The 72,089-nt window shown below is 36.3% G+C and overlaps 2 protein-coding genes and 2 long non-coding RNA genes across 4 annotated transcripts in view; 2 read left to right on the top strand and 2 right to left on the bottom strand.

Annotated features, from left to right (window-relative positions):
• Positions 1-2,237: 2,237 nt before the first annotated feature.
• LOC5570094 lies at positions 2,238-3,353 on the top strand. Its single transcript, XM_001653031.2, has one exon. It carries the CDS (start codon positions 2,392-2,394, stop codon positions 3,085-3,087), a length of 696 nt encoding a protein of 231 aa, XP_001653081.2. The 5' UTR covers positions 2,238-2,391; the 3' UTR covers positions 3,088-3,353.
• Positions 3,354-35,848: 32,495 nt separating this feature from the next.
• On the bottom strand, positions 35,849-36,488 carry LOC5564828. Its single transcript, XR_002498873.1, has 2 exons — positions 36,134-36,488; positions 35,849-36,067 (listed from the first exon to the last, which is right to left on the bottom strand). It is a non-coding gene; the product is annotated as an uncharacterized LOC5564828 (long non-coding RNA).
• Positions 36,489-44,475: 7,987 nt separating this feature from the next.
• LOC5579377 lies at positions 44,476-44,878 on the top strand. The gene is made up of 2 exons (XR_002499766.1): positions 44,476-44,662; positions 44,735-44,878. It is a non-coding gene; the product is annotated as an uncharacterized LOC5579377 (long non-coding RNA).
• Positions 44,879-71,551: 26,673 nt separating this feature from the next.
• Positions 71,552-72,089, bottom strand: part of LOC5564822 — a 9,523-nt gene continuing 8,985 nt past the window's right edge. Inside the window, exons 4-5 of the mRNA XM_001649127.2 lie at positions 72,080-72,089; positions 71,552-72,019 (exon numbers count right to left, since the gene is read on the bottom strand). The exon at positions 72,080-72,089 is cut by the window's right edge and continues 137 nt beyond it. Coding sequence (XP_001649177.2) covers positions 71,927-72,019; positions 72,080-72,089 — 103 coding nt within the window. The 3' untranslated portion in view covers positions 71,552-71,926. The remainder of the gene's footprint in view (positions 72,020-72,079) is intronic.

The raw sequence follows: 72,089 nt of genomic DNA, 5'->3' as shown, positions 1-72,089 counted from the left end.
CTAACATCAAAACTATGGAGAAGTGGGGCTACGGTTTGAGTAAAAAAGAAATAATTTTTGCCATGGAACAATACCTGAAGAAAAACCGAATCAAGACACCATTAAAGGACAACATTCCTGGAGACGATTATTTCTTGAACTTCAAGCGGCGACACAATTTGTCCCAAAAAAGGCCACAATCTGTGAAAGTTGCTAGAGAAAGAGCCGCAGATCCGTTCATAATTTGTCACTATTTCGAGCTACTCCATGATGTCAACCGCAACGTCCCTCCCGAGAGAATCTACAATATTGACGAAACAAGCTTTTGCTTGGATCCGAGTCGTGTTAAAGTAGCTGGCGAGAAGGGGAAGGCCACACACTGCTGGTCCTGGCAGGGAAAACTCTACGGTACTTATGGGTGACAGTGCTGCCGGGCATAAGCTCCCTTTTCTCATCATATTCAAAGGAAATTGCATTTGGGACAGTTGGATGGCTAAAGGAAACGATGAGTTCTCCGGTATAACCTATGCTGCTACAGAAAATTGTTGGATGGACAGCGAAACATTTTCAAACTATTTCATGCGAAGTAGGCAAAAACCGTCCGGCAGTTCTGATTTACGATGGACATGCTTCACATGTTTCACTGGACATAATCGAGGAAGCTGTACCCGAATCGTAGTGATTCTGAAGTTACCCCCACATACAAGTCACCTTCATCAGCCTATGGATTTGGCCGTCTCCAAGCCGTTCAAATAGGAGTACGATGCCGAAGTTATCAAATGGCAACGTAAAAACTATGGGGTGAAGATGCCAAAAAAGGTGTTTTCGGCCACGATATCTCGAATCAGGAAGGACATCGATTCACAGGTAATCAAGAGTGGATCCCAAAAAGCTGGAATCTACCCTTTCAACAGCGACGTGATTCCTGACACAACGTATGAGTCAGCAGCATTGGAGAGATACAAAAAAACAAAGCAATGTCCAATCATACCAGCAACACAAGGATCACAATCGTCTTCTATTGCTCCGCCTAACAAATCTGTGGAATCTTATTCGATTTCAACTCAAGCTCCTCAAAGTTCAACTTTGAAAAAACCGTTTCAACTTGCCCCGATGTACCTTACTTTTATTTTATTATTTCAGCCAAACGGCATTGGTATGCAATGGTATTCGGCCAAATGAGCCGGAACTCTCTGAATATATCATCATCCCAAATGCTGTTTCTCCCTACGACAGGCTAAACATTTTTTTTAATGAACATTATGAATCCATATCACAATTCGGTAATTCCAAATTTAGATAAAGCAGCGTACATGGATGACGTAGCATTATTCAGCCAATTTTTGACACCCTAAGCCCCCATCGTAGCCTATTTTCCTATACCTAATACATGGTTCGTCACAAAATCGTAGACTCCCCTTTCCCCCTAAATGTTACGTTATTTATGGACGGACCCTAATAGAAATGATACATGTAAATTGTAGCTATGTCTGAAATTGCGCTTGTCTTATTATGAAATGATTCACGGACAACCTAAACTTATGTGTGCTTAATTAATATTCAAATTGTCAATTATAACTTAAAATACTTGTTCATTTGCAGAAAAGTATAGTTGCATAAAATGTTTCAAAAACTATATTTATTAAATGAACTTCAGTTAAATTAACGAGGTGAGTTTAAAGTCTATACTTGATTGAATGCTTTTCCAACTTTCTTCAAGATCTGCTGTGTTCTGTAGAATCAATCAAGAAAATTGCTACATATCCTGGTTTGGCAAATAATCGATCGATCACCACACTCGTTCGGTATTCCCATCGTTAAAGCGGATGACTATTGAGATGAATATAATTGAATCCATACTACAGGCAGTTAGTTCACGATAGAAGTTGTCGTGATCTAATCAAAAATTCCTTTCGAGTACACCTAATATTTCATCCTTTATCCAACTGAACACGAATTGTCATGATCGCCTATGATTTATGATAAGGGCCTAACCGATAAGATTTCTTCTTCGGCAAAAGCTTGGTAAAACCGTCACGTTTATATCATCCATGATGTATCGAGCAAAGCAACGAACAGAGATCGATCACGCTGGTTAAACCCTTACGACAGATGGTGATCGAATTGCAAACGGATTGTTGTTGTTTTCATTCTCTTCTCGGGGCGATCGGGAGAGTAGAGAGAGCGTCCGCGAAAATTTGAAGATCACGATCATCATCATCATCAATCGACCGCCCTCGTCGAGCTCTCGTCTCCCGATCGCTTGCATTCGCTTCGAAGCGCTCGTGCGAAGTAGTTCGTTTGTCGTTTGAGGTGACCTCTCGTAATATATTCATCGGTTCGCTGTTGTTGTTGTTGAATCAGGTTTCCGTGACCTGCGATTGGCGCAAGTTCAAGTTTTCGGTCGTCACCATGAATCGAGTGTTGCTGTTCGGAACCGGTGTTTTGCTGTTGTTTGCCATTGGCGTTAGCCATGCACGACCACAGGAAGCACCCCTAGCAGAGTATCCAACGGCGCAAACGGCGGTTCCTGCGGGAAGTGGTTTGAGTACGACTTCAACGACGAGTACGGCTGCACCCGAGGAAAGTAAGGTTTCAAAGTTCTTCGACGATGTATCGTCGGTCTTCAAGCAGGGCACGGCCAAAGTGAAGGAAAGTTTTGAAAATGCTGCTACATCGGTTAAGGACGGAGTTATGCGGGGCTATGACTACGTAAAGGATAAGTTTAGCGGCAATGGGGATGCTGTGACCACGCCGGGAAGTCCTGCTTCGAGTTCTACAACTACAGGATCGGATCCATTGACTTCGACCGGTTCTGAGAAAACAATCTCTTCGGTCAAATCAGACGGAAATAATGCTGCAGCGCCAACGCCTACGACCAAACCGGTTCGAGTGGAACCGAACGACGAAGAACCAGCTGATGATGATCGATTGATCTTCATTGGAGATGAAGATACGGCCACTGATTTGACTCCGAACACTACACCTAAGACATCGGCCTCAACCACACCGGCGTCAAACCTCGACGATCGATTCATCCTGGACGGACCGTTGGCGTGTCCCAAGGGTCAGAAAGCAGTCAACGGCGTATGTCGAAACACGTTCTAATGAGGCGTAATCGTAATGTATTGCCGGGTCGTAAGAGCGAGAGAGACACCCAGAAAGAAACCTGTTGAAATTGCATTCGCGCCTCCTCCAGCTGTAGTCGATCGTAGACGATCGGTCACGTCTCTCACGCTCCCGGGAGTCAGTCATCGTGTCCAGCGATGAAGTGTGATTTTTTAATTTAAAATTCCATTGTCGAGCAATTTTCCTCCGCGGACAAAGTGTATGTGTAACCTGTGAAATAAATTGAATTTATTCTATTAAGCGTACCCCACCGAAGAAGTGGTTGTCTGTCGCAAGAGATATGTCACCCGTTCCCATTCACTGCGCGCGAGAGTGCAATCCAGCGTAGATTATCCTATTGTCGACCCGTATCGTCTTGGCTGGCTGGATGGATGTTCCGCGTCCAGCAGCAAGATCACTGACTTCCTTGATTGCTACTCGGGCGTTTCCGTGCGCTTTACTATCGAAGATTGTGGGGAAGTGCTGCGGAGTGACGCATCGTTGATTGCTGTAATCTCGGGAGACTGTCGAAGTCGTTGCCGTCATCGTAGCCAAGACGTGATCTTGTTGTCGATAATGATTGTACTTAATGCAAAAACAGCGGGTTGGGAGGTGTGGCTTGTGCGGGGGTTTGTGAAGTGAGACGTGAGCCAACAAAAGTCACGTTAATGCAGTTCCAATGTTGCGCTAAGTCAAACTGGAAGACGGATTGTTGTTGCGCAATTCCAGCCCAAAACCCAAATAAAAATGGCTTTTTCAGACTGACTATTTCCAACGCGCTTTGCTAAAGTGAACCATGTGATTAATAGGTTATTTGGAAAGAGTCCATGTGAGACTTACTATAGAGCCGATTTTTCCAAAACCATTCCCTTTAACTTTTTAAAGTTTTTCTTGAGAAAGCTGACGTCTAGCTATAGGTTTAGCCATACAGCTTAGGATTATTATTCTACAATTTTATAAAAATATAATATCTTACAAAATGCTTTTGGAAGAAAAACTTAAAAGTTTTTTTTTCCAAAACCTCCTAAGAAACCCTGTTCGTCAAAGCTGAACATTATTTTTCACACAACAAAAATATTTATTTTTATGAACAAATTGTAGTATCCATCACTATTTTTCTAAAGGTACAGCTTTTAAAACAATCAATAATATTCCACCATTATCGGACACTAGGTCACTCTTGCTGATACATCATCTTTTTACTCCCAGTAAAAAAAAAGAGTAAAGGAGTGTTCAAAATTAGTTTGGATTACTAGAAAGACAATATCAGAATAAAAGAGAGCTAAATTGTGAGTTTTTGAAGCATTCTTTAGTATGAATTTTACTCTATATGGTCATTTTACTTTATAGTCTCATACTTTTAAAGTCATGTACGCATATTTATTGATCTACAGCAAATTGTTAACACTTTTCTCCATATATTATAATCGGTTATGTAAGAATAATATACTACGAAAATAATACATGGAAAATACAATCAATTTGTTTAGAGCAGTGTTGCATTTGTTTCTTTATTGTGCTTTAAATGTGACGTGGGGATTAAAATAGCAACTCTATGAAGGCTCAGCTTGTTTTTCATATTAAAACTATGCTTATACTTCTGTCAGGACGTATTTAAAACCTTAAAATTCCATTCATATAAGTTCCCTTTGAATTTGAATGTTTAACTTTAAAAAAAAAATGGGAAAATGGATTTTATGAAGTCCTCAAAATTGTTGCTCCAAAAAAAACTTCATATTTTTCAGCAAGCTTCTGATTGATAATGCTTTCGAAAAACAAGCCTGTTTTTAAAATAAAAATCATCGATTGTCGACTTGTCCAGCCAATTTCTAACAATCATTAATTTGATAACCTCCAAAAATCGATTGTTTGAAACGTTGTCCTTTATAAGTGTAAAATATAATTATTTTGGAGGCTTTTTTATTATCACAACATTGTACAATATTAGATGAACGATTTGCAGAAACCGGTTGTGATTTCTTTTATAAATTAAAAGATATAGCATGCAAAAAGTGTCCACTTTATAAAATGAACAATCCTTAATCATTAGTTTTGCATAGAATTCAGACATATTGGATCAAAAACAACGTGAATAGTTCGATCTTGCTTGTTTTGTTGAATGTTACACACATGAAGTGAAGGCAGCGCCTATTAGGAAAAAATGACAGACACAAACAAAACCGTAACGTTTCCTAGCGAAGCTATCGTTGTCGGAGGCATTTCAGTGAAATTTCGACGTTCGTTTGATCGCTCTTGTTGTGAGTGTTTAAGGGAAGCGCTGCCCTATATCAGCGGAAACGTGTCGAATACCGTGATAGCGTACAACACTGGCCTAGGATGATCAAATTCTTAAAAATATTTGTTTACGATGTTTAAGTTCCTTTTTTTATTTCCCTTATTAGTATTATTTCAAATATGACATTAATTTTTTATATCTGTGTTGGAAAACATTATCATCCTTATTTGTTAAAACTAAATTAAGCTTCTATAATCATTTTGTTGCCAAAAATTATATTTAATTTACCGTAGCAGCTCAGAATTTTAACATGTTAGTTGATCTTACCTGCTAATTGAAGGAAAAGACGCTTTTCAATTAACATGACCTCGTGATTAAATATCAGTGGTATCTTAAATTCCAATCTGCCACATCTCAGCAACGGCCCAACCGATTTTTGAAATTCCTCCACGTATCTCATGTCCATATTTCATCGTTTTAACGGTAAGAAATGGGTGTTCGAATTTCCCCTAGAGCAATGAAATCAACACAATTTTTTTTTCGGACACTGAAGTGGCAGTAGAGTCGTGTCAAATTTGTCAGCACATGTTATAATTTTAATAGTAATTTTTGGATACACTCAATTTTTTTTTATTACAAAAGCACGGAAATATTTATTTGGCTATAATTATTCGCCTACAATTCGGTTTTCAGAAGGATAGCATGAAGTTTCTCTACATAAATTTGATTGTGGAGAAACAGTGCGTTTGTTTGAACAGATCGATAGGTCAAATGACCATATATAATACAGTGAAACCTCCATGAGTCAATGTTCCATGAATCGATGGAACCATACTAGAAACAAAATTTCATGGTTACTATGATGGTCCCTCGAAACAGCTTTCCCAAGGATTTCTGTTCCATGACTCGATATTTCCATGAGTCGATGGTCCCTTCAATATCGACTCATGGAGGTTTCACTGTAATTTGAGATCACACTCAAATTTTTGTTGTGCCTAAAATGTAAGAAACATTATATTTTCAAATCGGTTTTCCAGGGACTCAAAACTCAAAGCAATGAAATGTGTTTTTTTTCGAATATTTTTTTTTACAAGTCATCGCATTAAATTTAGATTTACAGAAAAAATACAGTTGCTTAAAGTAAGATTTTCGTAATTTTCTGGTAGAACAAATTGAGTGTAAGCAAAAAGTCTTCGCTATATATTTTAATTTACCTACTAAAGGTTAAAAGTGAGGGTTTTCATATCTTTTTCGGTACAATCAACTCTCCCTTACTTGATATTTCGTGTCTAAAGTGAGCCATAGTAAAATTGTAAGTCCCTTCAATATCAAAATAACTGTAAGATAAATTTTGGGTGTAACCAAAAATTTTAGTTTCTGCTGAAACATATTCACAACCATCGTTAGAATTTCAATTTTATGTCACCAATCGCTAGTTTGCGATAAAACTTAAAGGTGGTTCTTTCGGTTTTCTCAAATCTTCGTACGCCAGCTAGCTGAAAAAGTCCATTTTTTGATAAATCTTGGGCATTTCTTCACGTGATATGTCTCATATTTCGCTTGGAACACATAGCAATTTTAGTGGCATCTATACGAGGATATAGCTTTCATTTAAACTTGAAAACATTTTGGCGGCCGTTTTGAATTTGGCCACCATCTTGAATTTTGTTAGAAAAATCGTTTTTTCAGCATTAGCGCACTGCTAGTTTCCAATTCTGAGATCACCATCAGAAAGCTAAGGAAAAAATGCGTAAGATAGGCTACAGAAACTAGGTGAGCAATGGTATTTACCCTATCAAATGAACGATTTTCTAAATCATGTTGTACGATTTTGACGTATTTGGCGAGTGCAATCGATGCAAAAATCATTTTTTTTTTGTACAACAAAGAAACAAGTTTTCAATGGTTGGTGTATTATTTGAGACAGATGAAGAATAGGAGTATTATTTTGAGTGAAAAAATCTGGCAACCATCTTGGATTCTGACCCCATCTTGGTTTTAAGTAGAATAATTTGTTTTTACCTTGTTAGCACTAAATTTATTAGTATTAGGCTCGGTTCCAGTAGAGACGTAACGTCAGGAAAATGAAAAATAATAATAAGAAGAGTATACATAATCTTTTTTGGTAGCCTCTAAATTCGACATGCTGAGTGCTTTCAAGGTGAAAAATTCATTCTTCTACTTAAAATCAAGATGTCGCCAAAATCCAAGATGGCCTCCAGATTTTATCATCTTCCATTCTTGCCACGTTTAGTGACAGTTTTAAATCCTACTTTTTTGGAAGGAAGTTGTGAATTCAGAGATTCACCCTTCTTTTTGTTTGTAGTTGCAAACATTTTTAGTGAATAAACGAAAAAAGACGTGACCTTCGAGAGGTTTTTTCCCAAGACGGTATCCAAGAAGGATTACCAGGGGACGGACCTGGTGTAGTGGTTAGAACACACGCCTCTCACGCCGAGGACCTGGGATCAAATCCCATGAATGAATGTTTTCACAGCAACTAACATTTGCGTTGGAAACAGTCAGTCTCAAAAAGCCATTTTTAATTTGCGTTCAGACCTGGAAACGCTCTGTTTCGTTTTCGCTTGAAAGGCGTTATTTGTGATTGCTGCTACCGGTTGTGCTGTACGTACACGGGGTGGCAGGTATTTCCAGTTTGGATCCATTATTGGGTGACTTGAGCGGGGTTTGAAAAGTTTTTGTTTCTTTTCGAAACCGCTACCGATGAGTACGGGGAATTGGAATTCGCAATTTGTTCATCTGTTATATTTGGATTCACATTTCGCTGGATCACTGGGTCAGGTGGCTTATCAGCAATGGGCTTTTTTTTCTGAAGTGCTCAGATGGGTTTGATGAGTTGAGCAAATAAAAGCTTCCAGTTTCAGTCGCAATGATTCTGAGGCAACTACATTGTATCGAGATGCGTTGATTTTCAACGGAGATGATTGTAATTGAATAAAAAACTTTTTTCTAATCATTGTAACAGGAAAGTAAGTAAGTAGACAGGTAATGAGAATTTACTCGCGAAATAGTATGCTACGCACTGCCCTTCTACGCCTACTAGTCCCATGTTCTATGTAAACCTTATGGATCGCGGGACAAATATGCGTAGAACGGCAGCGCAGCCATTGCAGAATTCTTTCTAAATTGGTTTCGAAACACGATCAAAGCAAGCGAAGAAAAACATTGCATCGGTATCGGTCCATGATCGACAATGTTTCGAAATTTGTAGCAAGCTTGATAAACAGCAGCAGCGAATGACAGCTCCAAAAAGAGTGTTAGAAAGAGCGATGATAAAACCCATTTGCCTCGCATTTTTGTCATTGGGGGTAGGTGTGTAACTTTACTGGCATGATTAACCCCTCTACCGGCAGCTTCATTTTTTACCGCAGGAAAAAAATTCAAATCGCGATACCTTTTTTGTTTCTCGGTATTTTTGTACCATTTTTCACAAGTTCTCAAAAAACTCTTCTAGTTTGAGGATCCGTGTCGATATTGATCATTGGTCATCTGAATCCAGAGATATTCCAAAATTCCTTGGGAGACCGACGCTTAATCATATCCCACGTATATATCTTAGGCTACAGATTTTTTAACGTATTCAGATGTTCACTCTTTGGAACAATACATTAATGAGAGTATGTTGTGAAAAAATGAAACAATTTGGAGCAGCCGTCTTTGAGTAATGAGCATTTATGTTGCTGGTACCAAGCTGACCAAATAAAGATCTTGAAAACTTCAAAAAACCTCATATCGTAATTTTCAGATATCTCTAAGAATTCTTAACCAATTCGTATGATTTTTTCAGAATAGTTCCTTATTACATGACATTGTATAGCCCACATTTTACTTTTTCGATAAGTTGACGTAAAACAAAATGGCCGCCTAAGACATTTTGTATGGAAAATGTCGGTCCCCCAAGGAACATTGGAATATCTTTAAAACCAGATCACCAATCATCAATATCGACACGGATCCTCAAACTAGAAGAGTTTTTTGAGAACTTGTGAAAAAATGGTGCAAAAATACCGAGAAACAAAAAAGTTATCGCGATTTGAATTTTTTTCTTGCGGTAAAAAATGAAGCTGCCGGTAGAGGGATTAACAATCCCCGAACACCCTATAGCAATAGTGCTTCCAGGTTTGGAGCTGTAATTCCCCCGATATTATTAGCGGTGTACTGCCCATAACTGCCAAACAGTCACATTCGACATTTTCGACAAATTGGAGTTAATACCATGGAGAGTCATCAAATGATAAATACTTTCGATCAACTTACTGAAATCTGTGTATCTAGAACAATCTGAAAATTCGAGAAAAATACAAAGTTGTTTTGTCACATTGGTAATTATAATCGCATAACAGTCACATTGAGATTATAAATGAGCCTCGTAATGTGATAGCAATGAAATTTTTATCAGAATTATTTTCTGACAATTCACCTTGTATGCGATATGAGTTGTACAAAATATCAGCCTCATATAAGCACTTTTGTGTTTCTGGTAATATTTAGAAATTTTAGTTTCCTCCCATACTGCCATAAAATGCACACTTGGTATTCCATTTACTCAATGCCTACTTTTGTCGAATGTTACAAATATGCAGTTATGGGCAGTGTAGTAGTAGACAATAAACAGACTCTCATGATGTGTTACGAATCATGATTGTTACAGATGGCGATAAGTGAGAGATACTATAAATTTTCTCAGAATTCAATCCCTTATGCTAAGAAGTTACGAATTTCACGCCGTTAAAAGGTATCGGTGCATGTTATTGTGGAAGTGGCCCCTCAGGATCTTTACCGGTCCCGATATCCGGTGACTTCTTCTTCTTCTTTCTGGCGTTACGTCCCCACTGGGACAGAGCCTGCTTCTCAGCTTAGTGTTCTTATGAGCACTTCCACAGTTATTAACTGAGAGCTTACTATGCCAATGACCATTTTTGCATGTGTATATCGTGTGGCAGGTACGAAGATACTCTATGCCCTGGGAAGTCGAGAAAATTTCCAACCCGAAAAGATCCTCGACCGGTGGGATTCGAACCCACGACCCACCACAGCTTGGTCTTGCTGAATAGCTGCGCGTTTACCGCTACGGCTATCTGGGCCCCGGTGACTATGTTCTCTAAATGACCACAATAATTTTAAAAACTGAAATAGTTGAAACATTCTATCTAATACAAAAACGGACCACTGATTAACTGATTTTTTTTATGGAGTTTCTTGTATTATCTCCATAGTTTTCATTTTGATATACCCAAGGTACCCCAAGAAAGTTTGACCTTAATCGAGAAGCATTACCGAATTCAAAATTTTGAGTGCATGGATCGAAAGTTTAACTATTATGTGATTTTAAAAGAAATGCGAATTCGGGATGATATTATTAGGGGAAATGGCATTCGGGGTAATGAGGTAGAATCCTGTAAAGATTAAGCCCGATTGTGCCTTCAAACAACGTGGACACCACCATGTTCATGCTTAACAAGCGAGTTGGCTCTTTTTTGAAGTCAGCCATTTATAGTTTTAGGTATTCAATAGACTCGTTATGCAGATAGATCGAGATACGAGGTATGATTTACCAGCCCAAACCCTAAGAAGGCGAAGCAAATTCGCCGAAAAATGCTACGTCATTTATGGATGCTGCACTAGAGAAACGTCCGATTTGATCTTCGATGACCTACATTATTTTATTCTAGATTAATATATTTTTGGTCCTTTTCCAAACATGTGGTTTCTAAAGCTCTTATGTTTAGATACTTAGCGCAATCACCATGGTCTATTTGAGTTAGTTTTACAAAGCTACATCAGACTATCAAAGCGAGATAGAGAATTGTAACTTTTTTTGTAAATTCAAATCCACCATTTTTATCAGAGCAAATTAATAAAATGTCTGGCTAATATAAAAAAGCAACATGGCAAAATTTCATTCAATCTAAATTGAAAGGAAGCCAATTATGCAAGCTCTTCTGAAAAAAAGCGACAGATGATAGAAATAATTTTACAAACACCATGAAAACTTTGTCAAACAGAAGAAGACGCAATGAATAATTTAAACTAAAATTACTTTCAAAAACATCGTTAAGAGTAATGCTACAGCACTTCTTCATTACATATTTCTATCAAATGGATTATTTATCTCTAAAATATTCCAATTACCAATGTTTTTTTTTTCTACTAGGACTCGGAATAGTGGGAACAATTGTACAAATATTTTTCGTAATATTTTGATGAAAAGATTTCTTCTTAGAAATTTCCAACAAAAGCACTAATAACAAAAACGAGAGTAATGTCGTTCTTGTGATACATTATTACGTTATATTTGTATTGTAAATAGATTAGGTTTTTATTGGTAATCAATGGTTGGTTAAAGTGAATCATTTGGCTCATGCTGTCAAGTGACTCGTACTCAATTCATAATTCATAATAATCTAAAAAATGAAATAAAATAGTCTTTGATGTTTGTCAATTTGTTAACCATCGAAAAAAGTTCAATGACTATTATTCACTTTAACTTGACAAAAAAATGAAGTTGGCCATTGATTTTTCTGTATCTTCTTACCCACGCAGAGAAAGAGTACAATTAATTGTCTACAGATTTCCCCACAAATGCTACGAGCGATAACTTTATTGAAGCTTCCAAAGAGGGGTCTCCTGAAAATCCAAAATAATTTTACAAAAAAATGATCCAAAGCATAATGAGAAATTCTAGCGATAGTTCAACTAATAAATACTTCTACAATGTTTGCCTTGAAAGTTTTTTTTTTACTATGTTTCAAACATCATGTAGAGATTTCTTCAGGAATATGCTGAGAAAGTACTTCAAAACTTCTTCCATAGATACCAACAAATTCATGGTACTGCTTAAAAAATCTCTTTAGTTATTATAAAAAACACACCAAATTTTGTTCTACAAGGTTTCTTACTGATCATGCATGAACTATTTAAATATTCAAGAACAGTGTTGTTGCAAAGTGACAAACCTTTCCTAGTTTTCGTTCAGTAATACGACAATATCGTTTTCCTTTTCTATTTTGTTCTAATTAATCAAAACATATTTTCGCATTTCATCAATCGTGACTAAAAGCTAAAGCTTTTATTCTGATTGAATATGAAATAGGGTAAGTGTTCCCTTAGTTGTGGGTGTTCCTATAGTTGCGGTTATGCTATATTCACTGATTTAAATATATTAGCCACAGAACCGACTTTGCCAATCGACGTATTGGCTTGTTGATAACGGAATAGATGAAAAGAGCGTTCAAATTGCTTTAAAACTAGTGAAATATCACTTAAATTGCTATAACTTTTCTTTCTTGTACCAATAGTTGCGATAAAGTGTTCCTATGGTGGAGGATCCCATATGAAAACAACGGATACCACAACTATAGGAACACAAATTAAAAATATACCGCAACTAAAGGAACAGTGTATCAATAGTGGAGGTATTATTTTTCACTGACATGCCGTGAATTACTGCGATGAAATCATTTTTCTCATTAAGTCAATGGTCGTTACTTTCCGTTACAACATTAACATATTCATTAATTGCGCCTCTTGAATTTTGGCGGTTAAATGAAGTTCAATCGTGCACTATTGGTATATCTACCCTATTAAAATACGCATCTTTTTTTCTTTTCCCAATAAAAAATAAAATCAAATGCATAGAACACTATGGCTCTTTTTCAAATTTGTCCAGAAAGATCAAAAGTACACGAATGTAAACGAAAACTAGCGAATTTAATCAAGTCTGCCTTGATTGTCTTTGGCAGGTTAGAGTTATCTTGCAGTTTGAAAAAAATATATACATATTTCGTGTGTAGTATCTGTGCCTCCCTCCCAGGGTGGAAGTATTTAAACAGGTCAGATACATTTTAAACTTCTTCCACAGTCTAGCAGTAATACTGAAGCAAAAAAAAAAAGATGACCGACTTTATCGAAACATTGTTGAAGAAAATAATTAAGAGTAATCAATAAAAAAAACATACGAGACCGAGGATATTCAATCATTCCGATTGTAAGCTGATTCACCTACGTATCCTTTAAAATACCGTCAAACGGGGCTTCTTTTGACATTATTTTCACATTCTTCAACTTTGAGGATTTGTAACTCTTAGCATTATGGATAGATATTGATAATTTTTACATGTATTTAGATTGTATATGTATGTAACAAATGTGCAAAATATGAGGCAAATCCATCAAGAATTAACAAAAATGCTTGAACAACGAAAAATGTGTGTCCTTCAAGAAAAAAAAGGGGCTACTTTGTTTTTTTTTCCGAAGTTTCCAAAATTTGATAATAAAATTATTTTTCCTCATAAATTTCAAACTAATTATATAGAATATCGTCTATTATAATGTAATAGAACTTTTTTTTTTCATTGATAACCATTATTTAGAAAATTGCAAAGTTCAAAACAATTACACATATGTAACATTTAATTTCAGCGAAACATGCTATTGACAATTTTTAGTTTCTAGTATGAAACTTAAACTTTCAACTTCCTATTAACTATTAGTTACGAATGCTTGATTTTTAAATTGACATAAACGAACGATGTAACTACTAGGTACTGATTAATGAGTAATGTACAAAATCTGTCTTTTCTATTCTTCTTCATATAACATGAACGATATGTAGAGGGATCACATTAATACCTGTAAATAAAAAGTAATTTTAAATTAAAACACAATCTGAAGTAAAGTTTTGCAAGTTGGGAAAGAAGTAAAAGTTTGCTTTTGTAGTATGCTTTTAACTTCTTGGCGGTTTAGAGCTGGCTCAAGAGTAGTTTATTTAGAAATAGCTAGGATGCAACTGTTTTATGCGGCAAATTCATGTAAAATATGACGGCAAATATTGTTTTAGAGATTATGTTGTGAACTTGCCATTGGTAATTTTTGAAATATGTGTGTGTTTATGTCTATTCACTTTTCCAAATATTTATTTTATTTCTTTTTATTTTTTAAAATATACAAACCAGAACATTATCACTAAATAAAAGTCGTAAAAATAAGACCTTTGATCAATTATTTTAATGAAAATTTTTAGCAAAACACTATCATAATTTTTGTGAAACATGACAGTTCGATAGTTTTGTGATGCTCTGCTTTCCACGACTTGGGGAAAATTCAAACAATGTTTGCATAGCCAATGTTTTATACCTTTTGAATATTTATTCCGATTATTTTGAAATATTTTCTTGTTTATCGTGTTATTGTTGATATTATTCCAAAAAAAAATCATGCCTAGCGGTAGAGTATACATTGGTTAAACCTTATCCTATCTTGATACGTTTTGAGCATTCATAAAAAGGCAAAAAAAAATCATATCTCCGTTATTTTTCAAGCGATTTAAAAACTTTTGACATCAGTAGAACCGGTAACGTCTCTAGTTTCCACATGTGGTACAGAATATGACATTGGCTTCATGGTTCCGGAGTTATTCCGGGGTGTAGTGGGGTAAGTTTTTCCTAAGTGATGATCCACCAGCAATATGTGTGAGACATATTGACTCTGACATGTCAATTTTCACGATTTGGCAGAACTAGCTCAACATAAACCTTATCTTGGCATTTACGGTCACTTTGCCGCATTCCGGAAATCTTCCGGATACCTGGCCCTGCGGGAAAGTGGCCAGAATTGGATCAGGTATGGAACCCGGCTTGCGACATATCAATCTTCAAGATTTTGTGAATCGAGTATAGCGCAGACTATTTCTTGCATTTTCGGTCACTTTGGCAACAATCCGGAAATCTTCCGGATACCTGGTCCCACGCGAAAGTGGCCATACATGGATCAGTTATCAGGTATGGCTTGCGACATATCAATATTCAAGATTTTGTGAATCGATTATAGTGCAGATTATTTCAAGCATTTTCGGTCACTCTGGCCACGTTCCGAAAATCTTCCGGATACCTGGTCCCGCGGGAAAGTGGCCATAAATGGATCAGTTATCAGATATGGCTTGCGACATTGTAATCTTCAAAGTTTTGTGAATCGAGTATAGCGCAGACTATTTCTAGCATTTTCGGTCACTTTGGCCACAATTCGGAAATCTTCCGGATACCTGGTCCCACGTGAAAGTGGCCAGAATTGGATCAGGTATGGAACCCGGCTTGCGACATATCAATCTTCAAGATTTTGTAAATCGAGTATAGTGCAGATTATTCCAAGCATTTTCGGTCACTCTGGCCACGTTCCGGAAATCTTCCGGATTCCTGGTCCTGCGGGAAAGTGGCCATAAATGGATCAGTTATCAGATTTGGCTTGCGACATATCAATCTTCAAAATTTTGTGAATCGAGTATAGCGCAGACTATTTCTTGCATTTTCGGTCACTTTGGCAACAATCCGGAAATCTTCCGGATACCTGGTCTTACGCGAAAGTGGCCATACATGGATCAGTTATCAGGTGTGGCTTGCGACATATCAATCTTCAAGATTTTGTGAATCGATTATAGTGCAGATTATTTCAAGCATTTTCGGTCATTCTGGCCACGTTCCGGAAATCTTCCGGATTCCTGGTCCTACGCGAAAGTGGCCAGAATTGGATAAGGTATGGAACCCGCCTTGCGACATATCAATCTTCAAGATTTTGTGAATCAAATATAGTGCAGACTATTCCAAGCATTTTCGGTCACTCTGGCTACGTTCCGGAAATCTTCCGGATACCTGGTCCCGCGGGAAAGTGGCCATAAATGGATCAGTAATCAGATATGGCTTGCGACATATCAATCTTCAAAATTTTGTGAATCGAGTATAGCGCAGACTATTTCTAGCATTTTCGGTCACTTTGGCCGCAATCCGGAAATCTTCCGGATACCTGATCCCACGCGAAAGTGGCCAGAATTGGATCAGGTATGGAACCCGGCTTGCGACATATCAATCTTCAAGATTTTGTGAAGCAAATATAGTGTAGACTATTCCAAGCATTTTCGGTCACTCTGGCCACGTTCTGGAAATCTTCCCGGTACCTGGTCCTACGGGAAAGTGGCCTTTAATGGATCAGTTCAGTGCTGAAGACAAAAAATTGCTCAGATTAATATTTTTACTGCAAATAAATTCAAAAGGTGAGTGTCCAAAGTAGCCCCGGAGTCAAAAGTAGCCCCGTCCGACGGTAATAAAATTTACTATATAGAATAGCTTCCCAAACTGTGGGTCGCGACCCCCTGGGGGGTCGTGAGCCAGTCCTTGGTGGGTCGCAAAAACAAATCCAATGTATGATTTTATTTCCAAAGTGTTTTATGTTCCTCAAAACTTTGGCCACTGGGTGGAACATATTCATCATATTCTTATTTTATCATTAAAACATTTTTTTCCAGTTATCAGGCTAAGATCTAAGGCTAAATCATCTGAATAATTATTAAAGAAAAGGTCGTCAACAATACAACCACTAACAGCCTTCTTTAGTCAGTTTTAGCTTAACCCTAAAATTTTAAAATATCATATTTTCTCCTACAGAATAAAAAAAATGAACCTGTGTGGTTCCGTGAGTCAATATTGAGTAATGAAACATCGACTCATGGAGGTTCGACCTTATCGAAAAGTTTTACGAGAACATAATCAAGTTTTTATGGAGTTTTGATAAATATTGAAACATTTAAACAATTGTTAGTGGTATTTTAAAAGTTTTCTATATCAATATTTTCATCTTGTAACAAGCAATTGCGAGTTAAAAAAATGGTTTTGATTCCGTGTAGTTATAATCTACCATACTGCCTATCAATGTCAATTGCGTCTTGTGATCAAATCCCATTCCCAACATAGTAATAAGTGACCTCAGAAGCTTTAGTACAAAACTTTGCTCTGGATAATATTGCATTGGTGGGTCGCAAGGAATACGCGTTTTGGCTAGGTGGGTCGCGCAACCAAAAAGTTTGGGAATCTATGCCATATAGCTCTGAAGTTCATTGAAATCAGTAATTTTTAATTTACGTTATCACATTGAAAAAGAAAATTGTTCTTCTTGTCACATTTCAAAAATAAGAGTAATTAGAGGAAATTCATTCTCGCCAAGAACAAAAATTCTCCATTTTGTGTGAATTGTTCTTCGATGTTGTGTCGTTTTGTTTGGAGTGTAGAATAGTGCAAAGCGCTGAAGGCAAACGCCTGAAGTTAGGTGTTAAGCAGTCCACGCATGGCATTCACCACGGTCGTATGCATGCCCCAGCAAAACTTTTCACAGTCTCAAAGTGATTAAAAAACGAAGCTAAACTTTGAACTTTCAAGTGCACAATTTTGGAAAATCTGACAACCATTTGCATTGAAAACCGATCGAATGGCTTGCTGGTGGTGACCAATCGATTACATTTTCAACGCAGAGCACTGTTTTGTTTTAAGTCTTGTGCTCTTGAAAATCCGAGGTGTGGCTTCGTTCCATTATCATCTTAATATTGCGCATTTCTTCACTACTGGACTATCGCAGAAGTTTTTACAAGTGCGGAAACGCTAATAAAAGTGCGCAATTGCATCATCGGGTAGGTGTCTTCGAGCGATTTATTCTTCGTAAATCAAAGAATAAGTGCTCTGAAGACACCAACAGGATTCAATGCAATCCCGCACTTTTATTCACACTTTCGCACTTATGAGGCCGCACTGCGTTATTTTATACTACCGTAAGCCCCATCTAATTTGAACGATAATCCATGCAAACCATCGGTGTTCATTTTAAATATGAACTTTTAGTCACCCTACGAATTGCATAAAAACGTGTTTTGGATTACCTGATTGGCTTCCGTCCCTTACTTTGCAATAAAATTTATACTCTCGCATTGTATGCCATTTTTCATCATAAAAAATATCCACGTATATCACCTCCACTTTTGTATTTTTAAGGCCATTTCAGTTTATTTGGCCAATTGACATCCCCAATGGCGGTAATGAACCCGAACGTAAAATCTTCACGTTTCATGTCTCTCACTCAGTGAATCGTGCTCATTCATGTTTTCTGCGCGCGCTTCTAACATCAGCGCATCCTCGCAGCTGAAAATCCCCGTTGCTAGCTGGTGATCCACCGCTTTCCTTTGGCGGTTGCGATCGTTTGGAGCAGTGAGTGGTATAAAACGTTTCCTGTTCTCAAGTTCATCCATCAGTTCAGTACCAGTGATTCTATCATCAGGATCAAATTTACTTAACATTACGTCCTTCGTAGACGCAATCCAAATCACCAGTCAACAATGAACTTCAACAAGCTGCTCGCAATCGTACTGTTGGCCGCTCTGGTCCTGTTGGGCCAAACTGAAGCCGGTGGCCTGAAGAAGCTGGGAAAGAAATTGGTAAGTAACAGAAGTAATCACAGTTGGTCATGAAAAGTGTCTCATGATTTCTATTGTAATTTACTTACAGGAAGGAGTCGGCAAGCGAGTATTCAAAGCATCGGAAAAAGCCCTTCCAGTTGTAACGGGATACAAAGCTATTGGAAAGTGATTCGTACCTGCCGGGATATGGACGTCAGCTCTCTCACCAGTTCCTGTTAAACGTTAAGCAGTGATGGCAGCGTTACCAAATTGAAGAAATAGTATAAGATATCCATTTAAGTATTGGCTTACCTCAAAGTGTTCTGAAAATAAATATGCTCTTAACCAATTGAAAAACTTTTAAAACTTTTGAAATCTTTGCATTCATCTTATAAGTACTGAGTTCTATCACTTTGAAATTGTGAAAGAATGGAAGGTTCATGCAAGCGTGACGATACATACACTTTTTGAAAGCCACAAGAAAATGGTGTGAAAAAGAGGTAGGCATGAAAATTGTTTTTTTTTTACGAGACGCTCCTCCAAAATAGCCAGCGAATTCAATCAATGGCTACTTTACCTTACGGTGTCATATTTTTAGAGTTACTTTGTGTTCTTTCGATTTATTCTGAATATTCTCTACCATTTGGCAATTCTGATATCGCACTCATGTAAATCTGTCTTGATTCTGTTTATCATGCTCATCATTCAAGAAAAAGAAGTACACAGCATCGTGTGGTGCTACGGTTTTTCAAGAAGTGAGTCATTTAAAAGTAGCTTTAGCTTATAATATTGGCGATCAAAACCCGAATCAGATGAGTGATTTTGATTTCGACTTGGATTTCCCAGTAGACGGGAGGCAAGAATAGAGCAAACTGTCCAGACTGAGCTACTTACGAAAAATTCCGAGCCTTCATTCGAGGGTACACGCAGACAGCAGTTGCGGTTTGACGTATGTAGTATCAAAAGCAACGCTCGAAAAAGCATGTGGATACAGACCACCGCACTAATCTTGATTAGAGATTGCCGATTTATGGTACTGATAATTTGTCACAAGCAATCTGATTGAACAATAATGAGCCAATGGTTATCGTTTTCCAATTGGGTTCTCTAAAGAACCGTCCGAAAACATGGTGGTCAAACGCTTATAGGAAAATAACACACAGAGTCGTAGCAAGGTAGTGGACTGAGCAGAGATGGTCAACCTCAGAAAAAACAGCGTTACAATGGTTCAGAGCTCATATCTTAGCCATCAGAGAGAAATATTATAATTTTATTTCGCCGTTGGTAACACTCAAGATCAGCAAGGCGAATGGAGAAAAAAGGGCTCCCATTTTGAATGTCAGCCAAACCTATATAAAATATTTCGGTGCCGCTATGCAATTAATTGTTGATTTTCTTTCACGATTCGACACTTCTAGTGCAGAACTTCAATAGGAAAATACTAAACATGATCGTAGCTAGAAAAAAACAGAAGTAAGGGGCTTTCATTGAAGAATTACCCTAAATTTTCAAAAATTCATAACTTAATGATGAACAAACCGATTTTGGATTTTCTTTTTCAATTTGAATGCTGAAAATTACGCCTTTCACAAAAAAAAATCACACAGACGTAGTAAGATATAAGGTTTTTAAGGGGTATGCTCTATTTCTTGGTTTCATTTGCCCGTAAATTAAAATTCAAAACGATACCAGTAAGATTTTTTCTCCATAAAATTGATTGTAGACATCAAGTTATTAAATTTGAATAGAGGCACACATTTTTGAAAACACTCAAAATTTACTTTTTGCAATTTCTCATCGTAATAGGCTGTTTTTCATCACGCCAATCTGTCATGAAACGGCCTACTTTCCTGCACTGAAGTATGGAGTGCGGGAATAGTCATTACCTAACTGAAACCAGTGCTGTAATGATTCATTACGCAACGCTTTCTCATTACGCAACTGTTTTGAGTTGCGTAATGAATCATTACCCAACATTTTTTCAGAAATTGTAAAATAAAGGTGAATGCATTCTGATATAATTTCTGATACCCTCAAGTGGTCTTCTACGAAATTGCAAAAAATGTTGTACGTAACTCGTTGCAGAACTCGATTTTTGCAGCACTCGTCGTAATTATCCTACTCGGCAAGCCTCGTAGGATAAATTTACGACTCGTGCTGTAAAAATCATCATTCTGCAACTTGTTCCGTAAACTACTATTACCTAAAAACTACGGAAAACCCTTTTTTTCACCTGACGAATTCCATGTCAAATCGGTCAGTCTCAGAACTCGACCATCTTCGATTTGCAGTAAATTTCGCACATGTTTTTGGTATGATAATATAAGTGTTTTACATAGAAAAATCGATCATTTTGACTCACGAATAACTTATGAAAATGGCCTATACATTTTTGCCTGTACTTATTTGAAGAATTTTAACTCCGAAACTGTTGATTTTAGAGAAAAATGTTCTATGAAGAAGTTGTAGTGGACCGTTAGGGCTACAAGAAAAAAATATATACTGAAAAAATATTTTAAGGTTTTTCATGAAAAATTCAAAAATAAAACTAAAATTTTAAATGACACAAAAACCCCATGTTTAATATTATTTAAATTTTCATGATGGAGAAATTATAATTAAAAAAGTTTTTCTAATAACAACTTTTGGTCGATTTTCAAAATTTCGGTTTTTAGTCAAAATAAATAGGTTCTGATGATACAATAAGAATCTTGAAACGATTCTGAACCAAAATGATTACATGAATTCTTTCTATAGGAGTAGCCATTTTTGAATTATATCGAGTTTAATGCAAAAAATGTTATTTAAAATTAAAATAGGCCATTTTCATTAGTTTTTCGCGATTCTCCATCAATACGTTTACGAGAGTAAAGACCTTATTTCTTTCCACATACTTATTTTCCTTGATGGAAAATCGCAAATTACTAATGAAAATGGCCTACAGTCGACTCTCCATAACTCGATATTCAAGGGGCCATCGACTTATAGAATTATCGAGTTATAGAACGTACCGAAACAAAAAATCACAAAATCGAAGGAACAAATTTCTGTATTTCTAATTTTTAAATAATCACCCCTGTAAGAAAGCAATAAACACCGCTAGCGCATGACGGCTCACCATAGTAGCATGTCCGAAAGAACTTGAAACTATTGAGAACCAGAGCTACAGGTCCAAAGCCCTGATAAAGGTGGATGGTTGTGATGGCTATGACCGTGGTCATCATGTAAAGAACAAGCGGACGATGCTGTATCGTGTCAGCATCGAGGAGGCAGCCCCTCTAGCACGATGTAGGTAGCGCAACCCTGGTTAGGTGGCCTATCGAAGACTCTTCACCAACCAAGAAAGGCAAAAGTAGAGCAAACGGATTGATTTTACGGCAACAGACCCGGCAACGAATAAAGGACAACGATTGGAAAGTTGGATCTTGGAACGTGAGAACTTTGAATGAACCCGCGCGTGTTGGGCTCCTGGCTCGTGAACTGCGGAATGTCGGCGTGGACGTGGCAGCTATCCAGGAAATACGCTGGCCGAGAACCGGAGAACGCGAATTCCGAGCGGTGGACCCCATCGCCAACACTTCATTCAAGTACCACATCTACTACAGCGGTGGCGACAGAGCAGAACGTGGAGTTGGCTTCATAGTGATTGGGAAGCAGATGAAGCGAATTATTCGGTGGAAACCGGTAAGCGACCGAATCTGTGTGTTGAGAATGAGGGGCAAGTTCTTCAACTACAGCCTGATCAGCATATATGCGCCAACGAACGATAAGCCCGATGACATGAAGGATGAGTTCTATGAGAGCCTGGATAAGGCCTACGGAGAGTGCCCAAAACAAGACGTCAAGATAGTCATTGGCGACGCAAATGCGCAGATCGGGAAAGAAGATTTCTTCCGACCCGTTATTGGAACGGAAAGCCTTCATTCCGTTACCAATGATAATGGCCTGCGGCTAGTAACCTTTGCTGCTGCTAGAGGGATGGCAATCAGCAGTACCTACTTCGCACGAAAGAATATCCGCAAACACACCTGGCGACACCCGAGTGGCGATGCCTGCTCCCAAATAGACCACGTGCTGGTTGATGGGCGACATTTCTCAGATGTCATTGATGTCAGGACCTTCCGAGGCCCTAATATCGACTCGGATCATTATCTCGTTGTAGCTAAAATTCGGGCGCGGTTATCCAGCGTCACGAGTTCCGCAACACACAGAACGCTACGCTTCAATATACAACGCTTGTCGACTGATGGGGTAGCTGCGCAGTACCGTCAGCAACTAGACGAGAAGTTGGGAAGAGTCAACGTTGCTGGAGACGTCGACAGCCTGTGGGACCCTATCCACGAAGCTGTTACAACAACGGCGCGGGAAGTGATCGGCACTGGTCAACGACGAAGACGGAACGACTGGTTCGATGAAGAGTGCCAGAGGGTGACAGACATGAAGAATGTTGCCAGAAGCCGTATGCTTGTGGCCGGTACCCGACAGAACAGAGAGCGGTACAGGGCAGCGAGAGCCGAAGAAAAGCGAATCCACCGCAGAAAGAAAAGGCAACACGAAGAAAGTGTGGTAGCTGACGCACAAGAAAGCATGAACCGAAATGATATGCGGAGATTTTATGCAACGGTCAATGGTGCGCGGCACAATACCATACCAGTGCCCGCCATGTGCAATGACCGAGAAGGGAATTTGCTGACCGATAAAACGGCGGTGGCTGCCAGGTGGAAGGAGCACTTTCAGCAATTGTTGAACGGTGAGAATGGAAATGTAGCGAGGAACAGGATGAATATAGATGATGACGATCAAGCTGTGGACCCACCGACCATAGGAGAGGTTAAAAAGGCGAGCTGAAGAACTGTAAGGCTGCTGGGAAGGACGAGATCCCGGTTGAGCTTCTCAAGCACGGAAGCGAGCAGCTTTACCAGTCGATCCACCGAGTACTTCTGAAGGTATGGGAGGACGAAGAATTGCCCACCGGCTGGTTGGATGGCCTCATCCGCCCTATCTACAAGAAAGGGCACAGACTGGAGTGTGCCAATTACAGAGGAATTACCCTGCTGAATTCGGCGTACAAAATTCTGTCGCGCATCCTGTTTAACAGACTGAGACCGCTCGAGGAGTCCTTCGTCGGCGAATACCAAGCTGGTTTTCGTGAGGGCCGTTCGACAACGGACCAGATGTTTAGCTTGCGAATGATCCTAGACAAATTCCGGGAGTATAACTTGCAGACTCACCATCTGTTTATTGATTTCAAGGCGGCGTACGACTCAGTGAAAAGAAATGAGCTTTGGCAGATAATGTCTGAAAATGGTTTTCCGGCGAAACTAATTAGGCTGATACGTGCTACGCTGGATGGTTCGAAATCAAGTGTTCGGATCGCAGACGAGGTGTCAACCTCGTTCGTGACGTTAGACGGATTGAAGCAGGGAGACGCACTTTCGAATTTACTGTTCAACATTGCACTTGAGGGTGCTATTAGGAAATCTGGCGTGCAGAGAAATGGCACTATTATCACAAGGTCGCACATGCTCCTTGGCTTTGCGGACGATATAGACCTGATTGGAATCGATCGCAGGTCAGTGGAAGAGGCCTTCGTGCCTCTGAAGAGGGAGACAGCGAGGATAGGCCTGACCATCAATTCTACCAAGACGAAGTACATGGTTGCAGGTAGAGATAGAGTCAGGCATGGTGGTGTAAGTGCTGAGGTAGTGTTTGATGGGGATGTGTTTGAAGTTGTTGAAGAATTTGTTTACCTTGGAACACTTGTGACATGTGACAACGACGTTTCCCGCGAAGTGAAAAGACGTGTTGCGGCTGCGAATAGGGCCTTTTACGGACTACGTAACCAGCTTAGGTCCCGCAGCTTGCAAACCGAAACAAAATTCGCCCTGTATAAAACATTGATTCTTCCGGTGGCTCTCTACGGGCACGAAGCGTGGACGTTGAAAGAGTCAGACCGGAAAGCTCTCGGTGTTTTCGAGCGTAAAGTGCTGCGGACAATACTCGGTGGGAAACTCGAAAATGGTGTGTGGCGCAGACGCATGAATCACGAGTTGTATCAAGTGTACAAAGATGCGAATATTATCAATCGTGTAAAATACGGCAGACTTCAGTGGGCTGGTCACTTAGTGCGAATGTCGGAAGAAAGAATTGCGAAAAAAATATTCAGCAGGGAACCAGGTAGAGGCCGGCGGCTTCGGGGAAGACCACGAATACGCTGGCTGTACGCAGTGGAAGAGAACCTGGCGACCCTAAACGTTCGGGGCAACTGGAGAAGTTTCGCCCAAGACCGACGAAGATGGAGCTCTACAATACGCCCGGCAATGGCGTGATGCTACGCTGTAGCCATCAAGGTATCAAGGTAAGAAAGCAATATTGGTTTGTTGATTGTACTTTACAAACTACTATTTGACAACTTTTTTCGAAATGCTACACAGTTAAAAATAATGAAGATTACATGTCATGTAAACTTCATTTATGCGATGTAAACATGACGTCATATAAATTTAAGTATGGAATCATGTAAATTTGTGTTATATGTCATGTAATCACACAGAATCCTGCTGGATTACATGACATATAATTGAAATTTACATGACATGTCATGTAAATATCCATTATATACTACGCTCCACTTATGTGCATTATATGTATCAGAAATTTACACGTTACGTTCGAACTGTGTAGTAATATCACATTATTTTGACTGACAATATTATTTTTATTTTCATGTTTTTCAACTTTTATTACAACTTGCAATTATTTTTTCATCTCCAAACAAGTATTAGACCATGTTTTCCCAAATAAGAAAGATTTCAAAATAGGTATCGAGTTATAAAGTTTCCCTCTCACCTGACATCGACTAGTGGAGATATCGAGTTATAAAAATATCGACTTATGGAGAGCACGATGTATGGAAATTTGAAAGGACCGAAAAATCCATCGAGTTATAGAACATCGAGTTGTGGAGAGTCGACTGTATTTTTATATTTAAATAACATTCTTTGCATTTAACTCGATATAATTCGAAAATGGCTACTTCTAGAGAAAGTATCCATAAAATCATTATGGTTCAGAATCATTTCAAGATTCTTATTGTACCATCAGAATGTATAAATTTTGACAAAAAAAAAATTAAAAATTGTCCGAGAGTTGTTCTTAGAAAAACTTTTTTATTAATGATTTCTCCAACATGAAACTTTGTCTCAAACATCTGTTTACTATCAAAATTAATTAATCAAAATAATGTAATTTAAATTTAGGTTTTGATTCTGAATTTTTCATAAAAATTAACAAAATATTTTTTCAGTGTACAGTCGACTCTCCACTTCTCGATGTTCTACATCTCGATATCTCTCCCTATGTCGATGATTTTTCCAGTCCCTTCATTCTGCATACATTTTTACTCTCCATATCTCGATATCCTCCTTATCTCGATATCTCCCTATCTCGATGTGATTTTCGTTCTCAATTTTCTCTCCGTATGCCGATATGCCCATTATCAAAGGTTACTAGACTAGATTTTAGAGATTCAAAACAATTTGCAAAGACGAAATGACATCTGTTTGTTTTTGATTTTCCTGGCAACGGAATGATTTTCAATCTAGTATTCGTTAAAAATTTGTTCTATGTCTCGATCTCTCCCTATCTCGATGGTCCCTTCGATATCGAGATGTGGAGAGGCGACTGTATTTGTTTTTATTATTGTCCAAGCGATTCACTACAACTTCTTCATAGAACATTTTTCTCTAAAAGCAACAGATTCGGAGTCATAATTTTTCAAAAAAAGTTGCATGCAAAAATTTATAGGTCATTTTCGAAAGTCATTCTTGAGTCAAAATGATCAATTTTTCTATGGAAAACACTTATTCTATCATACCAAAAACTTAATCAAAATCAAAGACTACCGAGCACGATTATTATTTTTTTCGACTCTTTCTGGATGGAATTCGTCACCTGTTTGTCTGTAGCTCAAAATGCAACCCAATTACATGTAGTTTTTTTTGGACATAAATTAAATTGTAGAAGCCAAATAAAGCTGTTTGAATAAGAAAAGAAACGTCTGATTACACTCAAAATTTATTTTACCTAAAAAACTGCTTAAAATCCTATTTCATGAGTCTATTTCCCTGCAATTCGAAATCCAAAGCAATGACAAGTAGTTTTTTCTGCATGAACTTGCTTATAGAAGTTCAGTGAATAGGTTTGGGAAGAAATTGACATTTTCTTAAAATACCTCAAATTTATTTTACCAAAGAAACTACGAGAAACCCTACCTCATGAGCATGTTAGTTTGAACATCGAAATTAAAAGCAATGACACGTAGATTTTTTGGAATGAATTAGCTTATAGAAGTTAGATAAACATGTTTAAGTAGTAATTGTTTTTAGAGAGACTTTACTCAGAATTTGTCTCCAGTTCAAGTAGTAATAGAAGTTTCTGATTACACTCAAAATTTATTTTATCCAAAACTCTGAGTAAGTAAAACCCTTTTCAATAAACATATATGCTTGTAATATAAATTCCAATCGATTGTATGTCATTTTTTCGACATAAAATTGATTGTAGAAGTGAAGTAAACATTTTTGGGAAGTAATACACATTTTTGGTCACACTCAAAATTTATTTTACCCAAAACAACGTGAAACCTAGTGTAATGGACATTTGAGCTATTAAATAAATAATCAAAGCAAATAATTTTTTCGTTTTCTACTTCAAATTGATTTTATAAGGTAAGTAAACATGTTTGTAAAGTAGTGCAAATATTTTATTACACTCGAAATTTATTTCACAGTAGAAACTAAGAAAAACCCTCCAACTGCCTGTTAGCCTGTAAATCATATTTGAAGGCGATGATATTTATTTTTTCATTATAAGTTTACTTATAGAACTTCTATCAACGATTTGGGGTAAAAATATATGCACTGAAAATAATATAATGCTAAAAAACAATTTTTAAATTATTAACCTTTTAACCAAAATCTCAGGCAATGATACGCATTTTTTTAAATATATATGATTGTCGAAGTCAAGTAAGCATCATTGAGTAGAAATATAAATTTGTGATAACACTCAAAATTGATATTACCCAAGAAACAACAAAAACCCTTATTTCCTGAGTCTGTTTGTGTGTAAATCGAAATTTTTAGCAAGTAGTTTTTTTCGGCATAATATCACTTATAAAAGTTAAATGAACTTGTTTGGGAAGTAATATATTGTCTTATAGCACTTCGAATTTGTTTAACCTAAGAAACTTCTAGAAATCCTGAAAGGTTTCCTTAAATCAAAAGTTAAAGCGATAACACGAAGCTTTTTTGGAATACATATGCTTATAAAAGTTGGGTGACCATGTTTAAGCAGAGATAGAGATTTCTGGTTACACCGAAACTTTTTCCCTAAAAAACCACGTTAAACCCTGTTAAATAAACATATATGCTTGTAAATAAAAAGTCAAATCGATAGTTAATAGTTTTTTCAACATAAATTTGATCGTTGAAGTGAAGTAAATATGTTTGAGAAGTAATACACATTTTTGATAACACTCAATGTTAATATTTCACAGAAAAAAAATATAACGTGATACCTAGTCCAATAGACAAACTTTGCTTGTAAATAAAAAATTAAAACAATATTTTTTTACCTCAAATTGATTGTAGAAGTGAAGTAAATATGCTTAAGAAGAAATGTTAATTTGTTATTGCACTATTTCATATAAAAACGAATTCAAAACGCTCCATCTTGAGTTTATATTTTTTCGTTATAAATTTACTAAGAGAAGTTATATAACATATTTGAGTTTATCATAAAATTTTTGGTAGCGCTCAAAATAGTTTAAACTTAAAAAACTTTGAATAATATCGTTTTTCAAATATTATGCCTCTAAATCAAAATCTAAGGCGATGATATTTAGGTATTTTTGACATTAAATTGATTGTAAAATTAAAATGAACATTATTGAGTATAAATAGCAATTTTTGATTACACTTAAAATTTATATTATCTCGGAAACTACGAACAACAACATTTCATGAGACTGTTTGCATGTATTCAAAGTTGAGTTTTTCCAACATAAATTTCTTTGAAGCAAGTGAGTGTTTAAGAAAAGAAAAAGAATTTTCAATCACACACAAAATAGTAGTTTACGCAACAAGTTACAGAATGATGATTCTTACAGCACAAGTCATAAATGTATCTTACGAGGCTTGCCAAGTAAGATTATTACGACGAGCTCTGTAAAAATCGAATTCTGCAACGAGTTACGTACAACATTTTTTGCAATTTCAAAGGAGACCACTTGAGGGTTTCAGCAATTATATCGTCAGGCATTCACCGTTATTTAACAGTTTCTGAAATATTGTTGTGTAATGATTCATTACGCAACTCAAAACAGTTGTGTAATGAGAAATCGTTGCCTAATGAATCATTACAGCACTGGTTTCAGTTGCGTAATGACTGTTGCCGCACTGCATACATCAGTGTAGGAAAGTAGGCCGTTTCATGACAGATTGACGTGATGAAAAACAGCCTCTTACGATGGGAAGTTGCAAAAAATACTTTACTTCAAAGCTATGAATATCACAGTTTAAAGTGAAATAATTTTTGAGTGTAATAACAAATTTAATTCTACTTCTCTAGTTCGAGACCAGTAGAACCAGCTCAGATAAATTTATTTACGAATTTATCCATTTGAATGTGATTTATTCGTGCTGTTCGGGATTTGAATCAAGGTGTTCAGAATATGAGACAGAATGATCACAGTGTTCGACATTTGAATCAAAATGTTATTCCATACTTTTACGTTAAAACGACACTATACAAGTTTAAACAAACAATTTTTTCGGCACACACAAAAACTAACAATTAGACTTTGCGGAGAAATTAAAATTTTCATGAATATCAGTTCATTTATGCTTGTCAGATGCTTTCGAAGTCACTGTTGGTCTTAAGTGTTCGGAATATGAGTCAAAATGGTATTTGAATTTTGTTTTATAGACAAACAGTCTCATAAAACAGGATTTTTCTTAGTTTCTTAGGTTTCTCAAAAATTTAAAATAATTTTTGAGGGTAATCAAAATTTTATATTTCTGCTTTAACTTGTTCTACAAACTTCTCTAAGTAAATTTATTTCGAAAAAGCTTCGTGCCATTGCTTTGAATTCAGCTCAAATGATACCCCTTGCTACTATTTTTTCTAGCTACGACCATGTTTAGTATTTTTAATGAAATATTAATTGCAAAGTGAAACCAACATATTTCTTTTATAGGTTTAGTAAACATTCCAAATGGGAGTCCTCCATTCTCTATTTGCCTTGCTACGACTCTGTTTGATATTTTTCTCTGCATTGCTGGTCTTGAATGTTTCCAACGGCGTAATAAAATTATAATATTTTTGTCTGATGGCTGAGATACGAACCCTGAACCATTGTAACGCTCTTTTTTTAGGAAGACATATTTTCACACCCCCCCTTAAGACTCTTATCCCTTGCAACGACTTTGTAGAATATTTTTATTTATTAGTTGAAGAGTCAAGCTTTATGACTGTGAAAGAAAATTTGAAATCAAACACCGTTTCCTGACAGTTAAATAGCCAGATAGCCCTACATGTTTTTCCTCTTCTCTAGACCCTTCTAATTCTAATTTCAACGCACTCGCGATCCTGCTATGAAAATGATCTGCAGGATCTGCAAAAAGAAATTAAAAAAAAAGCAACAATAAAACTTCTCAATTGGATCCCTGCTCAAAGCTCTCTTGGAAGTTTTATAAAATTTAAAAAAAAAAAAACACAGAAGCCTATTTCGGCATTGAAAGAAAAAACAAATTATTACTAACTAATTGTGAAAAAGCTGAAAAACTTACTATGCAGTTTGGATGCGCGCACATTTAAAATTTAAGGCTTTCTAGTCCAATGAAAAATCAATTTACTCAGGATTTTGATAACATTCTCAATCAAAAGCTTTCGAAAATTTCTAGGATTGATTCGGAAGAAGTGAAAACTGTTATTAACTATTAATTATTAAAAAAATCAAATATATGAAAGCCCCCAGCGATGATGAAATTCTCTACATCCTCATCAAGAAACTTCCAGAGAGAAGCTTAAAAAGATAAGCATTCAACAGCTGGAAAACTCCAAGCCAAACTTGGTCTCTCTGTGATCTGAAGCCAAAAGTAAATTGCACTCATTTGTTTTCTGCGCGCGCATGCGAAGTCTGCATTTTTACAGCAGAAAATCCCCGTCGCTCGTTGGTGATCCACCGCTTTCCTTTGGCGCGATTGTGTTAGCTAAGAACAGTGGGTGGTATAAAATGTATCTGATTGTCGAGTCTACCATCATTCTTGTGTCAGTGTTTCTATCGTCTGCAATCAGTAGGCATTCTGCTTCGTTCTTCGTAGACTCAATCAAAAAACTTAAATCAATATGAACTTCACTAAGCTGTTCACAATTGTGCTGTTGGCCGCTTTGGTCCTGCTAGGTCAAACGGAAGCAGGTGGCCTGAAGAAGCTGGGAAAGAAATTGGTAAGTTACCTTCATAGGTTTGGCAAAGAAATGTTCTAACATCTTTTTATTATTTCACTTACAGGAAGGAGCCGGCAAGCGAGTATTCAAGGCTTCGGAAAAGGCTCTCCCGGTTGTTGTAGGAATAAAAGCGATTGGAAAATGATTCGCAGCTTTCGTCATGTGGAATCATTCCTCTCTAGTTCCTATTAATCATTAAAAAGTGATTGCGCCGTTTGGAAATGTATGGATAATTTGTAATATGTTCGTTTTAATATTAGCTTACCATGAAGTGTTCTGAAAATAAATAAATTAGGCAATTTGAAAAAGTTGTATAATTACTGAATGATCTTTGTGGCACAATATTACATTAAATTAAAAATATCGATGTTTTATTACAAGCATACATCAAACCATCCACAAACATATATATGCAAAATAAAAAATACGCACTAAGAGTTGCTTTTTTATCTCAAAACTAAGGTTACATGTGAATATTTGGTGGCTTTTTTGCAAGATCAAGGATATTCCACTAATTTTAAAGACAATACCGTTTTGTCTCAAATTCCGAACAGACTCATATTCCGAACACCCGGTTTTTGTATGGTGATTTGATTGAAATGTTTCGTTGAAATATGTAATCAAATTACCAGGAAATGGCAGTAAATTGCAATAAAGTTTTAACGTCTTCAAATCTATTTTATAACTCGGGGTAGAGACGATTCTCTAGATCGAGGTCAGTAAAACTAGCTCAGATGAATTTATTTGCAAAATTATTCATTTGAGTACGATTTATGTTCGGAATTTGAATCAAGGTGTTCGGAATATGAGACAGAATGAACACAGTGTTCGGCATTTGAATCAAAATGTTGTTCTATATTTTTACATAAAACCAATACTAAATGAGTATTAATAAACATTTTTATCTGCACACACAACAGCTAACCGTTAGACTTTGCGAAGAAATTAAAATTTTCACAAATATTAGTTAGTTTATGCTCATTAGGTGCATTTGAAGTCACTGTTGGCCTTAAGTGTTCGGAATATGAGTCAAAATGGTATGTAGATTTTTGGTTATTTCATTCAGAAAAACGTTTTTTCGCTGCGTAACATAGCGTTAGCGTTAGCGTTAGCATTAGCGTAGTTACGGTATACTTCGTAGATTGGATACTAGCAATATTAATGTTTTTTTCTTTTGATAAACTCCTCTAGAATGCCTTCAGGACCAAGGCTAGGGAATAAGCCTTGATCCAATCTTAAATAAAACTATCAAAACTATGAATATTGCTATTCCCGGCCACGCCCATCTTTACCGTAACTTGGGATTGGGGAAGGAAATGTTGATGTAGCACTTACTTAATGAGAGGCCTCCGACTCAGCGACACCCTCATAAGTGCTACGGAGTTGGGGGTTGGGAGGGGTATTAGGTCATCAGGATTCGCCTGAAAAGCTAGCGATAGACCCAAAGTAGTTTTTGTTTAATTGTTTTTGATTTAATCTCTTGAATGGCGGCAATCAAAAGAGGAAAAATGTTTGATTTACAGTATAAAGAATGTTGTTTCACGTCAAAATAGTCGATTACGCGTTCAACGGTAATAACGATCCGCTTTCTACCTAGTAAAAAGCAGAAATGATCCCTCCAGGATCATCTAAATAAGAAAAAAAACTTTGTTATGATTCACATGGATCTGTCATTTACATGAACATACAACCAACCAAAAAGCACACACAATGCATAGCGAATTCCGCGATAAGCGACCGGTTGAAACGAGTAAATTGCCGCACTTCAAATAAACGAGGAAAAAAAACACCCTGGACAACCGCAGAAACATGTCGCACTCCGAATCGCAAAAATCTGATCACGAAACCGTTACATCTAAAATAAATTCGGGTATTCTATTTAAACGAACGAACGAACGAACTCACCAAATGCTTGCAGCCTCCGGAAAAAGTTACTTAATCCCCCGCCGCGGCGCCGGTCAACGTCCACCACACTCTTGATCCAGATTGAAACGTATTTGTTTTCCCAGGTTCAGAAACTGAATGCACCCAGTTTTTTTTCAACGCGAAACTGAACAACATTTAAAACGCGGAAGAGCAACAATTTCACGCCGAATGAAGATTTCCATTTTTTCACTGTCACGAAGAACAATTCGACAAATTTAAAACGATTGCGGCCAACTTGCGATTGCATCAGCCGAATTGATATGATGCACGGAGACGAAAAAACATGACAGTAGATCCGTTTTTTCGCCGCATAACATATGGCTCAAACATATGCCCCGCTGTTTCGAACTTTTGCCCCACTGTGGGCCAAAAATGGTGGTAGCTCATTTGGCATAAAGTCGTTTGTATAAAGCCGTTTGGTATAAAGTCGTTTGGCATAAAGCCGCTTGGTATAAAGCCGATTGATATAATGGTCATTGAGTATACAGTTATTAGGCATAAATGTCGTTATCTGGCGTTTATAAAATCTGATGAATAAATTATAAAAAAAAATCCATGTGCTCAGATGGGATCCGAACACATGACTCTTGTATACTAGATTTTTGCTTTACCAACTAATCGATAGCTTGATGACCCAATAACTCAGAAGGTTACACGTTTCGAATTCAAATTCCAACAGTTCACGTAGACTCTTTTCCTAACCCATATCTGTTATATCTGCGAGTGCGGTTTATGTTATGTTGAAACTGTTTGCCTAAGTATCATAGCAATTGAATATTTTTGTTATGAGAAAGGCCTGCGTGAATTGTTGGGATTTCAATTGGAAATTTGTAATCCGTCCAAGTTATGGGGTCACCAAGTGGCTCGGTAGTTTAGTTGGCAAAGCACTCGTCTAGCTTACAAGAGTTGTGGGTTCGAATCTTGCCTGAGCATGTGGATATATTTTCATAATTTCATTCTTGATTTATCCAAATTTACTACGCGTAAAGAATTAATTTAAAAACCATGCGGGTTGGATTACCGAACAACTCACCATAAGAGTCAATATAAAAAAAATGATTTTTCGACCAGATCTATATCCTTTTCGGGACGAAGCAGCACAACTGTGCTGGACATGTTTTTTTGAAACGATTCGTTCAGGGCCGGTTTTCCGTCTTCAATTATTCATAGTCAACGAGGTACATTAAAACGCCATGAAGAGTACAATCCATTCTGGAACGTTAACACAAAGCAAGAGAAATTTGATCATAAAAATGAAAAATCGTCCGTCCCGAAAGGGATATATGCGCAATTTCAAATATCAAATGTACAATTATTATACCCCGATACCCTAGACTAGTACCGATACGCCTTAATTTGAAAATTAGATGATACAATCCATCGGTATCAATTGAGCCAAAATTATTAGTTTTTTACTTTTAACCAGGGTTTTCTTTCATCAGAAATTTCTCCAGACATTCCTCCAAGAGTTCTTCCAGGAAAATCACTGCAGAGATTACTCCAGGAATATCTCCAGCAATTCCTTCATTCCTTCAAAGACTGTTTTGAAAAAACTCCTTTAGGGATTCTCTCAAGAGTTCCTTCAGAAATTTCTCCAGGGATACTTTAGGGATACCCGTGATTTCCCTCAAAGAATGCCTCTAGGGAATCTCACGGGAATAACTGAAGCATAGACAAAGTTTTAAGGGCTACTCCAGCAAATATTTTAGTGATTCGTTCAGATTTTTTCCAGATTGTGCAGATTTTTTTTTTTCATTGTTTTTTTTTTAGAGGTCCCTTCAAGATGTTTTCCAGGAATTCCTCCAGGGATTCCCTCAGGCATTCCTTCAGGAATCCTTTCAGAGGTTTTTCTAGCAATTCTCCCAGACATTTTTCAAAGAATTCCTCCAGAGATTCGTCCATGAATTTCCCCAAGATTTTTTTCAGAGACTTCTGCCAGGATTCCTCCTAGGAATCCTCCAATAATTCCTATATTGATTCCTCCTAAGACTCCCTCAAAATATTTCAAAGGAGTTTCTCACTTGAAGAATTCCTGATGAAATTCTTGAAGAAACTCTTGGGGGATTTCTTGAAATAATCCCTGGATGAAGTATACTTTAAAGGAATCCCTGGAGGAATCCTTGCTGAAATCCTTAGAAGAATCCCTGAAGAAATGAAAATTCCAGGAGGAATTTCTAAAGGATTCCCTGGACAAATCACTGAAAGAACCTATAGAAGCATTCCTTCAAGAATTCCTAGAGAAGACCCTGGAGAAATCACGATAGCTGGAGGAATCCCTTGAGATATCCACAAATAATACATAACTAAGTAACTAAGTAACTTTTTCCTAATGCATTATGAAGATTTATGGGCCCAGAAAGCCGTAGTGATAAACGCGCAGCTATTAAGGCCTAAGTAAAAATGGTACCAAAGTCAAAACTGAAAAAGCAGTTTTCTCATTTTAAATAGACAAATCGAAGAAAATAAAAACACACAGCTCTTTTATTTTTCAAATAAAAAGGCTGTGTGTTTTTATTTTCATCAAATTGTTGTTTCAAAAGGAGAAAACCAAGCTGAGGGTCATGGCATCGAATCACATCGGTCCAGTATCTTTCTGTAAAGGAAATTTTCTCGACTTCCCTGGGCATAGAGTATCTTTGTACCTGCCACACGATATACGAATGCGAAAATGGCAACTTTGGCAAAGAAAGCTCTCAGTGAATGATTGTGAAAGTGTTCATAAGAACACTAAGCTTAGAAGCAGGCTCTGTACCAGATGGGATGTAACGCCAGAAAGAGTATATTAGGAAGGTTTAGGGACGCTTTACGAAATTGTTAAAATAAGAGTTCTTTTTTCTTTCAAATTATTTAAGCAAAAATAGTTGTTTTTCATAATAGTTTTGAATATAATTTCAATGCTTAAATTAAATAATTTCATTTCGAGAGCGTCTTATACATTTTGTATGTAGTTAGTTATCACAATTCCTCCATGATGTCTTACAAAGCATCATTAATGTTTCCTATTTTCCTATGGCTTTGTAACCAGTTATAACGGGAAGTGCTTTCTCAGAAGCTTTGAATACACGTTTTCCGACTCCTTCCTAGAATTAGATAAACAAATTCAATTAATATTTCCGTAACAAAGATCTACATTCATCATATCCTACCAATTTCTTCCCCAGCTTCTTCAGACCACCGGCTTCGGTATGCCCGGTGAGTAAAACCAACCCGATGAGCAGAACGAGTGCAAACACTTTGCTGAAGTTCATGGTTACGATTCGCGCTGAGCGTTGTGACTATGTCAAGCTTTCACTGGAATAGGTGACTTACGGTTCGCTGTTTGCTAACTGATAACCGATTTGCTTGGAGTGACTTGGTTTTATAGTCCTTGCCTGGTCCTTTCTTTGCGTAAAGAAAGGGAGGCGCGACCAAACACGACCGGGAATCACCGAGCAGGCGATCACCGCACCAACGATCGGTGAACGGGAAAAATGTTCTCATGCCCTAAGAAGAGGATAACCATCAGAGGCTTAGCCTTAAGCAGTCAATACAATAATTAAAAAAAAGAGCTCAGTAGAAATTTGTTATTAAAAAAATAGCATTTTAGAATATTTTTTCATCAAAAAATTTGCAAAAAATTGCAATGAAAAATTCGCAATAAAAAACTACATTATAAAAAAAAACAATAAGAATAACAAAAAATGGTACTTGAAAGCTGATAATTGAAATCATACATATTAAGTTTTTTAATCAGTTTTATAAGTTATAAGTTTTTTTTTTAATCAGTTTTTTATATAGTTCAATGCTTATTACTTATTCTACTTGTTTTATTTTTTTATTTTTAAGTGCGTGGTTTCAATTTTTAATTACAGGGGTTTTGCTTATTTTCAATCTTTTTATTGGCTACTATTCAATAAAATATGAAAAGTTTGACTTTTTTAGAAGCTAATAAGTTTGGCTGTCGTCGGTGAATTCCACTTAGCTCGCGCTGCTCGTCGAGTCGAGAGCGCGCAGCTGCCGTTTATGAACCTCGCTCTGTTTTTGTTTTGGCGCCACTGTTGTCTACCATTCAGCGGAACGTGTGTGATGATGAATGAATGAGCATTTTACTATGGGAGTCTGCAATTGCTCTGGGAAATTGGGAATCACATAACTGGTGTACCGTTTGGATTGAGAATACCGCGTTAATTTATTGCGTTGGAACAGCTGTTTCAAATAAGCTTAACCAAATAAATGAATCACGAATTAGTTTGTCATATGTTTGAAAACTATATTCTGCTGGTACTGATATCTGGGTCCTATGTGATAAAATTTACTGCTGAATAGTTGTTGACGACATGCGAATCTCAAGCGTAAGGACTTGTAAGGCTGAATTCTTTTCATTTTTTCTTTCGTTGGAGAACCCATTGATGAACATTTGAGTGTAGGCATATCAATACTGCTCCTACAGATTCTTCAAGAATTTGTATCGGAATTACCCTGCGAAATTTCTCAGAAATCAAAATTCTTCGCTATTTTTATGAGCAGTTTCATAACTTATAACTAAGAGCCTTCTTTGCCAATTGACCATGGGCGTAGCCAGAGGGCAGGGAGGCCGTTTTCCCTCCCCCTTCCTGACTGGAGAAAAAAAAAACAACTGGTTTGATGCAAAGGTGAACATTTTGTTTAAGTTTTTAAAATGGAGTCTAAAGCTTTAATCTTTGTGTAAAATTGAGTAATGATCTCTTTGATTAATCATACCTCTGTCAAAAATCTTACCAGAAATCATTGCACGGTTTTAACAAAAGAACGCAATAAATCTTACGAGTATTTTGCCAAAAATTTGTTTTATAACTCAAAAGGTTTGAGCCAAGCATCGTGAAATGAATTAATCTGGGAATTGTTAGAGAAATTCGTCAAGTAATCCGATAAGGCATAACTTCACATATTCGTCAGGAATTTCTTGTGGAGTTTCTTTTAATTTTCGCAATATGTTTCTCCTAAGATTCTAAAATTACTTTCCAAAACATTAGTTCCGAAATTGTTTCCGACATTGAATCCTATGTAGTATCTGGAGATATTTGTCAGCCTCTTATATTTTTAGAGGCCAATCGATTATTTCATCCCACAAATTTTTCACAGTACGCTTCGAGTTTATTTCTCGCCGAAAACCAATCGATGAACCAATGGAGAATCAAGTTCGCGGCGATAGAAACCATTTCTACAGTACGCTTCTATGAAATAATGATCCGTTTTCTCCATAAAAAAAGGAAATTGCGTTGTGAATTATTTCATTTATTATAAGAAGTTTGTATTTATTCCTTAAAGCATTAGTCTAAGATGCCACCTTTCTACATATCTTTCTTTTAAAAATTTTCTTCTGGCATCCATCCCCCACAAATTGACATCCATAATTATGCCTCATAGATTCTATTATTTTATGAATCGTTTCAAGAATCTTTGTATTTGGAAATTAGTTCATTTTTTTCAGATGATTTCAGTAATCCCTCAAGATATTTTATTATAAAATGAAAACTCTCTCGTGATTTTGCCTTTGATGACTAAATAAATCCCTTTCAAATTGTATGTATGTATGTATGTAGGTAGCCATCATCCTAGCTTGAGTCTTGCTCTGCATGCGGTTCCGCTTACAGTACAGTCAATTTTCATTATCAATCTGAATTCAACATACCATTGTATGAAGGGCCAAAATGGGGTGTGGTGGACCCGTAAGCAGATACACTAACGCGAAACCCGCGGGAAATAGAGAATCTCCTTCCAATAATATGATCCAACGGAAAGTATAATGAAATTTGCAATACCTGTCAAGTTTTCCACGGGATGGTTTGTTATAAGAAGGGCGCGTCAAATCCATTACAACTGTTGGGATAAAAGAACCCATCTACAAGGATGTTACGGTTACTTCAACCCTTGACTCCGGCTGGCACTCCACTCCATTGTCCAGCTGTAACTTCAATGATGCCCTGATGCACCCCCTCAATATCACCCATGTTATATGATTCAATTAAGTAATTATTATGTAATAAAATTAAATACAATAATTTAAAATATAAAACATATGAGAACTCATGCAATATCTCGATGATTTGACCTAGAATCGTTGAATGAAAGATGATTAATATTAAATACATAATAACAGATTGTTCCAACAAGCCTGAAAAAGAACACAATGACAATGTTTATACTAAATGTTAACGACGGCTTTCTGCAATTTGGGATCGTTCAAATATTAGGTACGCAATAAAAGGATGGAGGGGGTCTTCCTTAGTGTTGGGGTCCATAACACAATTTTTAATTTTACATACAAAAGCTGTTACGTAGGGGAGGGAGGGGGCATACAATTGACAAATTTTGTGTTACGTAATATTTGAATCATCCCTTATATATTGCTGATCCTGAAAAGAAATACATAAATTAAAAATATCGTTTGCAGGTCCTTTTCATAGGAAATGGTGCAGAAAATCTGTAATCAATTTTTGAATTAATGGTTATAATTAGCAACACTGACTGTCATTCTCACCCATTATTTAGATATGTACACTATAAAATCTTCTGTCAAGCCCTAAAAATAAAAATGAAATGTTATTTGTGTGTCATGCTTCAGGCTTAAAATGTGTTAGGGGATAAACATATTTCCTCTGTTGATTTTATCCAGCATTCCAGTTTTGTGTTAACAAAGTTTTTGACCTGAAAGTTAAATGCTTAAAACAAAGTTAAATTGCCAGAAAATCATCTGAACATTATGTTGAAGACACAGACAGAAACAGGTACCTGAAAATCAAACCAACGCTGTTGAAAAGTAATGCTTACTCCCATTTTTGGTGGTATGAATTCAACCTTTTAAAAGCTTTGAAAATCTACTGTTGCATTTACCTATTATAGATTGACGGGGATCTAATTATATAAAATAACATAACATAATATCACATAGTAAAACAATCACAGAATATAATAAAACAACCACGAATCGTGTGTAATGTCATGGTATGTAGGTGTATGAGTTAACGAATCCACAGCTTTTGTCGTAGATTCCAATCAATTTATTTTTGAAATAAACCAACTAAGAAATTAGAGAAAAAGTAGCTGTTACAATCAATGTTGGGTTGTATTTTAAGTAACTTCGTCGTCTTCATCATTGGTAGTTTTCTCTACATATGGGGTTCAACATTTTCTTAGCACTTCTGGCATATGAGCGTATGTTACTGCCAAATTTCAGAAAATTTGGAACGAAGAAAATACGTTAGTTTCCCTATTATGATCAAGTTTCTTCCTTTTAACTTGCAGAACTAAAAATTCAGCAAATGTTATTGCATCATTTACTATTGCAGCTGTAAACAAAAATAATATGGAATACATTTACGCACAAACGCATTTACGCCTGTAATAAATAGTCTAACTGTCAGCAATTGGTCGGCAACCCTAGAACTTTGGGCCCTGTAACAAAACTAAAATGAAACATATACATTCATACACTGATTATTGCTCATTGCACGATGACGTCATCAGAAAAGCGCTCTCTTTCCTTCCTTCAGGAAATCTGAAAACAACGGTGCCAGTACCTGTCAAAGTTGACAGGTACTGGCACTATTGTTTTCAAGTTTTGTTGAAGAGCGAAAGAGAGAGAATTTCGCCGTGATATGCCTAATAAGAGTCAGGGAAAACGTCATATTCCTCCCTCGTCAACATATAGATACTAAGTTCTAGTATATGTACTAATTAGGCGGAACAGATTGAGCTTTCCTAACCACTACAGATAGCGATGAAACAGTTCGCTCTGCAATTAATGAATTATGTTTATGGCCGCACGGGACGTCATTATAATCATCCTATCCATTTGAAGAAGCAGATCTCAAGTACCACTCCATATATGGTTGTGAAAAATTTATCACTATATTCTATAAATGTGGTGCACAATCGATTAAATTTTCAGCTTCATCGGTTCACTAAAACTCGAGATTTGCTTCGGCAAAGTTTTGATGATAATTGTTAGAGCGAGACAAAAGATAGGGAAAATAACACGGTCTCCCGTGTCCCCTTATATTCAACTTTCAAGCCATAAAGCATGCCTTGAAAAATACGCAGCAATCAACATTCGACACCCTACCACACCCTCTCTCCGTTTCCCTGTTTCGTTGGATGATGTCACCTCCACAAACCTAAACAAAAGAATAAAAAGCCGCTCTCTCTCTCTCCCCGCACCACCGCATGTCTCCTACCACGCCGCTTGGATCCGTGCATTTATCATGGACCGATGGTCACGTAAATAACACGGCACCGCTCGAACGTCAAATAGTGAACTCGTGCATCGGTCCAAAGTGTGCGACGAAGTTCGTCAATATAATACCCATACTACCTTAATCCCGTCTACAGCTTAGGGGCGGTCCATTAATTACGTAAGACAAATTTCGGGGTTTTTCAACCCCCCCTCCCCCCATGGTAAGATTTTTTGTATGAAAATCAAAAATAAATTCTATGGCGCGTAAGAAATCTCAGACCCCCCCTCCCCCCATAAACCCTTCACGGAGAAATCGAATTACTCAAAAATATTTTTTTTTATACTCAAAATTAAGTAAAGGCAGTCGAACTGCATAGTTGGGTGATTTTCGTTCTGTCAAATATGTACATTGAACTCAACCTTTGAGTTGTTTAATGAAAACTCAAATTTGATTAAAAAAACACTTGTTTTGTTTATTGGACTCCTAATCACATTTTTTATATACCGTCGGAGTTACTGAAAATAATAAAAAGTGTTTTGTTTTTCCATATTGATACAATTATTCAGCGTATATTCAACTTCCCAAAATTGCAATCTGACCGGCAATTCACAATACTGTGAAAAATATCATTAATTTGCCAAACACATTGAAAACACAAAGTTGAGTAGAAATAACTCAACGTCGGGCATTTAGGCTGCCTTCTAGCCGTTGAGTTGTTTAAACTCAATTTTGGATGAAAAAATGAGCCATCCATTTTGAAACGCCAACGCTGATCATCTTGTATTAGTCATCGTCGGTGTTAGACGTAACAGCAGAAAAATCGAAGTTTTATTAAAAATAAATTCAAAAGTTGGTGGGATTACTGTTCCTGACGTCATTTTATATAAAGTTCCGGAAGCTGGCCAGGAAATATTCCTAATTTATCAAAGGTAAAGTGTACTGAAGAGTTAGGTGTGCCGAAAATATAATGTTCAATATTTCCTTTCATTTTCAGGAATTCAATTGCCTTGAGTCTACGATTGTTCTTGGTGCAGGATTGCCGGAAATAAGAAGTGCCTGATCCCGACTAAAAACTACTGCGTTCTCTTTAGTTGCCACCCGTCATGCACGATGAAAAAACGAGATGGCCGTTCCAACTGTTGTTGCTGCCGTCCCAGCCACCCATCCGTCATCATCGATCAGCAAATGTTTCGGACAAAGGTAGGTGTCCTCTTCCGGTACTGTCCTGCAGCGGTTCTGATATTCGTAGGCGTTCCCCCAGTAAACGATTGCCGGAATCTGCAAGCTGATTATAGTGAATATGATTCAAATGGGATGTAATAAATAAGAAGAAAATGTGATCATGACGTTAAAATAAAATAAAATAAAATATATTTAGCTCTGTTCGTTTTCATTAATTACAGAACCATGACAACATTTATAATTTTTTGACTATCTTTTTCATTAACGAAGCTTTTGCATCAATAAACTACCCATTTTTGAGTTTTTATCGCCGGAGGTTTCATTGGGTAAAATACACCCACTGATATAATTCAATGCAACTACTCAAATTTGAGTACTAGGCTACTTACTCAAATTTGGGGTAACGCACAAACGTGCCGAGTTGGGTCAAAAGAACCCAAATTTGAGTACTTCGTTTTCTCCGTGTTACGTAATTAATGGACAGCCCCTTAACGACGCTAATGACGATGATGCTGGACACAGCAACGTGTGAACACATTTCAGAGCCATGATGACCGGTGACTTAACAGTGTTGTCAAGCTTGACGATATAATCAATAGCCGTATAAAACAATACGATTATAATTTATAATTATCATAATTAAACATCAAAATCAAGATGAATAAATTTTCAAAAACGCTATGAATTTCAGAAAAGAATTAGGTTTTAAGCATAATATCGAGAGGAAAAAAGTTAAATGTCTGCTGTTAAAATGTAGTAGATAAAACAATATATGGCAATATATGAACCATTGTGTAACTTTTGGGTTATGTAAACAATAAAACAAAATAATCTTAGATTTAATACTTAGCTTCGTGCTTTCCATGGTAATAGCTCTGTCAAACATCTCTCCATCACATCTGGCACCAATGCTGCATACAGCGTAGCACATGGTTTCACGTTTTTTGGTTTTCAACACACACCATTCTGTCCTGTACACCGCTGCACAATATCGCATTTTTTCTCTGTTCACACACTGTATTCCTTTTAAGGGGACACGGGAGACCGTGTTATTTTCCCTATCTTTTGTCTCGCTCTAACAATTATCATCAAAACTTTGCCGAAGCAAATCTCGAGTTTTAGTGAACCGATGAAGCTGAAAATTTAATCGATTGTGCACCACATATATAGAATATAGTGATAAATTTTTCACAACCATATATGGAGTGGTACTTGAGATCTGCTTCTTCAAATGGATAGGATGATTATAATGACGTCCCGTGCGGCCTTAATGACGCTTCCACTTTTCATTCACACCACTACATATAGACCTCCACAGATACAGATTTCTCATTTTCTCCATTTTAGATCCATAAAATCTATTTATTCTTATCCAACAGCACACATTTAATTCTTCGCTGTGAAACACTTCCTACGCTTCACACTCGTCAAGGTTGCCCCACTAACAATCAACAAAAAAAAAAAATCAAAATTCTCCAACTAAAAAAAAATAAACAGAGCACACGCGACTCGACTCGGTGAGATCACAAACTGCAATGACTCCATAAATCCCTTTCAAATTCCATTCAAAAATCTATTTTTTATTATTCTTTGGGAATCTTTGATGAAACCTAACATGTGACGAGTCAAAACGTTTGTTTAGACAAACTTTTGATAATTCCTCCAAGAATTGTATTAGACATTCTCTAAGAAATTGCATATACCTTCTGAAATTACTACAGAATTTACATCAAACCCGGAATTTTACTGAGAACATCTCAAAGCAATTTCCTAGGCAAAGATTCCCCTTGAAATTAAATCCAATAAGTTATACCTAGAAATTTTCGACGGAGTCATTTTTAAAGTTTCTTAAAAAGTTCCTTAAAAACTCATGAGGAAATTTTTACAATTTGGAAATTTTCAAGATCCAAAAAATTCCAACCTTTACCACTATGAGGAACAATCGTTAAAAACAATTTGGTAAGCTAATTGACATTCACCACACATTGTTCACTCATTGACTGAGTTCAAGTTGCAAGGATTGGGATTCCCGTTCTCTATTGATGCATAGCCACGTCCTAGATAAGTGGTTCCCCTTGAAATGGGCGAATCTTTTGCAAGAGCAAGTACTTAAAGTCCAAGAAATCCTCCCACATCAATCAGTTCCAAGCCTTGTGAACCAGTAGTGACATCGCATTCCAAAGAAACTAAATTAGCAGAATGAACTTCACAAAGTTATTTCTCCTGATCGCCGTGGCTGTTCTTCTCCTGACCGGGCAGTCTGAAGCAGGTGGCCTCAAGAAGCTGGGAAAGAAATTGGTATGAGAAATTTGTTCTAAAATACGTTAACCAAATATATTATTAATAAATTCATTCTGTTTTTTTTTTCAGGAAGGTGCAGGAAAACGAGTTTTCAATGCTGCCGAGAAGGCTCTTCCTGTTGTAGCTGGGGCTAAAGCTCTAGGAAAGTAGTAGTTTTTACTTTTCCAAAATAAGTTCAGTTAAATTAGTTAAATAAAAGTAGCTTTATATTAATTCCTACCTTCTACTATTTACTTCAGAAGAAGCCGATGAGAAATAACAGTATTATTTCTAGAATTTGGAGACACCGTGTGTTTCACTTGTGTTGTTAATTTAACCTATCGTTTTCTGGTGAGTTCCAATCTTGGTTGCAATGATGATGTCGTGCTACACGATAAGTGTTCATAGTTTTTATCATCAAATTACAAATTTATGCATACCCTTAATGAGAATAGAATCTTACTCTTAGAACTGTTATTAAATTAGGATATGCAAAAATTCACCAGAAGAAAGGTTTATAGATTTAATGCAATATTGATGTTACGAGTTGAAATCCAGTGCTACTCAAGATATTGATTTTAATCATAATATTGTTATACATATTATTAGAAAAAAACTCTTAATTATTCTTGAGGTACATTTTTCTAGAATCATTTGGGAAATTTCCCTGGGATTCTTCCTCAAATTTATCTTGAATTTCACCTGTGGGATTATTCTGGAAATATTGGGATTATTTCTAATATCTCTCTAAGTTCTTCTGGAAACCCCAGTATTCTTGAAGATACCGCTCTGAGATTCTTCCTCCGAACAATTTTATTCAACCCTTACGGTATTACTTCTAGGAAACTTCTAGATATCCCTCTGTGATTCTTCTAAACATATTTTAGGGATTCTTGCAGAAAGCCTTCTGTGATTTTTGCGTGTATCTCCTCGGGATTTCTTTGAAAATACTGGAAACTACATCGTTAGAATTTTTTTTCTGAAATATAGCGAAAGTTTCCACCGAATATCCTGATGCAATTCTACCGGATATTTTTAAAGGATTCTTTCAAAGATTTCCTAGGACGCCCTAAGATTCTAATTGAAATTCTTATGAAATTTCCTTTCAAATTCTGAGATTGTTATGAAATTCTTATGAAATTGCTTTCAAACTCTTAGATTATTCTGGTAATGCTACTGGTTTTCTTACGAGAATGCCTCTGAATTCTAACAATAATCATTTGAGCCGTTTTCGGAAATCCATTTGGGATACCTTTTGCCATTTACCATTTGGATATCTTTCGAGGATACTTTCGGACATACTTCTGGAATTCTTCTAAAATACCTCTGTAATTTTTTAGTCAATACCCTTATGATACTTTTGGGATTCTTCCGAAAATCCTTTTGGAATTTTTCCGGATATATTTGGATTAAACTTCCCGAAAACCTTATCGGATTCTTTCGAAAATATTTCTTTAGTGATATCCAAAAGAATCCCAGAAGGTACTTCGGAACGAACCCCGTAAGATTTTCATGAAATTACCAGGGTTTTTGGAAGAATTCCCTAAGACATCCAGAAGAATTCCTGAAAGTTTTCCGGAATAATTCCAGAGCCATGTCCGGAAGAACTTCAAAACGATTAACGGAAAAAATCCAAACGGAGTTTCCAGAACTATTTCAGAGTAACTTTTATAAGAGTATTCGAAAGATTTCCGTAAGAATCTCAGTAGTATTTGTTATTTGAGTCCTCTTCCTTAGGAATTTCTAAAGCGTGAACACGAAATTATTGCGATACATTCAACAGGGCATAACATTTCTACCATTGGGTAAAAATCAACCAAATATTGCACACTTTCTCATTGGTGTGTATTTTTTACATGCTGCCAAACTTGAAGTCGTGTTTTTCGATTCAACGAAAATGGAGGTGAACCAACGCGAGTCGAGAGAACAAATTCTTTCCAAACACCAGTAATTTCCTGACCTGTCGCATCGGCAGTAGGGAAGAATGTTGAACATTCACCATTCAACCGTCTCCGGAGTGTTGAAGCGTTTCCTGGAGCGGTTGACGTTGGACCAGGGCAAAGGAGCTGGAAGAAAACCGGGCCCGGAGCACAAAAAGACGGATGGAAAGGTGAAGCGCATGATTAGAGCAAATCCCAACGTCTCAAGCCGTGATTTGGCTAAAAAGATCCGCATGTCGCAGAATGCAAAGAAGAGAGCTGGACTACATACATACAAAGTACAAAACTTCCCGAACGGCGATGAGCGGCAACAATCGACGGCTAAAACTCGGGGACGGAAGCTCTACGAGAAGATGCTGACAAAATATGGCTGCTGTGTGATGGACGACGAAACGTATATAAAAGCCGATTTTAAGCAAATCCCGGGGTTGGAGTTTTTCACCGGCTAGAGCAAGTTTGATGTGGATGACAAATTTAAGAAGAAGAAAATATCGAAGTCTCTTGCGGTCTGTAGAGCGAGCCTTCCGAGACAAAGGGCATAGTAAATGGCGAGATCTTCAAATCTGAGTGCCTCGAGAAGCGCCTATTGCCGCTCTTGCAGCAGCACGACGAAGCTATTTTGGCCAGATTTGGCATCATGCCACTATTCTAAAAGTGTCCTGGAGTGGTATGAGGCCAATTCTGTCCATTTTGTTCCAAAGGACATGAATCCGCCAAACTGTCCGGAGCTGCGCCCGGTGTAGCAGTACTGGGCAATAATGAAGCGGGAACTTCGGAAGAGCAAGCAGACAGTCAAAGACGAGAAGCATATGTTAAGGAAATGGAAAAAAAAACTGCGAAACTTGTACCGGATGACACTGTAAAGACTTTGATGGAGGGCATCAAGCGAAAATGCCTTCAATTTTACACTCAAGGCTTTTTCGATTAACTTTTCTTTTGGCTTTTGAAGTAAATATATGTATAAACTACCCTAAAATTTTGGTTTGATTCTAAACATTATAAAAAAATTGGCATGACATTTTCGGTGTCGCAATAATTTCGTGTTCGCCTTTTATTTATATTCAAGAGTGATTTTCTGAAGATTAACTAAATAATCAAAAATGGAAATTAACTAGTTCATAAAAAAATCAAGATCAGAATTCCAAAATTCCAAACGGATATTCGAAATTTTCCCAGAAAGATTTCTGGAAAAACTTAAACAGTTTATCCGATAGAATTGAAGAAGGAATTCTAGAAAAGGGTCAGGACGATTTCCGAATAGTTTTCGGAAGAATTTCTCCATAGTAATTTTGTTGTTTTTTTTTTTTATTTTCATAAAAAAGATTCTCAAATGAATCCCCAAGAGACATCTGGAAGAATTTCAACATGATTTCTGGAAGTACGTTATAGGAATTCCCGGAAGAATCCCAAGAATTTCAACGGAATAATAAGTCAGTGAAAAAATAGATATTTTACTATAGTTTCAAACGGATTTCTGGGAGAATCTAAGAGGGATATCCAAAAAAGTCCCAGGAACATTTACAAAAGAATTACTGATGGATTTGTGGAAAAAAAATTTAGTGGGTTGATATAATAATTTCGGATGGATTTCCGGAAGAAATCCCGAGGGATTTTTGTAAGATACCCCGAAAGATTTCTGGAAAAATCTTCAAAAGACGTTCAGAAGAATCCCAGATTTTTTTAAAGAATTCCATCCCTCAGCAAAGCAATCGTAGAAACATGTTCGGCAGAATGCCAAGGAAATTTTACGTAAATAACTCGGAAGGATTTCCATGAAAATCCAAGAGGAATAATCCAAAAGAAGATTTTCGAAAGAATCACAGAGCGATCAGAGAGATGACTATGCATAATAGTTTCAGAAGGATTTCCGAAAGAAACTGAGAGGAATTTTCGAGGGATTTCTGGCACAATCCCAGAAGAGTTTTACGGAATAATCTCACAGGTATATTTGGAAGATTCCCTGAATGATTTTCTGTAGTATTATTAAGAAATTGCAAGTTCCAGCAGCATTTCCGTAATAATCCAAAAAAATATTTTTGGACGGAGCAGTTCGAGATATGTTTATGGAAGAACTACAGCGAACTCCCTGATAAATTTCAGAAGAATTTTATATAAAGGATCACCGGAAAAACTTCAGAATTTTTTTGGATAATGCCAGAGAGATTAACGGAAGAATTTATGAGGGGTTCCAGGAAGAATCTCAGTGATATTTTCCGAAGAATCCCAAGAAAATTTTCGAAACAATCCTGGAGAGCCGTGGAATTTCTTGAAAATTCCTTAAGCGATTCAATTTATTATTTTAGATGAACTTCCGAAATCATTCCAGAATGAATGAAACAAAAATAGAAAATAATAAGTAATGCATAAACTTTGGTTATTCGGCGACTTTTTTTAAGTGTTCAATATCAATTGTTTTTTTTTTCATGCACGCGTTCGTGAAATGAATCTGGCCATGGTGCAACAATCGCGCTACATTCAATGAATCATATGTAACAAGAATTGTCGGCGCAATCCATCAAATTTGCTCACCAAAACCATTTTGGTGGAAATTACAACTCACACACATGTCAGCTCTTGTTAGCACTCAACATGTGGTATTTTGAGGCTACCGCTGGAAACAAATTAGGCTTATTCTTCTGCTTGGCATTACGTCCTTAATCTAACAGAGCCTTCTCATCTTTTTTTATTCCAAATATTACATAAATTTCTTATATCTAGGTATTGGACATCACTATCATCCTAATTTGGTAAAACAAATATAAGTAGTTTTTTTTTTAATATTCTGTTAACATTTTATTACATTTTATTTGCCGTAGCTCGCAGTTAATAACTGTGGAAATGCTCTTAGAACACTACGCTGAGTACCAGGCTTTGTTCCATTGAGAACGTAATGCCAAGAAGAAGAAGAAGAAGAAAAATTTGTCTAAAACTATCATTTTATTATTTTATTTGACATTTGTTCCAATGTTTCAAAATTGGATGATGTATGTAACTTTGTACTACCATGAAGGAAGCTTCAGAATAATTTTCAAAGTTTCATTTTAAATCTTCTGCAGAGCTTTCTTCCTTGTTTTACAATAGTCCCTATTGGTACAGCAACAACATGGCTGGCCTGAAAATGTGTTTGAAGATCAAAAGCTTGTTCTTCAGACAAAGTTGCGATTTTATGTTAATAAGTGGATACCGACATTTTATATATTGGTTACATTTGGCTTGAATGCCCTCAATGTGATTTTTGAAAGATCTTTTATGTCTAGCATGAGCCCTAGATACTTAACTTCATCTGACCAATTTATATGATCTTCTCTCATAATGACAACATGTATATTTGAAAGCTTCAAATATAGAGCTTTTGGTTCTTGTGAGAATATTATAAGTTGAGTTCTAGAAAGATTAGAAGAAATCTTCCCTTTTTGCAAGTATGAAGAAAACATTATTATTTTTGCATTCTACTACATAGCATAGCATAGACTGATTGTACATGTCAATGGTTGCTACTCCGTGATTAATCGGAACTGGTAAGAATTGCACTACGATCCAAATGAATAAGGGATGGGAGTTTCCGCATACTCTCGCAGCAGAGCAGATCTAATATTATTGATCAATAACGGCGCCGGCCAAGTCCTTACAGTCAGGTGGGATGGGGAAGGAATATTAGGGTATAATGATTGTTGCTTCTAGAGACCGAGAATACCTCTGCATCTCCAAAATCACCACGGGAAGGGTGTTTATTAGTGAGGGAGGAAAAGATCTGGGAGTCACCTCTGGTCGATGATGCGATCCATGGAAAAGGGGGGAATATACGACTTATATTTAAAGCTAGTTTTGTATTTTTGTCTCGAGAAGTTTTTGGTAGAAGCTTTAAAAAATACGTCAACATCTAATGTCGAACAATTCAAAAGACTTTTTTATTAATGACGAAAACTGAAAATTACATGTAAATATTTTAAATTATATGAAACAGGAATAATGCCGACACTTGTAGTGACGAACCATACACAGTTTGTTTGAAAATTACATATGAGTATTACTGTGCATTTTGTCTCGATATGGTAGAAGTTTTAGAAAATACGTCAACATTCACAATGTCGAACAATTCAAAAGATAATTTTTAATAATGTCAAAAAGAGAAAAATATATGTATATTGAAATTGTTTAAGAAAAAAGCATTATGCCGACACTTATAGTGACGAACCATACAAAGTTTGTTTTAATATTACAAAAAAGTTACGCTTTCTAGAAAAAATGTGTTATCATAAGCATGAAACGAACTCATCAGTTGGTAATCCATTCTCGACTGAATACAAAACTGACACTGACAGCAAAACTTCTTGGCGTCCCGAAAACAAACCATCTTGCTTGGGCCTTCCCAAATACCTACCCAGCAAGACGCTCCAAAGGGTTTATTCACAAATTTCATAACGCCAAAAATGATCATTTTCGACACCCACCCACCCCCTCGTGACACTTTTTGTGTGAACATTTTATAAATTTTGTATGATCCGTAACATCACGAGGACACCCACCCACCCCCTTTAGCGTTATGAAATTTGTGAATGGGCCCAAAACAGGAAAAAAAAAATCTCCGGCGACGAAAACACGCGTGAAACCGTGAGCAAAATCTATCGGACGACGCAAAACCGAACTGTTCTGCTTGGGCTTCACGAAGCACTCATTATTATTTTTGCATTCTACTACAGATGACAAACAGGCTTCGTCCTTTGGCAAAAATACACAACGAAATTTTTGAAAAATTTACACAACTTCATGTACAAATTTATCAAACTAATGTTTCAACTCATGGTTTAAAAATGCTTTTCGAATGAGTCATAGAGAGTTTTAAAAGAGATGTTTAATCACAGAGATATTGACATTAGGACAATTCAAAATTTAAAAATATTTGAAAATTTAATATCCTATATCTTCCTTACCATCTTTACTACAAAAATTTAGTTATGAGAAAATTTCAGCTTTTTCGGTGGTGAATTAAAGGTGGTCCAAAAACAATGTAGGTTTACATGGAAACTACTGTGGAGAAACTTTTAAAAATATTTCAAACACGTCAGTACTGTTAGGTGAAGATTAATCGAAGCCAAACCTTGAATTATCAGGAGCATGGATCTGCAGAACGAAACATCCGTTTAAGCTGGAAACTTAGGCGATTGGTCACTCGCTGGTGATGACCAATAGATTAAGTTTTCAGTTCAATCAGGTGTTCGGTTCTCCAAATTTGTGCTCTTGAAAATTTGGGATCTGGCTCCGATTCATCTTCACCGTAATGTAAGTTAATACTTATTATCCCATAGATAAAGCTCATTCTTCAAATCTTAATGAAGGGTGTTGTTGGGGAAACAAATCGCTTTTGATCTAATTTTGTTTGGGATTTTAGTAGATGTTTGAAGGGCTATAATCCCATATGAAGCTAAATAATTGCAAGTAAACTCATGAACATCTCTTCTACTATCCATCGGATTGAATTGCTCTCTTCAGCAAATTTCTTTATTATGGTATGAAGAATGAGTTTTCATGATTAGTTTGTTCTGCCATTTCAATACTAACGTGTTTGTTACATTGGTCAAAATTTCTCCATAGTAATGTCCATATAAATCTACATCGACTTTGGGCTACCTTTTAATCACCACCTAGAAAGCTAAAAACGGGAAGAAGCTTATCGATTGTTTATTTTTGTCCCAAAGTATGCAGCTAAAAATAGTTCAATCACCTTCTACTATTCAGCTAACGTACAACTCCCATCACATGTCGGGGATTTTTTCGTCCCGTTGAGTACCTTTCCCTGCAGCAGGATGAAAAGCATGCATTGATAATTGGCAGCGCGCCGCGAAACCACCGTCCCAAGCGCTGGCTACTCCAGCCCGAAAGGGGATTCCCTCGCATTTCTTCGCTCACTGAACGTGGGCTCGATCGCTCCTCTTCGAGCAGCTGTATAAATATTAACCCCACGTCGGTTGCTCTCCATCAGCAGATCCTTCTGTGCGCTCCGTCGATCAAGTTCGTGTGATCAAGCTCTAGATTGGCCACACACGTATTCACTCGTAGTACTTATTCGTAGAAGAAAGCAGACGAAATGAACTTCAACCGACTGTTTATCTTGGTTCTTGTGGCCGTTTTGGTGGTGCTTGGACAGCAACAGTGCGGCGTGGAAGCGGCGCCCAGGTGGAAATTCGGCAAGAAATTGGTAAAAATTGATTCTTGCGCTACTTGAAATTCGCAAATTTAACATAAAAAATTAATTTTCGATTTATTTTTTTTTTTAGGAAAAAGTCGGGAAAAATGTGTTTAACGCTGCTAAGAAGGCACTGCCAGTCGTTGCCGGGTACAAGGCCCTAGGATGATCGATTCGTTCGATCTTAGGATTAAAGCAGCAGTTATTAAATATGTGTTTGTGTTAAGAAGGGTTCACCGTGACAGACTGATTATGGATAGAATAAATATTGTTTAATTAAAAAGATCTAAATTTACGTTCTTTTCCATTATTCTTCCAATATTCCCATCTTTTGATTTCCACAATACTTCTATTGTCTTAAAGTCAATGTGTTTACCTCATCAAACAATGGAAATACCTTCTCGTGTGCCGTTCTGACTAAAATTGTGAAAGACACTGGAAATGGGAATAGAAAAATTGTACCCTTACCTCATACCATTTGCAATTGGAATGAATTGGGCACCTTGAGAAATATGTACATTGTTTTGCAATAGAGTGATTTATATTTTTTTTGATTCCTTTATTATTATCAATTCAATCAATACATTAATTTCTAATTTCCAAGTGTTTTGTGTTGGGCAACAATATCATTCTTATTTGCTAAAACTAAATTAAGCTCTTATTTACAATTGTTAACAACATATTATGTATTTCATTTACCGTAGCATTTCAGAAAAAAAAAACTTTCAATGAACTTAATCGAACTTAAACTACATATGGTTGATATCGAAGAGAGATTCGTCGAAAATTATCAATAATTTTATTCGGCATTTGTTCCAATGTTTCAACATTGAATATTCTATGCAATTCATTAGTATTATACCACGGAGCTTCAGAATTATTTTCGAAATTTTATATCAAATCCTCTGCCGAACATTATCCAAGTAACCAAATAGCACTTTGATTCGCCCTCCGTGCTAATATAGTGCTATTATAGAGCTGACATGCCCTATATCAGCCGCTTAATAGCCCTATAAGCCCAAAAAGTCGAATTAGCGGACTAGTGGTTACTTGGGTTATCCTGGTTTAACAACAGTAAGTCCATATTGATACAGCATACAACATGGCCGGCCTGAAAATTTATTGTAAGATCAAAATCTTGTTCTTAAGGCAAAGTTTTGATTCGATAGCATTTTCTGTGAATAAGTGGATACAGACATTTTATATACTTGTTACATTGCTACAAATGGTTTTGTAATAGTAAGTTGTTCAGGGAATTATGGTTCGGAATATTACACAAGAGATTTTCCCTTCTTTACATCATTAGATGTTCTTTAAAGTTTTGTTGCATCTTAAGATTTACAAGATTTTCAGACAATGAAGACAGTTGTAAAACTAATGAGAAAATACTATATATGAAGAATGGAGAATTCTTATTTGCCAAAACCAGATCAAGTAGCGATATGCAATGACTCTTTTTGAATAGTTTTTCATGTTCTGAATTTTAAGTGACCATTATCACTAAAAACCTTTTGTGAAACATTTTTACCCGAATATTGCATACATGCAGACCCTTCTCATCTCCGGCGCTTTCCTTGCTCTAGAAACTTGATGTTTGAACATTCCGAAGTTGATAATAAATAGTAAAGATTCTTCAATTTTAAGCTATTTTATTTTGATCTTTCAAAGTTTGCTTGATTTCTAGAATTCCATTTGCAAAAAATCTAAATTTTATGAGGACATTTATATCACATTTATCAAGTTCGACAAGGACAATATCAAAATCTATAAATGTTGCTAAAAGAAGTTCAAAGAATAACACAATTTCGATGAATCATCATGAAATAATCATATTTCTGAGCATGAATTTTATACCCAAGATTGGGCAGATTAGTAGCTTTTAAAATTTCACGAACAACTTAGGCAGGATTTACACAAAATGTAGAATAAGATTGTCACAGAATCATATTAGGATTTCACAGAATGCTAGACATGGCTATCACCGAATGTGGGATATTTTTCTGCGAAAGATTCTTACACCATCCTATGTAAATTTCTTGCAGAATTCTGAGTAAAAGGACAGACTTCTCCAGATTTGAGAACAGGATTTTTGAATAGAATCCTAAGCAGGATTAACGCAAAATTTGAGACTTCAATGTTAGAAAACTCTGAACAAGATTTTCAAATAATACTAAATGAAATTTGAACAGAATATATCAAAATTTTCTGGTAGAACCCTGGGAATATTTTTTTTTATAAAATCTTGGACAATATTCTCACAGGGTTCAGGGCGGAATTTTCAAATGCTTGGGTTGTATTTCGGCGACTCACAATTCTCACAGTATCTTTGGCTAGATTCTCACAGACGCAAATGTCTAAAGTTGTTCAAAATAAATTTAAAAAAAATAAATAAATAACTTCTATTTCGTTCACCAAAACAAAATGCAGAATTCGGAAAAGTTTGGCCCACCGCACCATATTATTTTTGAGATTTGGCCCGCAATTCTAAAAGGTTGGGCAGGCCTGTTCTAAGAGGTTTTTTCCCAAGATGGTATCCAAGAAGTATACGCACTGCTAATGCTTTTTCTAACGGGTCCAACGAAAATTCCAAGGCATGGGTCCAAAAATGGATAGAAAAGGGATCAATTGTAGAAAAAAGGACTGAAAACCACTGTTTTATTGTGCTAGGTAGTTTCAAAAACTTCCGACAGCAGAAAACATTTTTTAAACACGGTAGAGGGTACGATGCGCACTGACTAAGCAGACTGCTGTTTTCTATGTCAAAACATTTTGTGCTTTATTCATAAATTCTAGGTATTTGGTATCCTCCTAAACATATTTAGAAGTTTTACTTATTTTGCTCTTCCGAAGGCGTAAACGCTGAATATTCATCAACTTTAACATTATTTATTATTTATAAAGGAGCCCAGATAGCCGTAGCGGTAAACGCGCAGCTATTCAGTAAGACCAAGCTGAGGGTCGTGGGTTCGAATCCCACCGGTCGAGGATCTTTTCGGATTGGAAATTTTCTCGACTTCCCAGGGCATAGAGTATCTTCGTACCTGCCACACGGATATACACATGCAAAAATGGTCATTGACATAGTAAGCTCTCAGTTAATAACTGTGGAAGTGCTCATAAGAACACTAAGCTGAGAAACAGGCTCTGTCCCAGTGGGGACGTAACGCCAGAAAGAAGAAGAACATTATTTTTAACCGATTACAGCTTTCATTATATTTTATTGTATGTGTAGGTGGTGTGTAAATGGATGTGTAAGTTGAGCATAGGTCATGTGTCAATATCCTTGATATAGTTTGTATATTTTCATAAAATGTGTAGCATTGATACTTTTTTAGTTTAACCAGAAGCCATAATCTTATAGAATCAGCTTCGCGTGGCTCACATAAATTTAGACCCGCAAAAAATTTTTGGAGGAGTGTCACATCGAGTTCTTAACAAACATTCATAAACCAGATTTTCAAAAACAGGTTGAATTAATTTTTTTGCGGTCGCGCCAACGTTCACGTTAATACATGCCTTGAATAATCTAACCCGAGCCTCTCCTCTTTAGGGACTGTTCATAAACCACGTGATTATTATTGGAGGAGATGGGCGGAGGTGTCTGTTTAAATACCATGGTCCATATATATTCCAAAATGCGTGTTTGTTCGTAGGTAAAACTCAAGGGGAAGGATGGGAGGTGTTGTGGATATCAAAAAATAAAAAGATTACCACGTGTTTTATGGATTGCCCTTTACTCGAGCTTATCCAACAGTGCGCAAAAGCTTCCTATTCTTCTTTTCCTCGTGTTATTGCATCTCAACAGAAAAAAGCTTGCTCCACAATTTAGTATTGAACCGCTTTCACAATCACTAAATGAAAGCTTTCTTGGTACGGTAGAATTTATTGTTTCATTACGTCCTAACTGATAAAATGCCTGATCCGCGCTGGCAGAGTTCTTTGAGACCACTGAATGACTCTATAATTCAAAGATCACGATCAGACCGCGATTTGAGTCCAGCTACTTTGAGCATCGGTTTGCTAAGCACCGAAGGAGCTAAGAAAGATCCAAAAGAACACGTTGATCGTCCATAAATCACGTGATCATTTATGGTGGGAGGGGGGTTCTGGCTAAAGATTACGGTCTTTACTTATTTTAATTTTTTTTATAGACAAAAGTCCACGAGGGAGGAGGGGGGGGGTGCTTCGGTTCTGGAAAACCAGAAAAAAATGTCACGTGGTTAATAGACAACCCTTAATCGGTATAGCACATTCAAACCATAGTCCCAGTAGGGATTACCGAATCCATATATTATCGACATAGCTTTTTTTTTTGGATTTATATTTTAGGGTAACAGTACTAAATTTCGATCGTATTGCCAGAAACGAGGTTGATAAAACTGTGAGTCAAATGGAGGATGTCTCATATTTTTTTGTTTTATGAAAACATTTCATGGAGAAAAGAAAAACTAACCTGAATTTTGAGTTTACTTTACCCAAAATTAAGTATATCGATTTTTCAACTCAAAATCTCTTGGTATTGTCTTCTTTCCTCACGAATGTTGTTAAAAATAAAGGGGTTCTTTGGTCCAATAAGCCAAGTTTAGGCATCTTTTTTAGGCTTGGGTTGAAAGAACTTAATTTTGCGTTAAATCAACCGTAAATTGAGTATATTCTTCTAATGGAATTCTTCTAGTAGCATCCTTGGAAATTCAACCAAAATTGACTAATTGGGCGGAATAGCGTTGAAACAACCCGAAATTGAGTTGAATCCCGTCTCCGTGTACACGAACCGGGGTTCCTCATAAGGGGTTGTTCATTAACCACGTGGACATTTTTTTCGGATTTTCACACCACCTCCCCCTCCCCTTCATGGTATTTCGTCCATACATTTTTTTTTAATTTGTATCGACCGTGGTCTTTCGCCAGACCCCTTTTTTGCCCCGTCGTTAGAATATAATAAAAAAAGTGCGAAAAACCAATCACCGATACTAAACGGTTCATTATTAGCACTGAAACCTTACAAAGCAGGTTCGACAATATTCTAGATTTGGATATTATGGGATTTACCGACATTCCTTTGCACCGAATGAAGCTCGATCGCTCGTTTTTGGACGATCGCTATATAAATGTCAATCCGACTACACTTCAGGTTCAGATCGATCTTTGGGTCGCATAGATCGACTTGACGTAATAATTTGATCACACGCCTCCAACCATAGCAAAGCAGACACAATGAATTTCAACCGTTTGCTCATCCTGGTTTGGTGGCCCTTTTGGTGGTACTCGGACAGCAACATTACGGCGTGGATGCCGCTTCCAGGTGGAATATCCGCAAGAAATTGGTATAAAAAACTTTCGAAGTTCCAAAAGTGAAAACGTTTAACCATATTATCTGGATTTTTATTCGTAGAAAGCTGCCGGCGAAAAAGTGATTAGTGCTGCCAATAAGATATTGCCAGTTGTGGCCGCAATTAAGGCTCTAGGATGATCAGCTATCGGTTCAGTTTCTTCTGGGCTGCAGGATGGGCTGTTATCAAATGTGCGGATGTGTTACGCAGAATTCAACGTGACTGACTGATTATGAACATAGCATTAAAAAATTACGACAATAAAAGTGTATGTTAACTTGATCCGTTTACTGAAGATCAGAACTTAGTTGTTCAATAGGATCCAAGATGGAACACCTGCAGCAAAAATTAGTATGTTTCGGATTGAATTCCTACACATAATTTTATTGACCAATTTTGTTATAGTATCAAAGTGTATTCTCAGTAGAAAAATGTTGTAAAAGCATTGAAAATTAATAATTTATAGCTTGTGTTGAATATAGGTGAATTAACGTATTCTCGGCAGCCTAGCCCAGTGATTTCCAACTTTTTATAAGTGGCGTCCCCCTTTAAGTTTTTCAAACATGGTGTGGACCCCTACAAATTAATGTGCTTAAATTCAATGTTTATGTAAAGATCTTTTATTGAATCAACAGATGGTGCTCCCAAAATGATAATGAAAGAGTTCTTCTGTGATTCCCAGGAGTTCACTAAGACCACTAAGGATCTATGTAGGAGTCTACCATACATCTTTCAAAGAGTCTAATACTCTATGCCCATCGAAGTCAAGAAAATTTCGATTTCGAAAAGATCCTGGACCGATCGGGAAACGAACCCGGACACCTTCAGCATGGCTCTGCTTTGTAGCCGCGGACTCTAACCACTTGGCTAAGTAAGGCCTTACCCATTACATAACGCGTAATATTGGCTAATATATATCTTGCTGCCGACGTTAAAATTTTCTCTTGGAAACCTAGGAGAAATGTTAGTTTCATTTTCCAATTCCACTTCTAATTACAAAACAATAAGGCTTACGATCTCTTATTGATAGAATGGCATAGCGTTTTTTTTACCATGATTCACGTATTAAAAACCAAAACAAAGGTCCTAGGCCCATGGCATGGTGAAATGAAGAAACTACAAAAACAACAACCGCAGGCCACCATCACTTCTCTTTTATGTCATGTCTTTGTAAACTATTTACAATCTATTTCGACTACAATCCTCACCCATCCAACAAATGTACCGTGTACCCTTTCTAATTTGAACGATACCTCATCATACCATCGGGATACATTTTCATTTGAACTTCCTGTCACCATACAGGACAGTTTTTCTGGTGATATTGTGAATTTCAATTCCGATTGCCGATAATAGTCAAATGGTACCGAAGCCGTTAATTTCCCTACGTTTAAATCAAAAAGTGATTTGTGCTTATTTGTATAGTCTATTCAAAACGCGATAAAATGTTACTCATTGTCTTGATGTTCAATTTTAATAGAACATGAGTAAAAGAAAGAACAAGGCATCAGTTTTTGAAAATGGCCAACTCACGCTCTGAACAAAAATCTTTTACAGTTTGTAATTCGACTGCGAGAGGTGAATTTTGAAACTGTACTCACCACCGCTGTTTATATATTGCATATCTATCGGGCGTTGTTACACACAGAAAAACAATGTAGAAATATGAAAAAATAAACTCAGTGTAAACAGCACGATTGTCTTTGTTGCACTCCTTGTCTTTGTTTGGCCTTACGTTCCTACTAGAACAGGGCTAGCTTATACAGCCATTCCATGAAAAACCGATCTAGTGGGTCACCGAATTCCGTGAAAATTTGCTATTTTGTTCTTAATCCGAAATAAGGATACACGTGTTTTTGGATTTTTTGATTAGAAATACCATTTCCGAAGTAGAATGACCAGAAAAACCGCGATTTTGTCAATTTTTTATTTAAAAAAATATTATAACTTTTGAACCGTTCGACCGATTTTCAATCTTTTTGAACGAAATGAAAGCTAAAGATTTTGACTTTTATAAAATTCCAAAAAAATGTTTTTTTACATGAAAAAAATCAATGGTTTCCGTTTTTTCGTGTTTTGAAGGCCTCGGTACCAGAGAGGCTATTGCTGTTCTCATTTTTTCTTGAAAGTTCAGAAAATTTTACGTTTACTGTCAAATTTTCAGCAATGTATGTTTATTAGTTTTTGAGATATATTTTTTTGAAAATAAAAAATCAGTAATTTTTCATTGGCACACACTGTACGTCTCTGCTCATTAGATTTTTTCTTTTTATAAATATCATAACTTTTGAACAGCTAAACCGATTTCCAATCTTTGTTCATGGAATTAAAGCTTAAAATTTCAACTTTTCAGATAAAATTGGAAAATCTGAAAAAATACATAAAAATATTATTATACTTTAAATATATAAAAAAATCCAGTTTTTTTTAGAAATTTCCATTTATTTTAATGTAGAAAATGTTTTTTTTTAAGTTTTATATTTTTTTCTGAAAAGTTTAAATCTTAAGCTTTAATTCCAAAAAAAAAGATTGGAAATCGGTTGAGCTGTTCGAAAGTTATGATTTTTTTTAAATAAAAAATCTAATGCGCATTAATTATCGTTATTTGCAACTCGTTTTACATGATTATCATTAAAAATTACGTGCCATGTAAATTTGATAATTTTTTGCTGTGTGGTCATGAAACATAAAAAAAACGTTTCCGTTAATTTTTGAAATAACGAGGTTTTTAACGTTATTTTTTTTTAAATTAGAGCGGATTTTTATGCGTTTTTTTTACGTGGAACATCGGTCGACATAGAAAAAAAAAACTTAGTGCATTTACAGGGATTACTCCGAGAATTCTTTCTGTGATTTCTTTGAAAGTAGGGTAACTCGGTGTAATACGCCCCAACAGGACAATACGCCCATCTTCATTTTCACGGGATTGAGGGTTCTTCCACACGTAAATATGACTACATATCTGAAATATTCGCGAACAAATGATGTTGCGCATATAAGTTCTTTGAAAAGTATAAACAATCAATAGAAATTCTAAAAATATCGAAAATCAGGTTTTTGGTTTAAAATTTTGCTTTTGATAAGCAAGCCTCAGGGGGGGATGAAGCCCATTCTTTACTATTGTACTTAATACAAAAACTTTTACCGGGAGACGACTGCTAATGGACCCTTTTTAGATTAGCAGGTGGTGGAATTCTCCTTGGAAACATTTCTACAACGCTGTGGACCTTTTTTCTATGGGAGGGGCATATTGCCCGGGTTGTTTTGAAACGTAAACATTGGGACCGTTCACAAAAAATCATCGTGTACACTTTTTTGAAGCAACCTGGAAAGAGAAATTTGCTTGCAGAGCATGGCCAACTAAGTAAGCAACACATTGACATAGAAAACTTTAAAAGTGATGCATTTGCTACCGCAATAGAGCAGTTTTTCCTTAAGGGGGGCGTATTATACCTTTTTACCTTACTCCAGAAGTTTTTCCAAGTATCTCTTCAGATATGCTTCCAAGGATTCAATCATAATACTTGAAAGATTATGAAACATTACTTCAAGTTATTCCTCCAGGGCATCCTCCTAGTTTTCCCTAAAATGTGTCTCCAGGAGTTGTTCCAAAGATTCCTGCAAGGCTTTTTCTAGATGGGTTACTTCAGACGATCCTCCAGAAAATTCTGCAGGGATTCCTTCATAAGTTTTACCAGAAAACCATCCAAGGATGTTTTAATTTCATTTTGTGTTTTTTTTTTCCAGAAATTACTCTAGGGATTTCTACCAAAAATGCTCTAGGGTTCACTTTATGACACGCTCAAGAATAGCTCGAGGCATTCAAAAACTACGACCATCTTTTGAAGGAGGGAGGAGGAGTCTGACAGTGCATTATCAGGTATTGGAAAACACCATGACAGAGGGGGGCGCGGTTTAGAAATCCCGACAATGATGGACATAATTGAGTTTTCCCTACCGAGAAATTCCTGAATTGATTCTTTCAGAAATTCCTTCAGTTATTCTTTCGGTGTAACCTCTAATATTATCATACAAATTTCTGTTGAAGTTCATTCAGAAATTCCTCTTAGGATAAGAGTATTTCTCAAAAAAATCCTTTTACAATCGCTCCAGGAATAACATCAGAAATTTGTACATCAGTCCATCAGCACTTCATCTACGTATTTCTCCAGGAAACCATCTAGAAATTCGTAGAGGGATTTATCTCATGAAATTAGTAAGGTAACAAAATTTTTTAAGAATTTCGTCATAATTTCAACGTAAGTTTACGATTGGCTTTTATTTCAATGTTTTTCCAAACTAGGAAGCATGTTTTATCTGTTTTTTTTTTCTTATGCCATTCTTGTTTCGTTGCATAGAATATCGCTTGTTTTTCTAAACTTTAACTGATCCGATTTTTTGAACATTATTTATTAATTGGTATGCATAAATATTAAAGGCAAACAAATCCAAAAGAACTGATTATTTGCTGTCAAACCTTATATGTCGAGTTTTTATTATACTTGAAGTAATCAATAAATGATGATATATCCGAATAAGTAAAAAAATACAGAATTTTATAAAATCTTCCCCAGCGAATCAGTGCTTGACAGGTATACTCTTAAAAATTAAACTTATTTAAAAGGCTTCAGAAAAAAAGAATTGTGAGAATAAAAGAGAAACAACTGTTTTATATAATTTTAATTTAATTTAATTTAATTTAATTTTGATTTAATTTAATTGTACAGATTTACTGAGATAAGATATAATAAAATATGAATACGGCGACTCCTTCTGAAAAATTGCATCAAATTTGTCTCATGGCAATTAGTTTTTAAGAATTTCACGGGATCCCGACAGTTGATTTTCAGGAAAATCGGAAACCCTTCTGAAATCTTTTGATGAACTCCCGGAAGAATTCCTGACAGAAACATGAAAATTTTCCAGGAAGAGTTACTGATGGAATCATTGGAATAAATCCTGAAGGAGGAATAGCTTAAGGCGAAGTAGCCCGTCATTCATTTTGGTAGTAATGATGACTTTGCTACGTGCAATTTAAAAGTGATAAAACTCATTCTTGATAGTTCATAATGACTTCAAAAAGTATTACTTTACGCGCCAACATACATAAAGTATGCTGTTACTTTTTCAGCTGTTTCAGTGCAAAACCAACTAGTTTTCTTTGATTTGAAATCATGAGATGAATTAGCAACAATCATCATCCGCGCATACACATTTAAATGACGGCCTTCTTCGCCTTGAGGAACTTAATCGTAAGGAATTCTACTGGGCATTTCTTGAAGGATTTTCTGTAGACATTTTTGAAGAATTTCCTGAAGAAATCCTTAGAAAATTTGCTGCAAATTTTTTAAAGGGATTTTCCCAAGGATTATATTGAGGTATTTATGAAAAAATCACTGGCAGAAAGGCTAAAGGATTGCCCTGAGGAAATCCTGATAGCATTTGTGGATAAATTCCTGGTATAATATCTGAGATCCTGAAATATAAGAAACATCTGATTCGCTTCTAGTTTAACATCTTTAGGAATTTATGGCGTAATTTATGCAGAAAATTCTGGAAAAATCCCTGATAAAGTACATGTAGCGTTTCCTGACGGTATTTTAGCAAGGATTCTTGATTGATTTTTTCGACAAATTTCTAAATAAGGAAAACGAAAACCTTTAAGAAATTCATTGTAAATTATTGAAGGAGTTTATGAAGGATTCTGCTACAGTTATTTTTACAGCTATTATTATGAATTATTTTAAAGAATCTCTAGAAAATTGAACAGCATCCCTGAAGGAATTTCTGGTGGAACCTTTGTAGGAATTTCTGGTTATATTTCTCCAGGAATCTTCGGTGAATGTTCTTAGAAGTATTCCTGGTGGAATTTCTCGGCGATACTCTGAAATATTTTTAAGAAAAATTTCTGAAGAAATTTTATTTCTCCTTTAATAAATTTTGGTGAGATATCTGGATGAATCACTGAAAGAAAACCTGGAGGATTATCTCGATGAATTTCTGATAGATGCTTTTTGGAGGATATACTAAAGGAGTAATACCTTGGTGATATATTTGGAGAAACCCTGAGTACCTGGGAAGAGTTGCTTCCTTCTTTAGGGAAATTTGGAGAATTCTTGATAGAATTCTTTATGGAATTGCTCAAGTTGGTTTTGGAGGACTCGTGTAGAATGTTCTGGAGTAATCCCTGGTGAAACTTTTTGAAGTATACTTGAAGGAATTTCTGCATGAGTTTCTGTAGACCGATTTGTGGAGAATAACATTTGGAACTCCTGGATAAATCCCAGACGAATTACCGGGGAAGTTCATGGAGGATATTCTGGAGTAATTTCTTTATGCAATCCTAGCAACATTGCAAAATTCAATAACACTGCATAACAAAAATGACACTTTCGCGTGTCTCAAGGATCAAATTATGTGTCTCTAGTAGATTTTGGGTCGCTGAATCTGATGCCTATCTCAGAAATGTTCCAGCACGTCACAATTTTTAGCTACAGGTCGCCACTGGTTTTATTGATGTTTACATGAAATTTAAAGTATGATTTATCAAACTTTTTTGTGATATAATCTACCAAACATGCTAAATAGGACTTGAACTTTCAATTAAGATACAAGCCAGTTGAAATTTTACGATAAAATTAAGGTTAAATCTATTTTTTTTCAACATGTTTGCAGTCTTCATATAAAATTCTTCGTTTCTCTTATATGGCATAATACAATACTTTTCTGAACCACCAAAAAAATAACATTTTACCATCGAAAATATTATGAACTTCGTTGATAATTATTGTTCTATGCATAAAGTTTGAATTCTGTGACAAATTGAGCAAACGAATTGCCGTACAAGTTCGAAAACTTGCATGCAAGTTGGCTGAAACAGTTAAATTTAGCATTTTCAACCGTCAATATCTCAAAAACTAGACGTGCCATGATATTTCTGAAAACGGCAATGGACTCAGCAACCCTTAATTTAGTAAATAGCGGTATTTTGGTTCTTGAGACAAAACCGGAAACAGTGTAATAAATGTAGGGGGAGATCCCCCAGTACCGGACACTTAGGCCGCTAAATTTATTATTCAAAAACTATTGATTTAATGCAGTCTTGGTGCCCATTTATGACAAATATTACTATTTTTGTAGCGCACAAAAATCATTCATTTTGAAAATATAAATATGAATTTTGATATTGCATTTTGATTATGTGTTTCAGTACCAAATTGACCTGTCATAAAAGGTGGCTCCCAATACCGGACATGATCTGGAAATGCTTGAGGCATTCAGTAAATTTTTATCTCATTGAACGTTTTTACTCCATGAAAAATTTTCCATTGCCAATTCAATGCATTTGCAACATTCACAAGAGTAATCTAAGTTTTACTTAGTCTGCAAGTTGGTCATCAAAAAACCTCTTACATATATGATACAAACATCACATTTTACGTGTTGATCTGAATTTTCATTCTTCTGATTTTTATTGCATCTTTGATACTGTATTGGATGAAATCCATGAAAAATAAATGTATTTTGAGACACTGGTGCGAAAATTAAAACGATATATTTTAAACAATCAAGCTGTCCGAAGCTGGGGGATAGGAGGTGCTGGACCAAAATTATAGTTTGGTTTTTTTTAAAAAGGAGTGATTCCAAGCAACAGCACCAAAATTTGGTAAATTTTTTAATTCATTTTTTTCTATTGAGCTGAAACTTTGCACAGTTTTCCAGTTCCATCTAAATCGTCATTTTCCGATATCAAATCTTCAAGTTGAGTCACGACTAACTTTTCAAAAGGGTGTATGTGAAAATGGTTCAAAAATATTCAAATAGCTGCACAGCAAAAACGGTTCGTTCGATTGTTAGACAACTAAAGAAACAAAGTTAGACAACTAAATAAAGATTCCAAAAAAATACACACAGTAAAATTTTTTTTTTGCATTAAAAAACATAATTTTTGACACAAAAACTCAAATATCTCAAAACTTTATCGGAATACCAACGTAATTTTTTGAGGGAAAACGGTCCATTATATTAGCTATCTACCATAAAAATTTGGTGATGGTAAACCAATAAACAAAAAAGTTATGACATTTCAAACATGTCACAATTTTCACATTTAGTAAAAAAAAAATTTTTTTTTCGGTGTAAATTATTACGGGAACCGTAGTTTGTTGCTGATTTTATTGTTAAGGGCCTTGCGTGAATTAAACAAGTCGTTTTCATGTATTCATTAGTATTATGTATATTATATGTATAAATATTATATGTATATGTATATATGTATAAATTAAAATGAATTAACAGATTACACGAAAATATTTTTTTTTTTACCAGGATAATTTTTTTTAGAGTATGATCGATGAGTTTCTAAATGTTATATATAAACTTTAAAAGTTTTGGATTTGTGTATGCGTAATGAGATCATGAAAACATTTTATTAATACTTATTTATTTATTTATTGTTATTCAATTTTTTTACAATATCGAACACTTTTGCATCATTATCAGTACAGTTAGAGTATAGTTTTGCTTTAATTTTATTTTCTGACAATGGAATGAAACAGTGAAATTTTTGAGTTCCTTGGATCGTTTTCGCGTTATTATATTGCTCGCTGAGCTCTGATGCCGTTAATTCGTACTCTTCAGTAGTAGTAAAACAAAATGATAATTTTGTTAAATCTTCTTCTTTTCTGCGATTCGCCCAATCAAATAGTTCCTTTGCAGTTTTAATTGGATGCTCACGTTCTTTGGCTAAACTTGCTCTTGTGGCCATGCGCTTTATGGTTCCTCCAATAGCATCACAAGGACCTTTGCCATGTGACGTAGCAAAGAAATGCCATTCTGCATCAATTCCGTACATTTGGTTGCAAGACAGTTATTTTTGAATTGTTTTGCCTCTTTTGCTGTATTTCTATTGGTTTTGAACTCATCAATGGCGTCTTGAATAGACCACGAGCTTGGCAGCATCGACAAAATCAATAATTTTTCTTTCCTTGTCGTGGCTAGATTCGAGAACCTTTCCTTCATATTCATAATTACATCACCGTAGTCTGTATTTTCCACATCCTCAGGTCCTAATTTGAAGAGGTTTCTTCGTACAGCTTCGTTGAGTTCACGGTATTTTTTCTCGGGATAATTGACGTAACCCATCTTCGTCCATTTAATCGGAGTCACTTTTATTCCAGCTACCCCTTCGTTGAAGCGTTCGATGTTGACCTTCTGGATGCACTCATCTTCTGATTGATTTGTTGAAACAGATGTCGCTGATGGTACCGTGGCAAGACTATCTGCACTTGGTACTTCTGGTAACTCCTCAGTTGTTGTCGGTGCATCTAGTAATTCCTCAGTTGTTGTTGTTTTCGAACTTCCTGCAACCTGATCCACCGATTATGTACAGATTGCCCGTTTGTCAACGTTTAAACGGCAGGACGTACAAATGCGTAAATTTGTATTCAATGTAGACATTGGAGCATAACCAGCCGCTTTCAGTTTATCTATGGTGCTTTCGGTGAGATTTCGTAGCTCTTTCGAACACTTTTTTTCTGCAAACGGCCTGCAACAGTTGAGAAAGCGACTACTCATGTTGCTCGTTAGATTTTAATAAACAAAATCACTTTTAAGTTTTTACTGACTAGTTTGGTGTCGTTTGCTTGACTGAAGAAAAATTTTACAATTAAATCTTTTATAACCATAGTGGTAGTATATTTTTAGCTTTTTCGTGAGTATGTTCATGGTATGTACCTATCATGTTTTTGATGTTGTTGGAGTTACTCGCTTTCTCCCAAATATGATTAACAAAGTCTTTTCTCTACCAAGGCGGGTCTATACCCAGGTGTAATCAGATTTTAACTTTGTGGAGAAAACCAGCGCCGAGAAAACCGACCTGCTTTACGTTTACTAGATCACCTGGGTATAGACCCGCCTTGTTCTCTACGAGGTAAACTTTTTGCAGGTAAACTAGTCGTATACCTGTATAGAAAACTTTTTTTGTGGCTTTTGTCTTCAATATTAGATTTCTTATAGGTTTCTTTTATCAAAAGGTTTCAACACTATTGAGAGAATTTTTCTTCAGTTACGTACAATAAAAAATATGACACTATCAAGACTTTAGATCACAACACTGGATCGCGTCTAACTTTCTAATAGATGCTATAATAGTTATGAATAATTAAATAAAATATCATGAAAACAACTTGTTAACCTCATGTGGTACCCATAACAAAACTGCGGTCCTAAAAAAAATTAACAATGAAAAAAACAAAAAAAATTCACTGTGTCAAATTGGTGAAATATTTGAAATGTCATAACTTTTTTGTTTATTGGCTTACCATCACCAAATTTTTATGGTAGATAGCTAATATAATGGACCGTTTTCCCTCAAAAAATTACGTTGGTATTCCGATAGGATTTTGAAATATTTGAGTTTTTGTGACAAAAATGATGTTTTCTAATGCGAAAAAATTTTTTTTTTTTTACTGTGTGTATTTTTTTTGGAATCTTTATTTAGTTGTCTAACTTTGTTTCTAACAATCGAATGAACCGTTTTTGCTGTGCAGCTTTTTGAATATTTTTGAACCATTTTCACATACACCCTTTTGAAAAGTTAGTCGTGACTCAACTTGAAGATTTGATATCGGAAAATGACGATTTAGATGGAACTGAAAAACTGTGCAAAGTTTCAGATATTTTTGAAATGGTCGATCAGAATCGACTTGCATGCCTCCGTGGAATCCCTCAAAGGCATGCATATTTCAAGGATGTGTTATTCTGTGCAAACTTTACTCTCTTTAAGAGCTTTCTTTCCTTCTAATACACCATCTTGATTGGATCATGATTTCTTAACTTTGTACTCAACAGATATCACATTGTAACAAAAATTACATTTTGCGTGTCTCAAGGATCAAATTATGTGTCTCTAGTAGATATGGGAATGCTGAATCTGATGCCGTTCTCAGAAATGTTGCAGCACGTCACAATTTTTAGCTACAGGTCGCCAAAGTTGCATAAAACACTGGTTTTATGGGCCAAGCATGTGAAATAGTACTTTAACTTCAATTTCAGATATAATTTGGTTGAAATTACACGGAAAAATTCCGATTAAATCGATTTTTCCAACATGCATACAGTCTCCATACAAAATTCTTCGTTTCTCTTATGTTGCAAAATACAAAACTTTTTTAAACCAACAAAAAAACAACTTTTGAGCATCGGAACTATTGTGAACTTTGTTTATAAGTATTGTTATACACATGAAGTTTGAGTACTGAGGCAAATTAAGTAAATAAATTGCCTTTCTAGCTGGCAAACTTGCATGCAAGTTGGCTGAAATAGTCATAGGCATTCTCAACAGCTTAGGGGGAGATCCCCCAGTGCCGGACAGCACCCAATACCGGACAAAGTTGAAACATTGAGAAATCATGGTCCAATGAAGATGGTGTATTAGTAGAAAAGAAAGCTATTATGTAGACTAATGTTTGCGTAGAATAACACATCCTTGAAATATGCATCCCTTTTTAAAAAAGCAGAAAAGTTTGAAAATCTTTAAAAAAATGACGTATCTTCTTAATTTTGAGCCTATTTAGTAATTATTTTGAATATGAAAAAATACTTTGGATCCCGCAAGCATGATCGAACGTAATCCTAATTTGATAGTATGAATGTATTTTGTACCATAATTGAAGTAAATATGGACAAATTACATATTTGGTTAAGCACCTCCTGTCCCTCAGTTTCGGACAGCTTGATTTGTTATATGATATCTTTTTAATTATTGCATCAGTGTCTCAAAATACTTTCATTTTTCAAAGGTTCCGTCGACCATGGTATCAAACATGCAATAAAATTAAAAAGAATGAACATTCATAACAAAATCGTAAAATGTGCTATTTTTCATCATATGTGAAAGAGGTTTTTGATAGGCATCTTGCAAACTAAGAAAAACTCAAATTATTTTTGTAAATGTTGCAATTGCATTGAATTGGTAATTATAAACTATTTCTATAGTGTACACATTCAATGATGTTCAAATTTACAGAATTCAAGGCATTTCCAGATCGTGTCCGGTATTGGGTGCCACCTTTCAAGATCGATCAATTTGGTACTAAAATACATCATCAAAACACAATGTCAAAATTCATATTTATATTTTCAAATTTATTTTTGTACACTATGAAAATGATAATATTTATCATAAATGGGTAACACGAGCCCATAAAATCAATATTTTTCGAATTATGAATTTAGTGGCTTAAGTGTCCGGTACTGGGGGATCTCCCAAAAACTAGACGTGCTATGATATTTCTGAAAATGGCAATGGATTCAGCAATCCTTAAACCGTATTCCGCAGTGTATTTGTAGGCAAAAAAAAATACGAGCGCCACGAGTGAGCCGTCGGCAACTACCGTAGAATAGGGTTTCTTTGATAATGCGGGTAACTTTGATAGTGCGAGACCCACATCATACTAAACGAAATATTATTATTTTTGTGAATCAGTTAAGCAAAACGAATGCAAGAGTAAAGAAATTTCATATTAGAGCTTTTTTTCGTTAGAATCTAGGAAATTTGGGGCCTTATATTCAAATATTAAAAGGTGGTGAACTCTTAGTTTTTTTCTTAAACGCTTAGAAACAATCTGTTCTACGATTATTATTAGATGCAGTTTTTAAGATTATGTCGCTTATCTTTGATTGCCTAGTTATATTACAACTGGAAACCAGTCTCAAATCTCTCAACAAAGAGCGTACTTCGGCCTAACGGGATAAAACCGACTGTAATAGCAATTTTCTGCATCTGCATAGCGCCCCAATCATGGACACCAAACTTAACACTCAATATTCGCAGAGGTGCAAATTCCGCCAAATTACTCATCACGCATCAGTTCGTGTGATTTTCCCAGTGAACCACAAACTTGTCACAAAATTCCTCCGGTGTGTAAATAGTTGTCAAGATCATCGCCGCCTTGACCTCCAGGTTGAATATTTTTGATCAAATTGAGACGGAAAATCATAAAAATGTGTGTCACCAACATCCGTGCGACCGAAAAACCCGCAGCTTTTGCCTCTCGCCGGAACATAAAAGCAGCGAAGCATCTCTGATGCCGATTGATACAAAGATCCCCCGATCGCGGCGCCTCATCACAACAATGAAAAGAAAAGGCCGATCGATGAGACGCCAAGCGACCACCCGATTCGCAGGTATGATGCAATATTTCACTCTCCTTTTCGTCCACTGATTCGCATCGGTTTTTTTTTCGCGCCGCTTTTGTTTGGACGGATGACGATCAAGGCCGTCACAGCCGAAGGTTGATCACATTTGACATTGAAAGAGAGCCTACTAATGAATGGGAGCCACGCTCGGCGGCATAGCGATCTCTCTCAATTGTCAGTCCGGTTGTTGACATTGAATTGAGAGATGGAGATCGGACGTTGGACGAATGGATGATGATCAAAACTTCGGTAATTGACTTTGTTTTATTAGATTTATTGGCACTGCTAGAAATTGTTCTTCGCGTTTTGCTTAGTCGTAACCTTTAATTCTACGAATTACGCGCAAAGGTGATGAACCCATCGAGAGAGCTAACGACGTGCACAGCTTCGTTAGATCCGTCGATCGTCGATGGGGAAGGCCCATCCAAATCTTCAGTGAATTCGTTGTCTGATTAGTTTATGTACACACTCACACGTTTTTCACGTTTTACTCAAAAACCTTACAAACTAGAGGTACCCAGTACGAATGTTGCGAAAAAAATAGTTGTAGTCAATACTATCACAGAAAGATCCCCTTAACTAACGAGTGTTGGAACATTGCTTCAGGTAGTTTTGCGGTTGACGACGATCACGGTCTGACCGTCGTTGTGGTGGTATTCGGCCGAGGTTTGATCGCATTGTTGAGCTCCTGCTTGTAGAACGCTACGTTGTATTTGGTTTGCTGGAAAGGAACAGAGGAGTTTGACAAGAAGTGGTGGTCAATAAGCTAATGAAGTCTTACATTCCATGCT

Source organism: Aedes aegypti, chromosome 1 (assembly GCF_002204515.2).
Source record: "Aedes aegypti strain LVP_AGWG chromosome 1, AaegL5.0 Primary Assembly, whole genome shotgun sequence".
Taxonomy (NCBI): Eukaryota; Metazoa; Arthropoda; class Insecta; order Diptera; family Culicidae; genus Aedes; species Aedes aegypti.
The sequence above is the reverse complement of the archived record's forward strand: the minus strand, read 5'-3'. Positions and strand labels throughout refer to the sequence as shown.

Bases quoted from the DNA above. Each gene is read 5' to 3' on its own strand.
- LOC5570094 (XM_001653031.2), top strand. From the start codon at position 2,392: ATGAATCGAGTGTTGCTGTTCGGAACCGGTGTTTTGCTGTTGTTTGCC.